Here is a 52281-nt window from a genome sequence, read left to right as displayed (position 1 = left end):
TTGCCTTTAGGCTACTAGCTGCAATGAACCTTAAGGCTCATAATATCAGTAAAATATCAGGTTTCACACAAACATCCTGTAAAATTCAGTCATTCTCATCAACAATTTGGATTTCCTGTGCATTTTTATGATTTCAGTAAAATTTCTGGTTTTCCCATGTTTTTCTATTGTTATGCTCCATTCAAATGTATATGCTGATTATGTAATGGTACCCTTGTGTGGGCTTTGATTTTACTATATTATTATAATTTCCGGCATCAAAAGTAACGGAAAGGGTGGGAGAAACCTCTCATGTGCTTCTTTTTCCTTTGCTATATTTTCATTTACACAACAAAGTCAATTCAAAAGGCAAACTTACTCGAAGTAATTATTTAACAGTTAAGTAGTCCCACATTCATGCTAAACATTCTGCTAACATGTGCACCCATATGCCAACCACCCACATGTAATTACATTTAACAATAGACCCACCTACCTGGTAGACAAGTTTATAGCGCCACCAACCTGCATATCTGAATTACACAAGCAATCCTTACAGAAAGTCAACTTATTCTGAGTTTTATTTCCCGAAACATAAATCTGTACCCCATGCAGGGATTTCAAGTACCATTTACCTTGAAAACTTGAAAGAGATATACTTGTTTAATCAAGTTATAAGAGAAGTTCGGCACTTTTTAGGCACTTTTAAAAGGCTTAAAAAGCACATGCACAGCTCAAACATGTTAGGTTCTGATTGACTGATATGCGTCGACCAATGCCAACCTTTACTGATAGTAATTAAAAATGTTTGCAAAACAGATTACAACTTGAGTGACATGCACACACATATGCTTTGTAATCAGACACACACCTCAATACTTAAGAAATTGTCTAGTACAGGAAACCTATAGACCACTTTGTTTATCAACAAAGGTGAGGGACCGGTCTATCGATATGCTTGAACGAACTGCTACACTGTTCAATGATTTTCTTGTACTATATGAAATGTGGTGGGAGATTTAAAATGCACATGCTCTGAGAAAACTATGATGCGTATGCACACTGCAGGGCAAAGAACAATGGAAATTGCCATCATTTGTGTGCATACTGCCGGGCAATGATGTCACATGTCGAGAGGTATATAGACAAGAGCATCTATGGTGATAAGCCTTGCGTGAATTGAGTATTACAACTGGAAATTATATGACATTTGCACTGAAAAAGTCCTTTGTGGTGTAACCACAGACTACTACAGACCCTGTATCAACAGGCAAAGTCCCCGTGTATTGTATGCTGTGAATTCTCGCATATTCATGAGGGCCGATTGTTCGATCCTGCCCTGTCTAACAATCATGCTAGTGTTGTGTACCTTCGCGTATACACAATAGAGGGCTGCGGGCCTTCACGATAGACCGTAAAAATATGCAATATGTGCGTAGCAGTTTTGCTTGTCGCATTTCATGGAACAATCGGCCATCATTATCGAGTGATGCGGAGACGTGGTACGTGGTCTGTTATCTTCTTTGTCCATGGGTGTAACATCTAACCCATTAGCAAGAATATCTCTGGCCTGTCTGTTATGTAATGTGCTTGTGCAATATTAAAACAACTTTGTCTTGTGCAAGTTGTTGTTAAGTATATACAATTTCAATCATTGATTATTATCCTCACCAGCATGGTTTCAGTCAAATCGGAGCAATTTACAATTTGACCTGCATATAACCTTTGACCTTTGTGAACTTGGGATTTCTTCTTGTTATTTAACATGTATCTCCCCACACTTTCAAATTTATTTCTAGCAAGTATTTCCCCAAGCTATTTTCTGAAATTTTATACAAATTGTGACATTAGCCCTGGGTGACCTTTGACTTAACTCTCCCGTAGACCCTTGACCTTGATCCTTCCCGTAAGAAGTTATTTTGAGCAACCTTGGTCATGATCTGTAACTTGAAAGGGAAAAAATTTGATTTTTAGTATTTGTGAATATTGGCCTCAACATCCATCAGGTCACTGTGAGTCCTCTACCCATTGATTATTGCAACCAAGTTTGAGTTCACTCTTTTACAAACCGTAACCAAATTAGCACACATGCAATACAGACAGAAATAATGACTGCATAGTCTCTTTCTAAACAAGTTCAAACAAGACATTGAAGAAAGTTTCGTGTAATTTGGTTGGCACAGAATATAGGTTATATTTCTTTTGAAAAGCTGTTATTTACATGCACAAGACATGTCTTGAACATGGGCAGCTGGTTACCAGTTGTTCAGTAATACATTCAATTAGAATAGTGATTGGAACCTACATGACATAGCGTATATATTGATTATATATTGTGATTTTAACAGCAAAATTGTGAATATTATATTTGTCATCATGCCTAGCATTGTTAAGAATTTGGTGTTCTTGATATACTACATGGTGTCACACACTTGGCCCAGTGTTCTCTGGCACTTTCTTGCCACTGTAGTGCCTGTACTAATTGGAGTCATGATTAGCTGATTGAATCATATCAAGGATAATTGTCACCTCATTCTTTGAACACAATCTGTGGCAATGAATGGCCCTGGCATGACCTGGTTCTTTTTACATACTTAAAGTAAAAGCCACACTTTATCCATATAAATTCTGTTCTATCTGTCATCAAAGTAACATGTGTATTCTCAGTTCTTCTGTGGAGAACTGACCAAGCGGGGCTTCCTGTTTAACATGGCATGCATGTTGGAAATCCCTTTGAGAATGTTACGTTAATTTTTGTCCGCTCAAATTGTGATGTGATCAATTTTTGTCCATTCAAATTGTGATGTGATCAAACTAAAGGAGCTGTTTGTCGCTAAAATTGATTTTGAGATATAGCCATATAATAATAGTATTCAAGATCCTTTGTATTTTGTTATTCTCAGCAACATTAAAATGACCATATGGAGCAATAAGTCTAATTGTGATGGAGTTTTCATTGAAATGAAGCTTTGAAAATGACAAATGAAAACAGAATTTTGATTTTCTTGACTAACGACCCATTTTCTTGATCACATCACAATTATAAATGGAGAAAACAAAGTGATCATTTTGGTAATAATCTAGGCATGCTGTTAAATAGTGTACAATATACACCATACAAATTTTCATGGTTTTTTTGTACAGATAAGTTAAAGGATGTGCTGGAACAATGCTCACAGGCTGAAGTGCCCGTCTCCTTTTCCTTAGACAAGACTCTCTTGAATACAAATTGTTGTGGGGGATTGTCACTCCTCGTGCACATGAATCCCAAATGGAGAGACTCAACAGAATTTAAGTGCCCTGTCTACATGAGGCTGCGATCACATAGAAGTATACTATTCGGGTATACGGTACATGTTTCGCAGGTGCACGCGTATAGCTTAAATCGAGCAAGGTAATTTCATAGTACTGGGTCACATAAGAGGGCACTATTCGAAAAGGCCGTATACCTGCGTATAGTATAGTGGGAATCGTGCGTGCACATTATGACACCTCATTGAATGCAATGTGACCTCACAAAGTAAACTTACAAGCATTTCGTCGGACGCATCACATACTGGTCTATCTCGAAAAACACGCATTCGAGAAAATCGCAATTGAAAATCTTCGTATTAAGTTAACCTTTCTATAATTTAATTAGACTATGGATTTTTAATGAAAGTGGTTTTAAATTAAAGCATATACTTAACAAATTTATGTAAGTGGAATTTTGAATTATATTTATGTATGCAGTGTTGCTTAAAACTACACTAAAGTTGTAGTTCTGTATGTGAAATAGTTAATTTCCCGATATCGTATTTAAAATTTGTTTCATACTGGTCTATCTTGGGGCTATCTCGATTTCATGAACAATGATGTGACTTTAGGCGCATCACATACTGGTCTATCTCGAGATAGACCAGTATGTAATGCACTTTCAATACGATATCGGAAATTAACGATTTCACATACAGAACTACAACTTAAGTGTAGTTTTAAGCAATATTACATACATAAATATAATTCAAGATTCCACTTAAATAAATCTGCTAAGTATATGCTTTAATTTAAAACCACTTTCATGAAAATCCGTAGTCTAATTAAATTATAGAAAGGTAAACTTAATACGAAGATTTTCAATTGCGATTTTCTACAAATGCGTGTTTTTTTTCGAGATAGATCAGTATGTGAAAATACGTATTTTGATAGTTTAAATTAAACATTTTATAACTAATTATCTAGGAAAAATTGAGGTCTGTAATTTGTTGTATTTGAAGAGCTCCGTAAAAAAGAACTATATACCAATTTTCTCAAAAAAGTCAAAAATTCAAGATAGACCAGTATGTGATGCACCCGACGATTTGATTAAATGAAGGTTCAATTTTAAAATTGGCAAACTGACCTATACTGGCCTGATCGAATAGTGTATAGCGAATACCGCTGGGGTTTGAACCCACAACCTTCTGATAATGAGTCAGAGCCCATATTGATGCAGCACTATACTCTCTCTACAAGCACCAAAGGATCTTGTCAAGAACTGTACAAAATATTTCTCCATTCAATTTCCAAATGGAGATAATATTTTGATACTTTTGATAATCTTCTAAGCATATTGTTAAATATTGACTACAATCATCGATCAGATTCTTTGTGTTTTTTGTACAATTTGTTTAAATTATGGACCTCATGACAATATAGTCCAACATCCCTTATCCAGACCTCTTTTACACACACATCTCTCTGTTATCCAACAGTGATCTTCATAAGAAAACATGTTTTTAATGGCACCGTAACTTTTAATTTTATGCATTGGAGCATAAGGAGGACATATCTATGTTGCATACAGCACTCAAATACCATCTTTCAATGTTATTACCCTACCGATATTGAGTAGTCTTTCATTATCCCAAATACCGTAAAAACTTGATAGTTAGCATATGTGCTTACTATTGAGTGCTTTTAAAACATGCAAACATGAAGTGCCCCATCCACAAAAGTGTAAAGGGCTTTGAGCAAATCATCGAGGCACATGTTTTTCAACCCCATTAGCTCAGTTGGTAAAGCGCTAGACTTTAGTACAATTTCACGTTTTCAAAAGCTCGATAGTAAGCACATATGCTAACTATCAAGTTTTTACGGTATAGCACACTGGACATTCTATAAAAAAAATTACACATAATTCACTTTTCCGGCCAATGCTTGGTCCTATCATGGCCGGATAAGAGGCTGGACTGTATTTTGCTTCTGCAGAATTAGGGTTAAGTCTGTTCTTGCTCAGCAGCTTGTTCTCCTTCCGACTCGGCCAATACCTCAATGCTGCTTTCCGATACAGGTGATTCTGTTCCAGTGGTGGCGCCATTTTCTTCTGATGCTGGTGCGGTCCCAATGATCTCCTTGATAACATGTGGTAGTTCTTTGTACTCGCTGAGTTGTAGGTAGATTGCCTCTGCTCGGGCTAGGATTACATCACCGTCTATGCGACATGAAAGGTCATTCACATGCTGAAATATCAAAAGAAATATGTTGGTATTAATATGTGAAGACACTTAAGCAGAATAGCAATTCAGTTCAATTTATTTTCATCCATTTGCAAACATGACAATGAAAATAGTGAGATAAATGGCAAAATATGACAAAGTAGGCGGAGAAGTGGATGAAGATGCCACTAAACGCACAACGTGATGTTGTGGCACTTCCTTTACATTATAGTTTAAATATGATACAATGAGGCCTTTAAAAAATGTTTGATTGATCTTTCCCCACTGACCCAATAAAAAAAAAAAACAGTCGTTTATTTTAAAGTGGAGAAGTAGCTTTTTAAACATTTTGATGGAATTCTCAGCACTAAATATTGGTGAAATTTACATCTTAAAAGGTGTAAACCCCATATATTCACCAATAGACACCAATCAGGCATGTGATTAGGGAATTCCCAGAATGGAGGAAACTTGTGAAGCGGAACAAGCGTAGCGAGTAAAGCTCTCGCCCCTCACGGCCGGGGGTCCAGGGGCCCGCTTAAGGGCCCCTGGTGGAATCCAGGGGCTAAGCCCCGGCGGGGTTGAGGGCCCGAGCTTCTACACTGTAAAAACCCTATTGAGGCCCTCTCAGGAGAGCAATTTTACAGGAAAAAAAGACACATAAATGAAGACAAAATGTTTAATTTGAATGAAAAAATACCACTTTTTAGTACAATGTGAGTGAAAATCAAATACTTAACCTCACTTATTACTTATTACAGAGGGTTTCTAGATGGTCCGTTAAAGCAATTCTTCCCTTGGATCCATAAGATATCATGTCCCCACACAGTGAGCAATAAGCTTTACCGGCGACAGCAATTTTTTGATACCATTTTCCTCCACCGTACAGCTCAATTCGCGACCATCTTTAACATGTATTACTTTCACTTCGTGATCCAGCCAGCTCCAGCGGAACTTGTTTTTCAGATCTTTATCAACTACGCCGACGTTCGCGTCATTTTTCTGAAGCGTTTTCATCTTGATTTTGGTTCGATACCGATAAACAAATCCTGTCGATCACGCAATATCAGTTGTCAAAATTAAAGATGGCCGAACAATGTTGATAGAATGCAAGCTTATCAGTGATTGGTTTATATCGGCAAGTGACGTCAAAATGGACCAATCATAGAAATCGTTAGTAAAATTACAATAGCGTTTCTGTTCGCGGAAAGTCTTGCACAACAGCCTGTGCCTGACTCAAAGAAATTTTGAGCTGAAAGGGCAAACAGACCTTTTATTTGTTTTGGCCTAATAATATATTAAGCAAAAAAAAAATTGAATTGCAGCCATTTATTATATTCAAGCCATATTATAATATTTGCTGAGGAATGCGCCCTAGGAATTCGAACTAAAACAGTCTTTTACTGGATACTGTAATAAGTAATAGTTATGAGGATGGTACAAGTAGTCCCCCATGTCACATGTTATGTCTGGAGTAGGACCACTCTTTGGGTGGGTTTGTTTATTTTTAAAGTTTATACTAGAGGGTGGGACAAGTGATCTCCCATGTGACTTGTTATGTCTGGATTGGAACATGTGAGTGGTACATGGGTTTTGACTCCACTCTAGAGAGTGGTACTAGGCAATAAAACCACAGAGGTATTGTACAACCTTACTTACCTTAAGAATATCGCTAAATCCAAAGTCTTCTTTCTGCATATGTTCAGCCTCTCCATCTAGAATAGCTAGACACATCAACATGTGGAAATTCTTGCATGGCTCGCCCGTCCACATCACCTTTATGAGGTTAGAAACAAAAACAGAGCAGATTTAACATCCAAATGTGGAAACTCTTACATGGATCACCCATCCACATCATTCATATGATAACATAAACGACAAAACAAAAACAAAGCTGTGCATATCTTAAAGTTCTACTTGAGAGTTGAGACCACCAGAATGAATAGGCTAATCCTGTTGAAATCCATACACCCCCTATGGAAGAAATGACCTTAGTCTCCGACACAAGGGGGGTAGATTTCAAATGGAGTCACACATTGAGGTAACCCCATTTGCAATTCACACAGGGGATGTATGGATTTTAACTGGAATAGCTCATTGCTTTCTGTTCTCTTTATCCATCATCCTACATTGATAAAGAACCCCTGCCTATCTGAAACAAAACTGGAACGGGTTCAACATACATCAGTGTATGAGATACATAAGTGTCGTTTTAAGCCTCTCCCCCTAAGAAATACTTTGGCGAGGAAGGCTGGAACATACATTTTTCATATTTTAATTTTTACCCCCCCCCCTTTGTAAACCAAACTTTTGACCCCCCCTTCTTAATACACCTAAAACTGAAGTGAAACTGCATGGGGCAGCTTTTAATGCAACTATCTGTTTCTGTTCAATCTTTTGGTTTGTTCCTTTATTTTCAAATATTTGAAAAATGTATGAAAGTTTATTGGTTCAGAAACTCAACTATATTGAACCAATAGTAGGCTTATTTGTACTCCTTTTTAATGCATTTTTCATGCTGATTTGTGAATAGTTTAAGAAACTTTGTTGTCTGCAATTGACACCCATGTGGAGAGAGCTATTCTAAGAAACTATTTTCTTCTACAGTAAGCACTGTACATTTTGAATTTTTTTCAAAGTATGTAAGCCGCCATTACCCTGCCATTGCGTATCCTGGAACACTACGGCTTTATCGTCTTCAAGCAATAAAATTGCCTTTAAAATTGTCGCTTGCTGCATTCACGGTTTTCAAGTCCGCTATAGTGTATTTTTTTCAAATGTTGAACAGATTTCTAATGATACTTTTAGCCTATGCATGAACTAAATTGATTAAATACATCAAATACCGCAATCCCGGTCAAGAATACAAGAAAATACTCTTTCAATCACAAAAATTAACATGAATCTACACGCCTTATATATATGTAACACACGCTCGAGGCGAATTGCCACTCCCCCCCTCCACACACACACATAAATTTTTCAATGGGGTGGTTGCATATACATGTGTAGGTAAAACATTTTCAAATTTGTAGGAAATTGGCCCAATTAGTGTAAATCTTGAGCCAAACTTGCCCAAACCATACAAACATTTTGAGAAATGCAACCTTTTCTACCCTTTGTGATTATTCTCAATAACATTTTGTGTTTGCTGTTAGTGTTAAAAACACAACAAAAACCTGACCGCCCACAGATAACATTACGGCAAGGCCTGAAAAAATCTGAGGTTATCTGCATTGAACTAATTCTGATTTATTGTTTAAAATTGATTGATTGCAGAGTAATGCTGTATTTTTTAAAACTTATATAAGTGTCTCATCCAGGAAATTCCAAAGAATGGATCCATTTGTTTTAATGGCCCGACTGGATAAGGCTATTCTATTAAGGGGGTACTACACCCATTACATTGCATTGCATTTTTTTGTGCATTTTGTGAAGAAATGAGAAAAAAAATGGACAAGTGGTATGCAAAATGAAGGGGCAAATCATCTTGTTCTATTAGTGGCATCGGTATCAATTTTTAGCTTACATGCTTTTAAAGGTAGAAGCCAAAAAGTGGTACATCACTGATGTATCAAAATGATGTTACTTTTTACTTTTTTTTACCATAAAACAGCTGATGTATAAATATATCGAAAATTGGCCCCTTATTTCAAATCTGGATCTAAAATTGCCCAACACATACAAACATTTTGATAAAATCTGGCCCAAAATCTGGGCATCAGGTATAGAAATGCATTCTACTTCTGTTTGTATAAATAAATATAGGCCACACTTTTAGAAAATGTTGTAACTGGTCATGACTTGTGACTCTGGGTGATATGAGGCAACTGACTCGAGTGCTATTCGGTGACTCAACCCCACTGAATTTGTAAAGTGACTCGACTGACTTGACTCGAGCTAAGTATCATTCCAAATGATGACTCCATCTGATGACTCATTACAACTCTGCTTCCAAACTCTCGGAAACAAGTCTCTACCTAAACTTTACAAACCAAACCCTGGATACCCCGACCTGTGCTTCCCTATCCCATTTGGCGTAATCAGCTCAAACTCTAGAGGGCGGTTGACATGATCATCCCTTTGTAACTTTTGGCTTACCTCCCATATTCTTAGGATATTCTCCATGGTGAACTCTCTCTTGAACCAGATCAGAAGCCATCTGAAGACAAAATACAAATTGCTGCAATCCTTGGCTTCTGTAGAAGAAAAAAAGTTCACAAAAACAAATTTCTACTTTGTATCACAATTTCAAGTCAGGGTAGAGAGATTTATGTTTACGCAGAGGGCCATTCCAGTTGAAATTCACACACCCTCTACGGAAGACATAACCTTAATGTTCCATACAGGGGGATACAATTTCAAATGGACTCACCTATTTAGGTAACTCTATTTGAAGAAAAAAATAATGTCTTTAACTGGAAAAGCCCATTATGACTGACAAAGAAGAATTACGCTGAAAGGTTTGCAAATTTATGGTATTTCTTTGCATTTTATAAGATGCAGAGATTAACTGGAATTATGCGGTTCGTACTTAAGGTGGCCCGTGCACAAAGGTGTGTAAATAATAAAGGATTGTAAATACAAATGATATGCGCCACACAAATAAACTTTGTCTTTAACTGGAAAAGCCCATTATGACTAACCAAGAAGGATTATGCTGAAAGGTTTGCAAATTTATGGTATTTATTTGCATATTATAAGATACCAATGCAGAGATTAACTAGAATTACGTGGTTCGTACTTGAGGTAGTGTAAATAACAAAGGATTGTAAATACAAATAATAATATGCTGAAAAGTTTGCACAAGATAATGCAAATTTATGGTATTTATTTGCATGTTATAAGAGACCAATGCAGAGGTTAACAGAATTACACGATTCGTAATTAAGGTGGCCTGCACACAAAAATAAGCATATAAGCTCATTAATATTTGAAAACTCTAGCGAGATCGATAAATTCAGGTATCATGCGAAAGTATCCGTCCAATTTTATCATTATTATGTCTTCAGAATCTTTTTGAGTTAAAAACAATGTGATTTTTGGTAAAAAATGTGATTTTTGGTCAAAATGTGATTTTGGGTCAAAAATGTGGGTCAAAAATGTAAGTTTTGGTCATAGTATGGCAAAAAAATCACACCAAAAGAGACATACATGGTGACTTTTGTATATGAACTATGCACTCTATGAAGAGGTTACAGACCGATACACAAATTTATTGGACAGCCGATACACAAATTTATCAGACAGCCAGGTTATGTACAAAGTATAGGATGCAAGATTCTGAAGACATAATAATGAAGTTGATCGGTTATTGTGTTTAAGCTGCACAGTGGATTAATGGTTTTGCTTCCGCCCGGAAGGAGAACCAACCAGGCAGGCAGGGAGCCAGGCAGCCAACCATCTGGATGATAACATAAGCCCCAATGTGTGGGGGCATAATTCTCATTCTTAAACATTGTTGTGTAAATTAGATGCTGATATTAAAAAGATGAATGATAAAAATCATAACCGCCAGTCCTGTGATCACTGTGCAAATGCAAACAGTTCGTCAGTCAGGTGCAATAAGTTCATCAGTCATGTGATTGCTGTGCAAATGCAGTCAGTTCATAATGAGTATCATTGTATTGACATGTGCATTGCAGCTGCTTTACACCGTCTCAAATTAAACAGCGGCCATGAACCAACCAAATTTCATAAAGTTTCTTTTACAAAGTGTTTAAGAAAGAGCTGGGTGCAACTGATGAAGCTCTGAGCCTTCTGTTAGCCAGATTAGGAAATTCTAAAGCGTCATCACAAAAAAACCTAACAAAGTATGGACACGAGCACTTACGAAGGTAGCTGTACAATTTGGGGTCAATAACTTGCAAAAGTTTGTTGAGATCCAGTAACTGTTTCTTCATTCCGTCCTGCTCCATATCAAAGTTCACGCACTGTTGACAAAGAATGAAAAGCATAGGAAACAAGTTAATCATTGCTTATGGCTTCTTTCTCCCTCCTACCTCCCTCTCATGTCTCTCTCCCATATCTCTTCCCCTCTCTGTCACCATCTCCCCCTCTCTCCTCTATCACCATCTCTATTGGTCTGTCTCCCTACCTCCTACCCTCCCCTCCCTCACTCCCCCTCCCTCCTTAACTTTCCCTATGTAAAGAGTTGTGATATCCTGTTTTATAAATAATAAATAAATATAATAAATACATTTTGGATTTATAAAGCGCCTTTCTCCAGATCTTAGAGGACTCAAAGCGCTGTAATTTCGCTGCAATGGTGAATCATCACAATCAGATCGCATCAACTAGGCCAGTTGCTGCCGAACGGCGCACACCTATCCGCAATTAGATTGTAACATCCACCATTATCTGTGCAGCTCCCCAAATTCCATTGGGTGAAGGAAGTTTTTGATAACCAAAGAACTAATCACCGATATTTGGGATACAGGAGGAAACCGGAGATCCCGGAGAAAACCTGCGAGAGCAAGCATGGAATCGGGATAAACCAAGTGCACATGAGTCCTTGGGCCGCGCCGGGCTTGAACCCGGGACCGCAGTGGGGCAAGACGAGGGAACTACCGCTGCGCCAACTCGCTCCCTTTTCAGCTTACCTTAAAAAGAGTTAAAATAGAGCTTAATAAAAAACTCTGCCGGTTGCATGTTACTAATTGAGAGCAAAATAGTGTATTGTATAGTAGGATATTTTCGCTTGGTTAATTTTTCACAATTTTATCAATTCTGGACAGTTTAGTAGGTGTTTTATTTGTGTTTCCAAATATATTTACATTAAGTACTGTGTAATAAATTTTTGCGGGGTTAAAAATTAGCGGCTGCCTGTTTGACAGCAAAAAAGCGTGAAAATTAAACCCCGTAAAAATTTCCCGCTATACAGAACCTCCAATCAGGAAAGTTGAGAAAGACTTTCAACTTTCCTGCTCCAGTATATTTAGCTGTACAACCGGAAAATTTTGGTTGCATTCTGTGCGACCGCCATGCGTTGTGCCAATAACATGGGCTAGGTGTTACATGTGCAAAGCTTTACCAATTATCATTTGATTTCAAGATTTTGCCAATAAATGCCAATGCTACACTATCATTGGTCTACATGTGTGACATTTCAACATGATAGATTAACCATAGCCTTATGCCCTGGGTGCTAGTCTTGAGTCCAGACTCTTTGCTTTAGCTCTAGATGGTTTCTATTTACTTACCACTCCAATGTGATCCATGAAACCTACAAAGCACCAATATGCATCCACCTCATCATCCATCACCAGTAGTATAGGTGATAGTAAGTCACTCATACCTTGCATAGCTCTAGATGGCTTCTATTTACTTACCACTCCAATGTGATCCATGAAACCTACAAAGCACCAATATGCATCCACCTCATCATCCATCACCAGTAGTATAGGTGATAGTAAGTCACTCATACCTTGCATAGCTCTAGATGGTTTCTATTTACTTACCACTCCAATGTGATCCATGAAACCTACAAAGCACCAATATGCATCCACCTCATCATCCATCACCAGTAGTATAGGTGATAGTAAGTCACTCATACCTTGCACATACCCTGAAACAAATCCATCATAACAAATTATGCAAAATGTTGGCCAAGGAATAACAGTTCATCTGATCCATAGCCGTAAACGTATGCATGGGGTAGATAGCAACAACAACAGATGCTCCAATTTCATTATTTCCATTTACACAAAACTAACTTTAAATAACATCAATTCAAATGCACAAAATTCAATTATGTGTATAGAAGTAAAGGCTAATGGCCATGGGCCAATGTACGGTCAGATGGAATCCCAGACCTGAAACTGACCATTTGTGAAAAAAGAGGAAAATGCTTTAAAAAGAGGAAAATAGCGCAAAATCATGCTAAAAAAGCTCAAATTTGGGCATAAATTTCAGGGATAAAAGAAGAGGAAATTGGGTAAAAAGAGGAAAAGTTTCAGGTCTGGAATCCTCTCCCTGAAAGAAATCAACATCACAAATGTATAAATAAAGACACAACAAAAACCTGACAACAGAAAAGGCAATGGGCGGCACTTGAAAAAAACAAGGCTGTCCTCGAACCAATGTCCCTGTCGAATTATGGGATGAAAAAACTTGGGGAAACAAGAAGCTTTTGTGGTTTGTAAAATGTGGAAAAAAAAGAAGCTTTTTGAAACAAGAGGCTTTGTAAAATGGGGGGGCAGTGAAGCTTTTTGAATACATTTTGAAAATGACCTCCCTCAAAAGACCCTCAGATGAACTTTGATCTCATATCTGTTGACATCACATGTACCTAAGGGTCATTGTGTCAAAGTTCCATTGAAATCCATCAAGCATGAAGGAGAAATCATCAAATGAAGCTTCAACATTTTTAACACACACACACTTCATAATGCAGGGTTGACATTTTCAGCACACATATCAGAGCATTGATAGATTTTTTTTAATATAAAATTTAATACAGATCTTTTGTTAGTATTTTCACAGAATAGATCTGGGCTGGGCTACTTATTCGAATTGCTTTTCTCTTCTTGGTAAAATTGAAATCTCCTATAAAGTGTCGACAGTTTGCCATATGAAAATTGTCATCTAAATCAATTATTCCTGAAGTTATTGTTTTTTTTTCCATGTTTAATTAAAATCATTGATGTGTCTTGTTGTCTGATAGCCATGGACAGTAAAACGTTTCATTAAGTAATCGTTAAATGTAGCAGGGAGGTCATCAATGGGCTATTCCAGTTGAAATCTACACTACCCATGTGGAAGATTTTAGAAATATCTTCCACAGAGGTAGTATGTTTTTCAAATGTAATTAGTCTGTGTTAATCATTTTGAAACCCATACTCCCCCTGTATTATGCCTTTCCTATCTTCAACAACTGGAGTTACTCAACTGTCTATTCTATTTGAAACTTATACTCCCTATGTGGAAGATATTTCAAAAATCTTCCACAGGGGTAGTGTGCATTTCAAATGGAATAGCCCAATATATGGAATCAACACACCTGTTCTAGCGTGTACATATCTGCAATGGCAAGAACATTATACTTCACAAATCCTGTTCTCTGTTTAGGGCCCATTTTTGAGTTTAATAAGTTCCGTTTTTGTTAAATTAGGTTTTAAAGGTATTTCCCCCACACAAGTATTCCATAGTGTGGGGTAAGGTTATTATTATTAACTTCCTTTGCTCATGGCCCATAAATCTGCCAAAAGAAAAATCCCACTCCTTATTTCACTTTGCATATATGTAATTGCTATGATTTAAAAGTTTTAAAAGTTTTAATAATCTTGCCCATTTTCCCTGATGAAGCAATGTGATCCAGTTGTCACGTTACGAAAGTATAATTTCTATGAGTTACAAAACAAACCTTGTTCATCATTAGGTTTCACTTTGCATAATTATATAAATGTTATTATTTGAAAATATCTTTTGTTAGGCTTGTCTATTTTCACAGATGATATAAAAGACCTTAATGAGAGTGATCACAAAGCAATGCAATCAACACAAAATTTGTTGGTGTTTCTAGTCATGTTCAGCTGGTTGTCACATCTGCTCTCCCGGCTTTCCTCCCTGTTAAAGACTGTGTATCCATCCTGAATCCCTGGGAGGTCTATCATGAGCTGAAGAATGTTAAGGCGTCCAAATCTTGTGGCCCTGACGGCATGCCACCTAAGATCATAAGGGAGTTTGTGTATGATCTGAGCGGTCCTATGACTGAAATTCTTAACCCCCTGAGCACTACTTGCCGATCTAACATTGCCTCTGATTGGTCAATTACGTGATATCTTCACTTTAATCACCAATCAGAATGGAGCTTTGCAATAATTCACCCCAATTTTTTGTGTGGTGAAATTATTCTAACAATGTTGCTGATTGGTCCAATTGATAATGAAAACTTCTTTTTGGCCAATCGGCAGGTAGTTCTTATGGGGTTAACTCTTCTTTTGCTGAAGGCATTGTCTCCCATCAGTGGAGGTATGCAATTGTTATTCTGGTTCCAAAACAATATCATCCTAGTATTGACAAACTTAGCCCCATATCATTAACTTATGTTTGCTAAAATTGCTGAGAGATTCATCTCAAAATGGATTCTAGATTATATTGCTGACAATATTGACATAACCAGTTTGATAACATCAGTGGCATCTCTACATCTCATTATCTGATTAATCTTATTCATACTATGTTCCTTGGTTCTGATTCACCTCAAAATATAGGTACTGTGGTTCTCACTGACTTCTCAAAGGACTTTGACCTTAATCATAATATTGCGATCGACAAGTTATTGGCTTTGGGTGTCGGAGGGGGGGGGCTATAGTGCCTTGGGTCATCAATTTTCTCAGCCACTGTAGTCAATGTGTCAGATATAATAAGACATTATCCTTCCACTAGGAGGGAAAGTCATTGCCTTACATTTGCTCAGTCGCTTCCTTCTTGTGAACGCACTAGCGGGTTTCACCCTTGTTAGGCGGTCCATGGTAGGAGTCTTAGGAATGATGATGAATTTTCCAGGCTGACAATGTGCACAGAAAGATTCGCCAACAGCCCGGTGCCCTACTAATATCCATCTTGTCTCGCTTCTGGTTTTCAGCTTTTCCTATTTCTCCTCAGACTCCAACCAAAGTTATGGTTTTTTTTGGTTGCTCACATTTTGAAATTTCTCATCTTGGTCTGTTTTTGCATAAATATTTATTTATATTTATTTTATTTATTATGTATTTTTGTAATACGGTACACAATTCAGCCTTTGGTTGCATGTATTTGTTAATAAAACCTAAACCTAAACTATGAAGAAATGAGGAGAGCGAGAGCAATTTCTACTGCTCTCCTTAAATCTTATCTAGGAGAGTGATTTTTAGCTCTCCTTAGATAACCATTCTCTCTTTACATTCTGTTGTAAATGCTCTAAACAACTCTCCTTGAAGGCTCCAGAAGAGCTATTTAATGCTCTCCTGCAAATTCCAAAAGACAGTCCCTGCTAGTTGTCATGTTATAGAAGTATAATTGCTATGAGTCACAAAACTATCAAATTTTATGTTGTTTCATATAAAATCTGTTAGCATATAATCATACCCCTTGCATATCGGGCAAATCTCGCATGAGGGATACACATTCCTATTTTCATGTAAATGCTTTACTATTTTTACCTTTCTGGTGAATCAAATTTGATTTTGTTTTTGAGGTCAATTATAAAAATCTAGAAAGGGTATCTATAGACCACTTGGCATGTGACGTCATTGCCCGGCAGTAGGCGCGCGCATTATGGCAATTCCCATTGTTCGTTGCCCTGCAGTGTGCGTACGCATGGTAGTCTGCTAAGGGCACGTGCATTTTAAATCGCTCGCCACATTTCATATAGTACAGGAAAGCCATTGAACAGTGTAGCGCCTCATTCGAGCATATCGATAGACGAGTCCCTCGGCTTTGTTGATAAACAGTGATGTCAAGTGGTCTATATACATTCGCTCTAATTTCTAGGTGACATTCCAATGTATAATCATGTGGAGTTTGAAGAAGCTACCATTTACAGAACCAAAGTTATATATGAGAGGTGGTAGAACTTATTGAATTGAATGACCCTTGTATAATTGCGATATGTTAGACAAAAACCTTCATTAGTTGGGGTTAAATTTGCATATATAATTGCAATGATCTAAAAACATGTTTTGATAGTTTTCCCTGATGAAGCAACGTGACATAATTGTCGCATTACAAGCAGTGGCGTACCGTGGCCGCCCCTACCCCGGGGGGCTGAAGAAAATTCAATTTTGCCGCCCCTTCATCAACAGCCCGAAAAGGTTGACCCAATTGTTTTACGGTGGTTAGAAAAAGTGAAGAGCAAAAAAAAAAAGGGGGTTTCAGGCGCTGGCGCCCTAAAAGCAAGCACATTTTGATGTATAGTACCATTTTTTCAAAAATTTTTATGCTTTTTCAAATTTCCCCCCCCTACTTTCTTTACTAATTCTTTTTGCTGGCCCTTCTTCTTCTGCCGTCCCTCTTTTTGTCCGCCCTTCTTCTTCCGCCGCCCTTCAATTTGGCACGCCCCTACTTTTACCGAGGGGCTGGCCATCTAAAGCCCCCCAAAAAATATACGCGCATGACAAGAGTATTTATCATATGTTCCACAGTAGAGCAAAAGTTCCGAGTAACTATTATTTTTGTACAGGTATTATTATCAATTGACCGGCTCACTGATGCAGTTAGGAAGAGATCAATAATACTTAATTCCGTTAACTATTTCGGACAATGGCCAATGACCTTTAACCTTTTCCCAACACTCCAATGTATTATGGAATCAATTATAATTGTGACGAGGTTGGCACCTCCTTGGTTCATTAGTTGAGTTTTACTTTGCATATAATGCAATAATTTAAAAACATGTTTTGATAGACTTGTTCAATTTTACCTGATCACTCAGGCAATGTGATCTAGTTGTCACGTTGCACAGAAGTACAATTGCTATGATTTGAAAAAGAAATCTTTGTTGGGTTTCAATTTGCACTAATTGCAATGATTAAAAAAAACATGTTTTTATAGTAATGCCTAATTTTCCCTGCAGCAATGTGATTTATTGTCACGTTACAGAAGTATAATTAATTAAAAAACATTATTGGGTTTCATTTTGCATATATAATTGCTATGAGTTTGGAAAAACAAGAGCACAGATAGTGTAGAAGCCTCGCCTAAATTGAGCATTCACAACTGCAGTATACAATCTGCTCCATGGGGACCAAAGGAGGCATTTCTGAAAATTATTACCTTGTACAAACATTAGGCTATCATATACTGAAAGCAACAAAGGTCTCTCATACTTGGGTCGTAAGTTATGTGATGTGTATTTTCTTTTATTCAACTCCATATGTTTGCCATTTTCTCAATTCCAAATTTGCCGCATTTGGTCTCCATGGACTAGATCATGTAACATACCATAAAAACTTGATAGATAGCATAATGCTTACTGTCGAGTTTTTATGGTACAACAAATTAACCTCCTGCTTCTTTTCAAACCCCATAAAAACAAGTTCAGGCAAAACAAAAAGAAGACATGTTTTGATAATCTTGTATATTTTCCTTGATAAGGTAGGTAACAAGATCTAGTTGTCACATTCTAAGAAATACTACCATAAAAATATCTTAAATAGCTGTTCAAAGCTGATAGAAGCAGCGTTAATCACATTAAGTGAAGTAGCTTATTAAATTTATGTACGTTTCTCCCTGTTTTCAAGGAACATTGTTTTTATAACATACACTCTAAGCCAGGGATTTTCAGGTGGGCTCGCGGGTGCCCGCCCGAGATTACATTACCCGGGCAGGAAATACCCTGCCCAGGTACCCGAAGCACACACAAACGCATACAAGTGCGTTTTGTCAGCACCAGTATGCCTGCTGCACAATGGCGCAAAAGCACCGATGTCACAACCAAACGCGGGGTGAAGCAAAAGTATAGTCATATACGGGATAAAACTTAACTTACCAAGGTCAAAGTTGAACTGACAATAGGTCATGAGTATATCATTGAGAATTTCTAGATGGGAGCTGCTATCATTCTGATAGTAGGGATGCACTCTGTCAGTCCGAACTACATCTTTGTCTGAAAAGTACAATAAAAAGACAAAAATGGGTAATTACTTAATCTATTTACAGAGTACAGAATGATGCTGTATCACAATGTGTCAATGTCATGAGTTTAAAAAAAAAAAAAAGGGGGGGGACACATGCCTATCAACGAACACATCCCCCCCCCACATGACCTCACCCAAACACACTAGCCACTATACATGTTTTGGTGCAAGTTGTGTTGATGGTGGCATTGGCATACCTAGCAAAATTTCCAAGGGGGCAAGTCTGTACCGCTACACCACCATGCTCCTCATAGGTTTAAATGTTGTTATCTGCCATTTCTTATCTTATCATCCACCCTCCACAGACCCCCCCCCCCACACACACACCCCCCACTGACAGTGAGCATGTCCATTTTCTGCCAATATTTGTTAATATAATCTTAACATAACCATATTAGGAATGAAATGTGTGCATATTTTACGTTGACATTATTAAGGGCTTGGATAGCGACGTTTTTGTGGGACCTGAGAGCACTTCAGATATATCAAATTGCATTTTGTATACGAGGAATGTCATTCTGATATCAAATAATGTAATTTTTTTTAAATTCATTCATTCATTTTCATTTATAAAAGGTTTATTACACAATTGTCATAGCAGTATAAAAACTGAAATGCAACAATTTTACAAAAGTACACACATATAAAAATACAAAAGTATAAATGTTAAAATACAATGTACATATAAATACAGCAAAATTATGAAGAAAAGAGTAAATTACATAGTTAAAACATCCACACATTCATTTTCATCCATTCACCCACATGTACACCCCCACACACTCCTCTGCACCCCACATCTACTCATAAAATATCACTGCCACAAGATCACACCCACTGACCTTACACACCACTTATTCAAACTCTTTCCCTACTCATGCACTAATGACTACATACTCAAACTCCTTCTCTGCACACACATACTTTCATAAATGAATTACTTGGAATATTAAGATCATATTAAATGAGAGAAACAGAAAATATATATTGCACATAATAAATTTGCGATATAATAAAAATTCTACGGCAAATGATTAAAAATTGATGTTTTTGAAATTTAACAGTCCGTGAAGTATATTGTATACATTTTATGATATGTACTAAAAGTGTATTTAGCTGGAATGAAAAGCTGTCCATCATATGAAAATGTTGACTTTTTGTTTTTTAAGTGTTTTGGGGATGTTTTTTAATATTTTCAATATGAAAGGTCAAAATTTTTAATTGATGGTCGGCTTTTCATGCCAGCTACATACACTTAAAGCACATATCATTAGATTTATAAAGTTTACTTTGACTATTAAATATCAAATTCTATATCGTGAATTTCAAAAAGATCAAACATATTTGATATCAGAAGGCCATTCCTCGTATTCAAAATATTTGATATGTCTGATGTGCTCTCATGCAGGCTACAATTTTGAAAGGGCACATCTATTTTACATAGCAAGTACATGTTTAAAGAATAGCAGTAATTAATAGGGCATCAAGACAACTGCTAAGGGCACCAAAGGCAATTGCCTTTGGTGCCTTCGGTTATTTTGCAGCCTGCTCTCATGTCCCACAAAAAATACTGTGCAAACGTTGATATGCGATTCCTTAAATAGCAAAGAATTTTATAGTAATGTGAATATTTCTCAACATCAAATCATAAGACAATTGTAAACTAATGCAAGTGTCGGTCTGAAGCTTGAACCTACCCTCCTCAAGCCTTCGACACTACATAAAGTGTGGGGTGTCGTGTTACATCATGTGTCTCATTTTGCTTGCTGCTGGGAACAGATATCATATAGTCATGAAGGGCGCCTGCTTTAAAACGTCATCAAGTCAACGTGGTTCAGGAATGTCCCCTCATTGTTAATACCCAATAGATACTTCATAAAATACAATGCTTTATAATCCACACATGGTCTCATAAAATCAAACAAAGAATAGAGCTGTACAATAACAATTGTACAGACATAAATGTAAGCTTATTATACTCTTAGTAACAATAGGATTATTGATTACTTTGACACAAGTGTTAAACTGGCAATGAGAAACATGTAGGGCACTACCGGCACGGCTTTGGCGTTGAATCTACACCGATGTAGCGTTGAAGGCTTGAGATGGGTAGGTTCAAGCTTCAAACTGACGCTTGCATAAGAACTACCTGCACATATAAATCTGTTTCTACAACATACCTATAATACATTTGTTCTCTGCAAATTTGCTGAACCTTTTTTCTTGTTCTGCAGTAACTGTTCTCCACTGGGCTTTCATCACAAAGTATTCTTCCCTATAGGAAAAATAATGGAATAAAAAAACAAAATAGATTCTCCAATTGTAAAACACATCAGCACGATTTTAAATTAGCATGAATTTTTTTATACTTGACCCAGTCTGAGATAACTTATATACCCCCCCCCCCCCCGAATGAATGAATTGTAAAGGAAATAACAGCTGACTATGAATGTGTTAAGCTTAACCTTTAACCCATTAACCTATTGGTTGACCCATGGTTAATCTATTAGTTGACCTATGGGTTAAAGGTGACGAGCTGCGACCAAAGAACGCAATCTTGATAACCCACACTAAACTTTGTTCTGCTTATATAAGAACAAAATAATAACACTGTGTGTTGATACAGATGGCATGCACGCATATGGACGCAGTGCTTACACTAGTTGTGTAATGCTTGACTGGTGCAAGCCAATGTGAATTTACGCGAGCGTGATTGACACGCGCAGTAACAAAAGCCTTATATAAGCCAAAGATAAGCCAAACAAACTTTACAACTAGAGTTTGCTTTGAATCTGTTATTTATTAACCCCCTCAAAAAATTCCTTTTTAAGCCCTTTCCCACATGAGAACAGTGGGAACCACAGTCAGTTACATCATTAAAATAAACAAAATACATCATCAAATAATGCCATGGACTTAACAGCATAACACTTCTTCATTCAAATTCACTTTTTTCACATCAACATTTTCCTGGATGGGGGGACCAGGGTAATTCCCCATGGCTAAAACCCTGATACTTACTCTTTTCTTTTCTTGATTTCTGTCCTTTCTTTGGTAGTTGAGTCCCATGGGTAATAGGATAAAAGAAATTTATATACTTCTGCTCTTATTGATGGACTTAATCCCTAGACATTGGACAAAAACAAAATACATTTATCAGAAGAATTATATAAACACAACAAGTACAGAATTATGAAGGAAATGGCCATGGCCATTAACGCCAATCTGACTTGAAATGTGTGTGTGTGTGTGTAGGGTGTGTGTGTGGGGGGAGGAAATGGGTCTGAATTGTCAAAAGTGGCTGAAAAGAACAAAAATTGGTAATTTTGCCAGAAGGTGGGGGGCACATCCCCCCACCCTGAGTACTGTTAAATATCAAAAATATTAATTTTTAATCATTTGCCATAAAATGTGAATTTCAAAAAATCTAAATTATTTGATATCAGAAGGACATTCTTCGTATTCAGAATGCAATTCGATATATCTGATGTGCTCTAATGTCCCACAATAAATACTCTCCAAACGTTCATACCCCATCCTTTAAAGGCATACAAAGCAGGATATGTTATGTCCACATCCTACAAATGTTTCTTTATAAAGCTGTCACTCTTAATACTCTGTATGCACAAAAGATTTAGACCGGGTCTTAAGTTAGACCTGGTCTTTAGTGGAATTTAGTTCCATCAGGAATGACCCTTTACTCTTATTTCCATCCTATAGTAGATAGCAAATTCTAAAGATTTTATGCAAAGTTCAAAAATAATACAAAATAACTCTAACAAATGTGAAGGAAAATGTTCTTTCTCCTGAGACTAAATTCCACTTAGACGAGGTCTAACTTTAAACCCGGTCTAACTCTTTTGGGCATACGGAATATAAGGTTTATCCTGTTCTCATTTCTCATAGGGCTGGTATGTATGTGCATCAACCTTCAATGGCTAATTTTTTTAACATGTTTTTTTCTACGTGGGTTGCCTATTAGTTGCAGTGAACATCTTCACAGCAAACAATTAAAATCATTGGAACATATAGCTTGTAAACAACTTATTTTAAGTATCATGCTTTGTTTCCTTATATCACCAGCAGTGATGAGCATCACACTGATCAAGGCCTACACACTTCTATAGGTATTTAAACAAAGATGTGTTGTTTACATGTGCCTGTAAACAACTTATTTTTAGTATCATGGTTTAATTGTTTTATTATATCACCAGCAGTAATGAGCATCACATTGTAAGCACTTCTACTGCTATTTTAAACAAAAGATGTGTTGTCTACATGTGCCTGTAAAGGGTAAGAAGTTCAGTTTCCCGGGAAAGTGGATCAGATAGTCACGTCTGTTGAAGTCCTCCGACGTGTAGGACGAAATATTAGAGTAAGTAAAAACTTACTGGTTTTGTCAAGTTTAAAATTGCTAATTGATATGTTTTACAAACCTGATGAATCTATTCACTGAAGTGATTTTCAACTTTACAAAATCAGAGCGGGGGGGCTAAACAATAAGTGATAACCTACCCCTTTGAATATTCTCTTCATCAGCTGTGGTACATCTGTTATTCTCCCCTCTTTATCAATATGTTTTTTCCATTCCTCCTGTGTTACTGGATCACTCCTTGTAATCTCAGGTCTTGGTCCAAGTTTAGCCTACACAATGGTATCAATTCAATGAAACAATAGGATTAGAGATTCGTTTGATTCATAAGTATGACAAAATGCAGAAATCATCAGAAAATGGATTGATTTCAAATCTATAATAATACATTGGGCAATTCCAGTTGAAATCCATACACCCCTATGGAAGACATGGCCTTTAATCTCCCGCACAGGGAGTGTGAATAATAACAATAATAATGAACGTGTGACTCCATTTGAAATTAACACGCCCTGTTCGGGAGATTAGTTCATGTCTTCCATAGGGGGTGTATAGATTTTAACTGGAATAGCCCATCTTTTTAAATTAAAAGTTGTTTCCTATAAGTATTTTGACTGCAATAGTTTAAGGCCACATGGGTTTTCTATTTGAAAATATCAAGAAAAGTTGTATTTTTAAGCAAATAAATGTCTGAGAAAAATATTGAAATAAACACTCTTATTTATAGTTACCTACTACTATTTATAGATATTATTTTAAAAATGATTTTTCCCTATTGTACTTCTTTACTGCGAACTTAACAATGGGACCATAAATATTTATCAAATATTCAGGAAACTTGTTATTATTTTTAGCCTAATCAAATGCTCTCTCAAATAGTGCATCAGCTGTGGATATCCACCCAATAACAGCGCTCCCTCTTGATTCACACAGCAACATAAAGAACATACCTCCTGCTGTCATTTATCCGGGGGGGGTACAGTAATCTTCATTATCATACTTAGGTTTCACATCCTGTTTTAAATGAACATGACTGGCTTCATTTTTCATTTATTGGGCTAATTGGGCTATTCCAGAAATTAACGGCACCACCCTGAAGAAGACATTTGTACCATAAATATTTGGGAATTCCAAGACAAACATTTTATCCAAAAAAAAAAAAAAAAATGGAATTCCCATTTTGACAATAAAGACAGGCAAATTTTTGGGAATTCCCAAGCCTAAAATAAAAAGGCGTCTTTTTCTTGGGAATTCCCATGTCTTCTTTAGGGTTGTGAAAATAATGACCATTTGGGGGATTCCCAGAGGAAAAAATTGGTGACAATTTTTGGGAATCCCAATCCCCATGTCTTCTTTGAGGGTGCCTTTAATTTCTGGAATATCCCAATATAGTAGCAAACTAAAGCTGAAAGCTCTCAGTTCTCAGGTCACAATTAATATCTGTAGTTAGGTTAACAAAACGACTGGAGGTCTAAGACTAATTCAATTAGTGTTGACCTGACCGTAGGTCAGGTCAAAGATCATTCCTTGTTCAGCGAAAAGTTTGTATTATTCATGTTATTATCTCCGTCATTACCCGTCAGTTGTAGATTCTCTAGCTGTATTAAGGATAAGGCATTACTATATAAAAGTTTCTTCACAAAGCTAAACTTTTATTTGTCAGTGTTTTGTGTCACATAACGTAGTTTTAACTCCAGTAAAGTACCTGCATAGGAAGTATGAATAGCTACTATTGGTGGCATTGTTTTAAATTTTTTAAGTTCTACATATATTTAGCTTTCTTAAGAATTTTAGATTTAAAAATTGGATGTTTCTAATAGAAGTTATAGGATATTGCGTTAAATGGTGGATTCCTAGTTTCGACAAAACAAATCTGTAAAATTACCGTTTAGAACAAAGTTACTTGGAAAAAGTTATACAGGTATTTTTGTTGTATCCTGTTCTTGTCAGTAGAGATAGATTTGTCATAAAAGTATAGAAAAGATTCGTACTCAGTGCCGCAGCATGAATTGATGTTTTTAATATGTATTTAATAGTTGCCAAAGAACAACCAACTTTAAGTTTCTTAAACTCCTTTCCCACATGGGAAACATTGGGATTTTTTAGACTATCTAATAAGTATTTATTCATAATGCATTTGACCTATTATTGAATATATATAGTATATATTCAATTATCGGTCAAAAGCATGATTACTTGTTTTAATATAGACCACACCTGCATAATCAACTCATAGCCATGCTCTGCTTCTAAGCTCATTGTCAGCCCCAGCCCAGCCATATCAGGCATCAACTCTGCATACTCATCAGCTGGTCTGGAATAAGGCTGGTTTACAAGCAGATTGTCTTTCAGAAAGTTGGTCACTTTTGAGAAGCCTCCCAGAGTTGCTGTGTACGGATCCTGGAAGAATTTCTATTGGCACAGAGACAAAAACAAGGAGACAATTAATATCAATTGACCACGTTGAATGTAGGTGTTAGCGAATTTGTAATTTCTTCAACGTCATATTATTGCATGATTTCAGTCACTGCTACTGAAGCGATTCTGTTGGTCATTATTTGACATCGAGTGTGCTAGATATTGGTTTGAAAGCATGCAGTGTCTTACATGTGAGATCAGGTTTCGCTTTTGCTACAGTGCAACAGAGCATTAATGCCCAAAATTCAAAATCTATATAATTTATGAACAATATACACTACACATAAAAAATACTACTACATGGGATTTTCAACATATAAGAATCCTAACAATCAAGTACCAACATGCACAGTTTTGTCCTTATATCACTTTTGGGTTTTTAACAAAATGTTATCAAACCTCTATTGTGATTGGCAGCTGCATAAGGCATCTCTTTGATAGCTGATAATGCCCAGCCATTCAGCAAGTTGATAGGCTTGAATGAGCACTGTCATCTGCTACAAAACCATCACACTCAAGGACCTGGTCACTCCATAATGCTGCAGGGAACACAGTACTTTGACAATAAGATGAAAGACTCATTATTGATTAGGCGCGGATTTTAAAAGAACAGCCCCTGTGCGTGTATAGCAAAAAATTGGAATAGAATGTTTGGAATTTTGTAACTAAAATACTGAATGCATTTTGCAAAATGTGCTCTGACAAATCTATAAAGCATTTCATTAGCTTTAATTTGACATATTGCTTGACATGTTTGGAATTATGTAAATCATAAAAAAAATATTTATTATCGCAAATTAATCAATCAATATTATGTCCATTAATTAAAAAAATAAATCTAAATATGCAAATTTTCTCTGACAGAATTGTAGGATTTGTAGGAGTCAATCTTTCTTGTAAGTTTGATTTTTATAACATATTTACTTTTGACTAAAAAAAAATAAATTCATTTTTTTCATACATTTCTTTTTATTATGCTAATTATATGAAAATGAACGAAAACGTGTCAAATTTTGCAACCTTATTAAAGATCAGAATTTGATCAAAATATGTTGTAAGTGACATCTTTCACTTTAATCTAGATTTTAAATTATGTGTCAATCTGTCCAAAATTCAGTTTTGGGCATTTATGCTCTGTTGCACTGTAGCCCTGGGTATGACAACATGATTGGCCCCTGGCTCCTCGGTTTGAAGTGTTTCCCCCTCCTAAGTTTTTTCAAGAATTCTTGCTTCAAGTTGCTTAAGTATCCTAAAATGATTTTAACAGGATTTATTATTTATTTATTGATAACATTCGGCCGAAGCCAGGTTAAGCCCAAATAGTGCTCAGAGGCTACTAAATTCAAGGGATACCATCCGGATATGACGGGGCAGTGATATGGGAAGAGGTCTGATTTTAGATGCAGGAAGAAAACCGGAGCACCAGGAGAAAAACCTGCGAGGAGTCAGTACGAGCATGGATCGGCAACCAAACTCACATGTGGCACTAAGGGAATTGAACCCGGCCACAGTGGTGAGAAGCAGTGAGAAGACCACTACACTAACCTGCCCTCCCAATAAAAGTGTCCTAGTAAATCCGACCCTTCTTACGTATGCATGTAGCTGTAAATTGAGGGTTTCCAAAGCCATTATATTACTGAGTAAGAGTATTTCTCTGGTTTCCAACCTTGAATAGCAAGTAATTTAGGGCCTATAACTTTTTTTTCCTAAAAATGGATTAGTATTTTTTTTAACACCTGGAAATCTAGAAAACAGATTAAATACGGCAAAAATGGACTAGTCGGCAGGTATATTACAGTAGAATTGAAAGGTTTTTTTAACCAGGAATACCAATTTTATTTGCCAACCATCATAATACCAGATTAACCAGCTATTGTAGTTGAAATTCCATACACCTCCATGGAATACACAACCTTTATCCCCCACCCTATAGAGGGTGAGGGGTGTAGATTTCAAACAGAGTCACCAATTTAGGTTACTCCACTTGAAATTCACACTCCGTGTGGAAGATTACGGTCATGTCTTCTACAGAGGTGTACAGATTTCAACTAGAATAGCCTATAATCAGCCAATCATGGTGGAGTATGTTCTCCCTTGTACTTGACTGACACAAACTAGGTAATATTGAGTACTTCAGACAGGGAGTGGGATTATTACTTACATGAGCATATGTTTGGGAAGTTTCTTTCAGTATTTGTAGCTCACTAAAGGACTGCGTCAATGCATCACAATTATTTGGTGTTACAACCATTAGTCTCTTGTCTGTTGGAGTTCTATAAATAAAAGGATAATGAATCAATTAGGTTAAGTAATTAACTAAGGCCTAAAAAAAATTGTTTGATTGGCGTAACATGAAAAAAAATTATTTTACAGACATTTTAATCTGAAAACCACGAAAAAAATATTTTACACGCATTTTAATCTGAAAACCACAAATTTTTTTCTTTTTTTAAGAAAAATTTTAACCTTTTTTTGAGTTATTTATTCATTTTTTGTAAAAAAATAATAAAAAAAGTCTAGGGTCGGGCCTATTTTTAGGGTCGGTCGGGTTATGCCAATCAAACAATTTTTTTTTCCCGGCCTAATTGGCCAATCAAGTATGTTTAAAAATCAGACGATTCCCACTCAGACATCAAGATAATAACAAATTAATTAGCCATTACACTGTAAAGCGCAATATTTTTGCGGTATTAACTTTTTTGCAATTTAATCTGTTGGAGCCCCGAAAGGCAAACCTCGCGAGGAAGACAAGTTGTGTACCGCGTACCCTGTGAAGGCTGCGAGAAAGTGTATGTGCGTGAAACCAAGCGAACCTTTGGCGAGCGCCTGAAAGAACACACTGCCAAGACAACCTCAAATCAATCGGCATTAGCAGAGCACAGCAAGGACACCGGACATAAACCGGACATTAGAAATGTTAAAGTCCTCCGCAGAGAAGACAAGTTTTTGCCAAGGAAAGTGAGGGAATTAAGCCATTAAAATCAAACAAGAGACCAGCCCCACCCTAAATAGGGACAGGGGCCGAAAACTTTCTAGAATATATGATTCTCTTCTAGAAACACCATCACAAAGGACAAAAAGGACATCTAGAAACACTGGAGAATCATCAGTCGGTCTACCAACAGCATTACACCGCTTATGACGGAGAATGGTTTCTCTGAAATATTCGGTTCAAAAAGTGAGTGTTGTTGACCAGTTTTAAAATATACCTTTGCTGTTTGGAGCAGTTTTGCAGTTTCTTCTATTTCGTCGCTGATCTGACAAAACTCCAATAGCTGCTATGTGTTAACTATGTACAATACATTGTTTGGTACATATTTAACACATGGTCATATGTTGTAAATTGGTACATCTAATAAGGTGGAATAGTTACAAATATTTTGATTTTTTGTATTCAGACATCAATCTTAGTTGGTAGTACTAAACCTATTGCCTGAAGTTAAGGTATCATTTTATTGCTAATACTGTCTTCTTTTAAAAATAAAAAACCCCAGTTCATTTAAAATAAAAAAGTTAGATCTGTAAATGTCCAAGTAGTCAAGGGTGGACTCGATGGGGGAGCAGCCGTAGAGTTTACACACAAATTGGTAAAAATGATGCCTTTTTTACAGAGTCATATCTGGAAAAGTGTAACTCTTGGGGTCTCAGCATTTATATATGTTGCAATCAAGAACACATGAAATATCATTTATTCATTAATTAATTGTTTAACTCAAGTGCTAATTAGTGCTAATCATCCATCGATTTTACACACAAAGTAGCCACCTGTAGATTTTACACACAAACGGTCAAAACAGTGCCTTCTTTTAAGTGTCATATCTGGAAAAGTCTAACTCTTTGGTGTCTCAAAATTCACAGGGCCGTATTACAATCAATAACACATTAAACTAATGAAATATTATTTGTAATCAAAGATCTAATTAAATTATTAATTAGGTGCCAATTAATTAAACCCCTATTTTGCATTATTTAATATACATGATTTTTGCTACACTGTACATTTAAAGGGATGATTGGAAGACTGGGTTTTTTACTGAAAGCCCTACATCATGCCTGCAATATTTGTTTTTAAAATACTTTCAGAGCAAAAAATAACATGGGTATGTTTAAACTAGGAAAAAATGTGATTTTTTTATGCTACACCCTGTATAATTCATACACACCTTGTATAATAACATTTGATGTTAACATATTCTGTATTCTTATAGAGCCAGCTTCTCAAATATATACGTCATATCAATCAAATGTATAGAATAAAAGTTCTGTTCATTTGAATCAGAATTGGTGATTTTGCTCTCAATTTGCTAAGTATAACTTTTTTCATACCAACTTATGACATGTCCACATCTTCAGCAGCTATTGTAGTTACAAGGTTTTGCCATAACAACGGCAATTTGTGATTACAAATTTTTTCAATATCGTATATTGCCAGCAATATACTGCGCCAAGAAAGTATCCTTACATTTGGAAAAATAATCACAATTTCAAAACTGAACCATAACGGGGTAAATTTGTTTTTGTAATAGATCTAATCCTGCACATTATGACACCACATTGAATCTAATGTGACGTCAAGATGTAAAGTTACAAGCAATTGCATAGACGAAGGTCCAGTTTTAAAAGTGACAAACTGCATATACAGGGCACAAAAAGATTCCAAGCGCCAAAAAGAGACAACACAGTTTCTTAAATGAAACTAGTAGTATTCATTTCAGTTTTTACTTCTCTGTACTTTTCATAACTTCCATTTTATCTGTCAGCTCTTTTGTTTCAGTTTTCGTTTGTTCCCTTTGTTTTAAGTTAAAGGCACACACAAATTAGCCATTCACCACTCTCAAGCCAAATGTCTAGTACGTGGAGTTTTGAATAGACTAATGTGTCACTTTTAAAACTGGACCTTCGTCTAATCAAATGCTTGTAACTTTGCTTCTTGAAGTCACATTGGATTCAATGGGTGTCAAATGTGCCGGATTAGATAGTGCATCTATTAAAAAAACAAATTTACCCCAATAAGGTTTAGGTTTAGTTGTGATTATTTTTCCAAGTGTAAGGACACTTTCTTGGAGCAGTATAATAATCGCGATGATCGATAATGGCGATAATGAGGGAAGCTTAAAAACATTTTATTTGACCAAGTTGTTCTGTTTTGCAAAAATGTGAAAATATTGTTAAATATTGTTAGTTTGTATCTGATGGTGCTCTTGCTGGCTAGTATTGTAATTGGTGCCATTGTCGCGATAATGAAAATATATCGCAATAGACGATAATAACATTATCTTGAATATGCCTAACAGTTACACATTAACGCCATAATGTACGATATCTGTCAAATTTTGGTTTTGTTATTCTTTATTAAAATTTTGAAATAATATTAGTAATAACTGACGGGAAGGGTTGCTGTCCATTTTAGGTTGAAATAACAAAGTAAAGTGAAAGAAATCCCACTGGTTATTTTGGCCATTTAACATGCAGTTTTATGGGAGGACATATTATCATAATTTTTAAATTATGATAATATGTCGAACTTTGCTCTGTTGACCTACAAAGACAACAAATTTGGCGATTCCATTTAGGTGCAAGTTGGGACATGTGTAAACATTACAAATATGCAAAAAAATCAGGTTTGAAAAATAGTAACCAATTTCATATTATAAGATCGTACATTGTGGCTTTAAAGACTATGGGTAAAATATACTTTTGCAGGCTTCGCGGTTCTGAAGTTAACTGTGAAAAACAACAAAATATAATAACCTTGTGAAAATTTACAACTATACACTATTCAGTTCTCAATAATAAGCATATTAAAAGGTGTCTAGTATCTTTGACGTCTATGTTTTTCCAAGAAGCTTATATCGTCAATCTAAGGAGTGTTGATTACCTGTATTTTAGGCAATTAGCCAATCAATGATGTTTGAAAATCATAGGATTCCCAATTACGCATATGTTTATCCCATCCATGAAAAGATATCTTACCCTTCCCAGAATCCTTTGCAACATGATACATCACCTTATCTCATCAAATGACACTCCCATTACTTTGTACAGGTTCCCTTTGATTTTATTTTGTGAATAAACTGGCTAAACATGGGGCGATAGTCAAGAAATAAACATCTTTTACCAGATCTGGATGTACTTTGTTCATTAGTGTGCATTTTGTCATCATCAACCCATGTTGCATTAGATAGCAAATCAGTACAAGTACAGAAAATTGAAATGGAAGAAATGCATTGTGGGAAGTGTAAGATATCTCCTCTGACCCTGGTCCATTCACATCAATGAAAAAGATTTGTTTCCATTAATTGGTCATTATTGTTTAGTGTCTTAATAAGCATATTTACAGGAAGAAAAAGACATAAACATTTTTTTTAATGTGTATTTTCAATACAAAAGGTCACAATTTTCAAATGATGGATGACTTTTCCTCCCAGCTACATATATTCTAAGTACATATCATTAGACTTATAAAGTTTATTTTGAGGACTGTTGCAGACCTGCCAACCTACCGCAGTCAGAATGAGGGACATTGAGACCAAAACCTTGTACATATACACAAACCAGGTACCGACAAATTCAAAGACTTACGGTGTGCAATGCTTTCAGAATTCAGAGAAGGTTTTGCAGGTCTGAATTTATCACAATGGACTAAAGAGAATGTTATAGCAAATTTTAAAGAGATAATTTCATCATTTTCTGTTGTTCTTACATTTAAATTTGCCATCACTGAAATTTTCAGAAAACAGGACTGTCCCTCATTTTCACTTTGGTAAACCCCAAATGAGGGACAGTCCCTCAAAATGAGGGACAGTTGGCAGGTCTGCTGTTGAATATCAAAAATATAAAATGTTACCCATCACATCCAAACCGACCACTTCGCAGCTGCCTTCATTAGCCGTTAACAATGAAAGAAGATGAGAAAATATAAAGAAAATAAAAAGAAATTTGAACTTGTTTTGCCTTTAATAAAACATTTTTTACTGTATCTGATTTCAACAAGTAAGGTGTCATTTTAAAGCTAAAAAACAGCAGTTTTATCCTTGTGTTTAAATCACCATTTTAACTTTCTGCCGCTAAGTGGATGGTTTTGATGTGATGGTTCACAAATATAAATTTTCAATAATTTGTCATGAAATTTGTATTATAGCATTCATAGAATTTGTTTGTTTGTTTTCACCAGGTCATTTTTACTTTATTTACTACTTTCTGAAATCACGTTTTGTTCACCTTAATTGGCTTCATACTTACGTAGCAACGGTGACATATTTCTTGATTTCAGCCATCAGTTTATCGCTGCCACCTTCATGGAAATGCAGTGGTGGCATGGACACATTATCTTTCAGTTTAAAAACAAGATATGACCATCCTAGCGTGGGTTTGGACTTGCGTATTGTCTTAACATCATTGAGCTTGCAGTGCATGGAGTAATGACTCCGTCTGGTGGGTTGATGGGCTACTACTACACTCTCGGCTGAAATGATAACATTGAAAAAAATTGCATGCTTGTGTAATTAAGATTTTTGAAGATTAAAGTTTGTTTTAGGGACCGTTCACAAACACTTGTAAGGGGGGGGGGGCCTGATACAAAAAAAATCATTGTGGGTTAACCCCATAGAAAAACATATAAACTCAATTTTCCCAGGAAAATTTGTGGTCATTTTTTTCAGGGCCCCCCTTAGGAGGGTCAAATTTTTAAGGGGCTGTCCTTTTTGCATTCAGGTCCCCCTAACAAGTGTTTGTGAACGGTCCCTTATTGCATTACTAGTTCTGCTATATTCAAATTATTAACCAGAACAAGCCTGTTGGTAAGCATCAGTTAATCAGAACAATTTCAAACACTTTCCATACTTGGAATATATGTCAATTGTCAACTGTCACTTATACTTAAACTGTAATGAAAATTCATTATTCTGGACCATACATATGATTTTTGAAAGAAACACTTAGATTGATTTTCCACAAATCAAGATCCTCACTGACGCCATCATTCCTTTCTTCCTTCATTCATCTTTATTCATTTAAAAGACAACAGCAACAACAGACATCAAGTACCCCCTGGCCAATAAAACAACAATGCCAAAAAAAATACATACAATACAACCCCTCTCACACAACACTGACTAAAATTTAAAAAAAAAACACTTTTTATAAAGAATATATGTCAGAAACTATCCTGATAAAGTCAACTACATTATGTTACAGAGAGAAGTGGCTTAAAGGATATTAGATATGTAATAATAACGTTATCTTTCAGCTTGTTTTTGAAATGCTTCATCGTCTTAAAAGGCTTTAAATGTTTCCCAAGTGAATTCCACTTTATTGGGCCTGCTGTTTTTAACGTTTTATGTGCAAAATTTGTTTTCATTTTAAGGGTGGTTTTAACCCTGGAATAATGGGAACTTCAGTGTCTCATAACTTCTAAATTGTTTGTCTAAAGTATATAAAAGTAAACATATTTACAAAGGAAATGACTTGATAAATCCATCCGTGAGGTCAAATTTGTTCAAAGATGCTCGGTTTCAGAGAAAATCTCCCAAAACTGTTTTTTGGCCAACATTTTTTTTGGTCACCATAACAAAAAATTTCTCAAGTAGAAAATTTTTTTTATTAATTTTCAAAAAATACATAAAAGTATCTAGGACTGTTTTTTTTTTCTTTTTTAAATTTTGACTTTCTTAAAACCATTTGAAATTTGGGCCAAAATCAGGCTTTTTTTATGATTTTTATGCAAAATTGAGCATTTTCAACCATTTTTAGTGAAAATTTCCATTCCAAATGTGTATATTCCTATAAACTTTAGCCTAATTCAGAAGTTATGAGGCCCAAAAGTGTCCATAATTCCAGAGTTAAGACCACCCTTAAGAACCATATAATCTTCATTGCTTCTCATGTGGTACATGTACTTGTGCAGAGCACTCTGCATAACAAAATAATTTGGGAAACCTTCTGGAATTTGGTTGGTAAAATGCTGATGCCTAAAAGTATTATTCGTTCATGATCATATGGGTATCATATAAATATCCAAGTGATTTATAGAACTTAATTAAAGAAGGGAGCTGAATGGCTTAAGTGATGAAATTTGATACAATTCCAAGTGCCTTTAATTGCAGCTGGAAAAACTGATGTTGGGAGGGCTTCCATTGACACCACTGATCAGTTTCGAACCAAGTATTCTTATAAAGAAATATTTACAATAAGATTCTTAAAACCTTAAAAATTCTTAAAGTCATAAAAATGCAACCACCTACATGAGGAAAAAATAACCTTGTTATAATTTATTAATCTAAATTATAAGTATTCGTTCAAAGAAATATGAACAATAATATTTTTGAAACCTAAAAAATGCAACCATCTACATAATATGTATGAGTTTATAAATTGGATAAGATGGTAAGAAAAACCAACTTTGTTAGAACCCAACATGATGATGACAAACTTATGGGCACATACCACTTACCAAAATTAAATAACAATGTGGTCTTTGGAAAAATCCTTTTTTTTGGGGGGGGGGATGGAGTCCAAGTATTTTACATGTTCAGTGGCGTATCAAGTTGTTTGAGGGGGAAAAGACAACAAATTTCAGGGGGATCACCTTTTTGGCATGCCATATGGAAATTTTACCTGGGAGCTCAAACAACATTGATAATCAATTTTCTGAAAACATCAATATTTTTAGCATTCAGTGCATGCACTTTCATGTATTTCATTGCCAGGGCTAGTTGTCACCTGTTAGCTCAACATACTTACCATCCGGTTTACCGTTTGACTCACCCGCAGCTCCTACGTTGTCTTTTCTATAGCTAACTGTGTTGACCACTGTCCAGTCTTTGTCTGGTTGTTCTATCCTGGGCTCACTGTCACTAACATGCAGAGGGTTCCATTCAATATATTCACTGCCATACTGGACAAAACACAAAAGCAATATTGTCTTTTAGATATACATTAGGCTACATGTAGTCAGCAGGCATGGGACTACGCATTTATGAAAAAGTCTGGAAAAGCGCGTAAAATAAATTAAACTGCGGGAATTTTGCCATCAAAAAAGACTGGTTCCAGAGTTTTGACTGGAAATTCTCATGCCTGAGTCAGTGGCCACACCAGAATTTTTTCCGGGGGTTATGGGGCGGGGAAGTGAATTTAAGGTCAAAATTTACACAAAAATTGCCATGAAAATTGTACATTGTACATATTGACCCATATGACCTTCACTTGATTTTAAACATGTTCCCCTCCTCCTTAGCATTATGTCCATAACCTTGAGGCCAATCGGAGCAATGTTAAAATTTGGCCCCTAGATGACCTCAAATGACCTCTGGAATTTCCATACTCTTCACTAGATTTGGAATTGCCAAGACCAAAAATTCCATGATATGAATCGATATTCCATGATGTTTGCTAATTCGTAAAATTACATGACTTTTCCAAAGTCTGAGCAACATGTTGGTATAGTGGTCGATGCACTAAGGCCTAAAAAAATTTGTTTGATTGGCGTAACCCGACCGACCCTAAAATTAGGCCCGACCCTAGACTTTTTTTTTTCTTATATTTTTGCAAAAAAATGTAAAAAAAATATTGAAATTTAAGAAAATTTTTTTAGGCCTAATCTCTAACCACTGCGGCCTGTTGATTCCCTGCAGTACATGTACATGATTGCTGTTCCACAACTATCCTCACAGGTTTTCTCCAGGTTCTCCTCCTGCATTCTAATCTTGGACCTCTTCCCCTATTGCTACCCATCTTATTCAGTTTCACTTCGTTTCAATTGCTATTTCAATTGAGCTTCACAACAGTGATCCACTTCACAACAGTGATCCGCATCCAAAATCCCTGAATGTATTTACATTTTTTTGTACATATTACAAAATGCATGATTGATTTGATGGGACTTACTTTTCTGACCAATTGCACCTTGCCTCCCAGCAGTACATCCTCTGCATCTCCCTGTGTGGTGTGAATAAAAACACCTCCTTGCTCAAATAAAACCTGTTTAATAGAAAAAAAAAGAAAACTACGTTATAAGATTCCATACCTGGGGGAGGGGAGTTTTCTTATTTTTGATGTAAATGATCTGAACCCCGACAACTACTTCAACTCAAACTTCAGACGAAGACCATCAAGATCCAAAATTTGACGTAGAGGTGTTATCGACACATGATTTCTAATTCAACACTTCGTCTGGGAAAAAAATACGACAATCGACACATGTCGACACTTGTAATGAGTTTTAAAATGCTGAACAATGTCGATAGATAAACTTAAAATCATGCTGATATGAGTTACGATCGGCGACTTCAGGTGCAAACATACTTCCTGGTTCGTTCTACTTCAGGGTTCAGGTCAACTTTGGCAGGTAATTTTTGACTTTCCGATTATCATACGGTAAGCTTATTTGGACAAAATAACATGGAAATTTCATTTTTTGAACCATGTGTGCCATATCTTTTGTGTATCGATACTACCATTCAGTGTACCAACATATCGATAGTCGATTTCGATAGTCGATAATGGGCTTACGTCGAAGCAAGCATTGCAATTTACACCAACTTTTCATGCGATATGCAGTGTGTTTGACTACTCTTTAAATGCTACATGGCAAGTTTTCCGAAATTTTCCAAGATGGCAAATTTGAAAACCAAATGTTTTAGAAAATTATAAGGTTTTCTTCAGACAATGCTGTTTTACTTGGAATACATATTATACTAAATGAGATATACTTGTTACTAGATTCAGAAAAATCGACTATTGATATGTTATTTTTTTGTGTGTCTTATCATGTGCAATTTTTGCTTAAATATTTAATTCTGATTGTTTTTATATGTGTATTTTTTATATTGTAATTTATTGTATGTAATTTGGCCCACGGGCCACAAATTTGCAATAAAATAATATCAATCAATCAATCAAAATCTTAATAATAATATATTACCTTTTATTTTGATTAAAATTAATAGTTTCAATGCCCAGAGTGCAAATGGATTCTTGGGAAAAGGTCTTTAAATATTAAACAAGAGGATTTAAGGTGGCCCTATCGGCTAATGCAAAAATTTAGATTTTCTTTCAATTTAAATATGTTAAAGCTCTTGCCTTGTAGATTACAAAACTGAAAATTTTGTTTCAATCGGACATTCGCTTCTCGAGATATGGCCTGTCAAAATGGCGCAAAACCAACAAATTGGCAACAACTTTCTTTTTATTTTCTATATTTTTGACAAGTCCAGTTGCCAGGTAATTTTCTAATTATATATGCATGAATTATGCTAAGTAAAGTTTTCAGATATAATTAAAAGAGCTATGGTACCGAGGCATGGTACATGGCCATGGGTAGTACACATAAGGTGCTACAAAATTACGGTTGCGTTTGGCAAATTTCAATTTGCATAATTAATTAGGGCCACTAATTAGAAAAGTTGATTAGGGCCCTAATTAATTATGCAAATGGAAATTTGCCAAACACAACCGTAGGTTTGTTGCATTTCATGTGTACTACCCATGTACCAAGTTTCAGTACCATACCTCTAATTGCATCTGAAACTTTACTTTGCATAATTCATGCATATATACCATATTTCGTCCAATAGTCCCCCCTCAAATAAATGCCTCCTACCACTTTTTTCAACCAAGATGTTTAAAAAATTCCGATATTTCCATGCTATCTGGTGTAGTAAGCTCACCAAGTTGCTCACATGGTTGATAATAGCAGCAATAAATGGCGAAAATCTGCATCTGAAACCCGGAAGTGCTAAAAATGACCTCGAATAAACGCCCCCCCCTTGGGAAAATGTAACGCCCCCGGGGGCGTTTATTTGACGAAATACGGTAATTAGAAAATTACCTGGCAACACTGCATGCCAAAAATAAAGAAAACCATACCTCTTCTAATTGCATCTGAAAACTTTACTTTGCATAATTCATGCATATATACCATATTTCGTCCAATAGTCCCCCCTCAAATAAATTCCCCCCCACCACTTTTTTCAACCAAGATGTTTCAAAAATTCTGATATTTCCATGCTATCTTGTGTAGTAAGCTTACCAAGTTGCTCACATGGTTGATAATAGCAGCAAATGGCGAAAATCTGCATCTGAAACCCGGAAGTGAACCAAAAGTCAGTGTCAAAATTTCATAGTTCGTCATTTTAGCGTGACTTTTAAGCTTACCAAATGATTTTAACGGGAATTTTCGTGCTAAAAATGACCTCGAATAAACGCCCCCCTTGGGAAAATGTAACGCCCCTGTATGCGTTTATTTGATTTAAATACGGTAATTAGAAAATTACCTGGAAACACTGCATGCCAAAAATAAAGAAAATAAAAAGAAAGTTGTTGCCAATTTGTTGGTTTCGCGCCATTTTGGCAGGCCATATCTCGAGAACCGAAGGTCCGATTAAAATAAAACTTTCAGTTTTGTAATCAGGAGAACATGGACTTTTACATATTTAAATTAGAAAAAAATCTATATCCGACAGTGCTACCTTAAGTGCATTTCACATTTAAGACTGTGGGTACATTAAACACAGGTCATACCAAAAAAGTATTATAAAACCTCAGAGGTTAAAAAAGATGCAACAAACTGGGCAAGTTTTGAGTTGTGCAAACATAATATAACATTTAGCAATGACCTGCACGATATCAGATCATCAAGATGTATATTTTTTGAATGCTTATTCTCAAACAGATCCTTTGAATAATAGGATCTGGCCTGCGCCCTGCAATATGTGACGTGTCATGTCAAAAGGAGACACTTTTGGGCAGGATCGTAAATGGAGAAATAGCCAAAAATCTGCCTGGGGTTGATTTTTTCACAATTTGGGTTTGTTGCGAATTTGTGATGTTATTAATGTTAAAAATATTGTCTGATAGTTTCAGACCGGAATATAACTGGCATCTTGTTCATTTTTTCAGACATTTTTCAAGGTAATTCCTACTCTCAACATTATCAATAATATTTTTAAAGGCCGATATCTCCATTACCAATTATATAATACCATAACTTACGAACTCAATATCTTTGCTTATGAATGTCCAATTTCATTGGGGAAAACGGTGTTGTGGAGCAAAATATCTCCGTATTTAAGATATGTAAAAACTAAGGCCGGTGCCGAACCAGGGGTAGCGCTTAACTTGCGCCATGGGGTCATAGGCGCATTCTTACAGCTTTTGGCACACAAAATTACCATTTAGAGGTTGCTAAAGGGTCACTTGAACCCTTTATTTCTATTGTTTTGTATCCATAGTTTCACAAAATTTCAAATTTTTGACCCTTTGTTTGAAAATCAAGCGCTACCCCTGGTGTCGACAGGTCTTCTGTCGGAATCCTGTCGACAAAGTGAATTATGTCAACATATCGACAGAACTTCGTCCATGGCAACATAGTGCTAAGGCAATGGCTCAGTAAAACTTCGTCAGGCAAGCTCATTTTCACTCAAAATATTGGCCATTTCTAATGTATTTTCAACAAAATGCAATGCCAAATCTTATCTTTTACCTACTATTTCGCTAATTTTTCATGTTATCTGCCTTCAGGGGTCATACTTTTGGCAGTATTTTGCCTTCTTTTCTGGTGTAAATTCCCGGTGGGGTCACTCCCTGGCAGGGGGGACGCATAGGACCGTTACCACAAGTACAAATTACCCCCTTTCGCAGTCGATTTCAAGGACAAAACAAGGTCAAAATGGTACTCTGAAACACCCCTATTTTTTAGATTCCGAGGACACATTTGCAATTTTGACCCTATTTCAACATTTCAAGGAAGGGATTTTTAGGCCTATGAATGTTTTTTTTCAGTATAAATTAACAAGAGCATCACATAATTCAAGTACATGTAGTACGCCTTGCATATAAATCAGAACCGAGAACAATATTGATCACAGGATGAGTACAAAGTAGGAAACCAAATTTATTCCTGTGATTTTTTTATCTGGCCACGGGATCAGGAGAAAATAATAAATAAGAACCCCTTTTTCAATTTCGCAGACATTTGTGCAATAAAACACCCCTATTTTGCCAATTTCACGGACAATTTTGTCCGCGGACATGTCCTAAAAATGACCCCTTTTTCCTTGATTTTGGTAACGATCGTGCGGTCAGTATTGCAAGTTGAGTGACCCCACCGGGTGTAAATTGTACACTTTATCACTACATGCTTGACATGAAGACGGTCATCTTGGAAATTTGCTGAAATTGCCGGCGGTGTTTCTAGATATTTTTAGGTTAAAATTTTAAAAATATTCCTAAAATCATGAAAAACCAAAAGTCCTGGTATTTTTTCGGAATCCAAATGTATGTCGACACACTATCGATGTCAATATACGAAATATGTCGACATCAAAAAATGGTGTCGACCCCGGCCCTAGTAAAAACCTCAAAATTGATAACCTGCCCAAAAGTGTCTCCTTTTGATATGACACATGACATATATCATCAGATTTCATGGTGGTACATGGTACAGTGCAAACTGTAGTGGATCTTGTCCACATAGAAAATCATGACTGAGAAATCAACATTTTCGATGTTTTCCCGGGGAATTTCAAACGCGGAGACTCCGCGGAGATTTCTACAAATTCGTCCAAAGGTAACCAAAGGGTTGGGGATCGCATTTTTAACTATCACTAAATGTTTCGGAATTGAGGTTGGCTAAAAAGTGGACCGTTTCGGGGACTGTAATTGGTGTAGATGTCACATTTTGAACAGTGAGCGATAAGTGACCACCTTACTCAGGGTGACTATGTGTGTGTGTGAGTATTTATATATCATATCAGCATGATGTCATGCATGTAGACATGAGAGGCAAACCTCAGTTAACACATTTGCTAGTGCAGCGTAAATGGCCCAAACTGGGGCCCAAACACAATATATATATTTGGCTATCTTTTAGAATACCCTACCATTTTTTACATTCACAGTGTATGTGTATGGTCGTTCATAAAAGACCCCCATTGAAAATCTACAGTGGTAGGGTATTCTAAAAGAAATCCATATAATATTTATATAGAATTTTTAGAAATAGAAATTTAAATAAAAGAACAGCTAGCTCAATGTCAGGAAGCCTACATAAATATGTTGTCTATACTTCTCTTGACCCAAATATATGATTTTTTTTGGTGATGACACAATCGCACATGTAATTTTAAAGGGTTTTTGATAGCAGTTCCACATAGAAAATCACGAGACTAGAAACACTGCAAAATGCTGTTTTGTTAGCTGAATCTTTTTGATGAAAGTCAATCTTTGACAAGATGTAACTTTGCTACGGAAAGTGCTATGACAAAACGGTTTTCATTTTTGGCTTTCTTTACTCAAGGGCTTTAATTTGATGTATAAAATGATGTGGTTTGATGGCAAATTTGAATTCACCCCGTCATACCTTATATGCATGTCATGTATGCATTAATGAGGGCGAGATGGCCGAGTGGTTAAGGCGTTGCGCTGCCGGCCGGGAGATACGATCGACGAGGGTTCGAGCCTTGGGCTTGCCTTACATTGTAGGTGTAAATTCTCTTCCCTCCCAAAAAGTTCCTAAATGGTCGGGAATCCTTCAATTCAGTTCAGTAATTAATTTCAGAATTTAATTGAAGAATTTCTTCTCGCCCCCATACACTGCTAAGCACGTGCAGATATAGGTAGTGTATGCGCTTTGTCCGTGATTCGGAAGTCACGTAAAGCCGTTGGTCCCGTGTTCAGGAGGATTCATCCCTGTGCACGTTAAAGTGTCAGAGCTATTCGAAAAGAGAAGGGGGATCATCACCGGTTCTGATATCTGCACTCAACCCTCTAGGTTCAAGAGGACAAGATGGGCGCGATACAACTGTACATAGATTGTCTACCCATAAAATCCTGTAGAATGTTCCATGTATGTTGAGAATGAGAACTAGAACTTGAGTAAGCTTAAGACAAGATCTTGCCAAATAATGACCCCGCACTTTACATTGCAAAAATTCTACGTTTATGTTAATGTTTTGCACATTCTACATCATTTATAGCTTTATAAATCCCAGAAAATAATGAAAAATCAAACTTGTTCAGCAGACGAAACACTTACTGGATTCACTCCTGCTTCTGCCATCTTGAAAATAAGTCGTCACCTGACGATAACAGACAAAAGCTCAGTATATTATTTCACTATGTCGTATGATAGCCTTTAATTGTGTTACGCTGTGAAGCTGTGGTTTCAGTGTACAGCAGTGCGTAATGTTCTATTTTTAGCACGATTTGTTGGATGATGCAAATGTAAACAATAACACTGCTGTATGAGGCCGAGTCACGCGAAAGTGATAAATCTCAAGTGAATGAATGAATGAATGATCAATCAATCAATCAATCAATCAATCAATCAATCAATCAATCAATCAAATTGAATCAATCAATCAATCAATCAATCAATCAATAAACAGGGTGTCCCCAAACAAACTCACAGAATCCTCGTTGTATCCTCTTTTTCCTCCTATTTTAGCTTTAAGGGCTCGGATAGCAACGTTTTCACATATTTTTGGAGCACATGCATCAGACATCGAATTGCATTTTGAATACGAAAAATTTCCTTCTGATATCAACTAGCCTAATTTAGATTTTTTGAAATTAGCGATATAAAACACATTTTATGACACATTATTAAAAATTTATATTCTTTTTATTTTCCATATTTATTAGTCTTTTTTATTAGTCTTCGAAATAAAATATGTAAATCTACTCAGGCGGAGAGAAGAGAAGAGAAAGAGAAAAAAATGGAAAGTGGGGTTTTTGGCTCTCAGGATATAGAGCTAATAGGCCTATAGCATGCAGAATATAGTGTGTAAAAAAAGGCCCTGTGATACGGCTAAAGCCGACGACCATTTGAAAAAATTTTACCTTTCATATGGAAGATACACGTTTTTTCCCAAAAAGACCTAAATTTTATATGTCTTTTTTGGAAAAAATGTAGGCCTATATCATTTTAAAAATACAAAAAGTCAACATTTTTAAATGATCGTCGGCTTTATCATTAGATTTATATATTTTACTTCGAGGATAAGACTGTTACGAAAAATATAAATTTTTAATAATTTGTATTATATCGCGAATTTCAAAAAATCATCAGAAAGACATTCTTCGTATTCAAAATGCAATTCAATATGTCTGATGTGCTCTCGGGTCCTACAAAAATACTGTGTAAAGGTGGGTGACCGACCCCTTAACAGTGGCGTAACTAGGGTTGGTAGCGCCCGGGGCAAGAAACAAAATTGGCGCCCCTATACGGGGCCCTAACCCCCCACCCGACAATATCTTAAACCAGTGGCGTAGTTGGGATTTTTTTTTTCCAGGGGGGGGGGGCAAGCCTGTATGGGGCGGCGGGCCCAAATAGACAATTTTGCCAGGCTTATTGATAATAATCGTATGGTATTGCATATCGTATGGATTCCCATCCCTCCTCTCACTCTCAAGAAATGGAATCTACGAGGGTAAATGAGAAGAAGTCGAAATGGGATCTACGAGGGTAATTTGAGAGGAAAAAACGGGATCTACGGAGGTATGTTTTTTTATTTGATCTGTTCGGGTTTTTGAACAACCGTGAATAACCCAAGAAAGCCTCTAAGCTTATTTCCATTGGAGTCCATTTGAATACCGGGACGGTTGGGAACAGTCAGGGGTTAACACCCTATACTCTTTTCGAAACTGGCTGCCAGATACATGTACAGGTATGACTCTCTGCACAAGGGACCGACTGCTTAACGTCCCCTCCGAAGGACAGAGTATAATACTTTCATGATTACCCAATTCTAAATGAACCATGGGGAGAGTGGAAGTCTGAATTTAATCAACATAGGTTGCCAAGTCTAAAATTCTTGGAAGTGAAATTTGGCACTGGATGTTAACTACAGGATGTAACATAACAACTATCATCATCTATCAAGAAAAAAATCAACACAGTTTTTATTTTATCGTAAATTAAAAAAATCCTTGCAATCCCTGAATCCTTATCGCGTTGCGGAATGATGCAAGGGGTTTTGCAGGGGAAATGTCACTTACAATGGTTCAAGCAGTGGTGAACATCAGATAATGTAAAGATAGTTATGTGCAATGTATTTTAGAATGTTTTAACACAAAATTATGTTAATTTTTTCAAACTGGTACATTATGAATTATGCATCATTCCGCAACGTTGCGGAATGCTGCAACTTTAATTAGTCGTTACCACCGCAAATTCGACTTTTAGCAGTGCTAATAAATGATACTTTTGCGTTGCGGAATGATGCTTTCAATCGTAGAATTAATACTCAAACGATGCTGACGAAGATGCGCGTTATAAAAAATGAAAATGTCTGGTGTTTATATTTAAAAAAACTTATATACTTAATATTCACATGTATAATTTGTTTCCAAAATTTTACAGAACAGAGCAGCTGCTGTGTTTTATGTTTTGCTGCTTTTACCAGTCAAGAATGTGCAAATTTATGCAAATTAGGATGTTTTTCTAACAAAGAACACCATTTCCTCAGAAAAAAGTATGTTTTCAGAAAATATAGCTTTTAAGCTACAATATGAGACCAAAATCACATACTTGACATGATTTTTAAATTTTGACAATTTGGGCGAGGTTGCTTGGAATTGACCTTCTATTAAAAGCTCTTTGATTGCAACATTGTACTTATGTTTTTCTAGGTTTTGCTCCTTATATTAAGTTTAATTATTGCTGACTTTGGTCTGATTGGATCGGATAATATCAAAAGTTGAGAAGAAATAGCCTGGGATCTCAGAGGATCTGATGAGAAGTAGAAATTGAATTCATATGAGGATAATTTGATGAGAACAAATGGGATCTACAGTTGTATTCTGAGAAGAAATTAGATCAAGGAGGGTAATGAGGAGAAGAACGGGATCTACGAAGGTAGTTTGAGAGGAAATGGTATCTATGAGGGTAACCAGGGTGAGGTGGTAATCATATACATGTTTAAAAGAAATGGGATCTATACGAGGGTATTTTGAAAACTAAGATAACTAACCATAGCCCCCACCAGGGCCGTTCCTAGGGATTTTGCCGCCCTAGGCAAAGCCACTCCCTGCCGCCCACCAAAGCATACCAAAAATAAGTGTTAAGTGGGGTTACCCCCTTGAAAACTCATGGCGGAGCTAGGGTTTGTAGCGCCCAGGGCTAAGGATACATAATGACGCCCGCCCCCAATTCTTGAAACAATTGCGCGCGGAGTGAGCAAAAATGTGCACATAGGGCTTACCAGTAATGTATTTTGGTTATAATGAAATTGAATATCGGTCTTAAATTGATATTTCAGGTGATTTTGTGCGAAAATTTTGACTTTCATCACTTAGAATCGATCATGAATTGGTCAATTCGGCGCCCCCAAAGGGCGACGCATGCCCTAAGGGTGGCGCACGTGCCCCCACCGCCCCCATCGCTACGCCACTGTTTTTTTTTCGACCTGTTCTCTGTTTCTCTTTTCGCCCCCTTTTTATTATTCCTTCCATTTTTTCTTTTTATCCGCTCTCATTTTTTCTTCCCTTTTTTTTCTCCATTCCCGTTTTTTTTTTCTTTTTTCGCCCTTTTTTGGCGCCCCTCTATGTTTGCCGCCCTAGGCGACCGCCTTACCTGGCCTAATGGTCGGAACGGCCCTGGCCCCCATCAACGATAATATCCAATGGTGTGTCCCTATATAATTCGTGATGCTTCTGGCGATATGTCACAAGACAATTCTCAAATTCAAATATATCCGCGATGTTATAAGGCCCGCCGATTACGGGCTGATCGAAATCGAGGGTTTTTTTAATGTAATTTTATGTCAAACATAATCTACGCATTAAGAGGAGAGAACGCAACTTTCAGATTCAGATTTTTTTATTTTCAAAATAATCACACATCTTCACCCCGGATATTCACATTACAAAAATATTTATGAACAAAATGATACAATGGTTGTACATATAGTAATATTACAATTAACACACAATAACAACCACCACTGCCATTACTATTTATAATATTAATAATAAATTAATGATAATAATGGTTAGTTAATGGTAGTAATATACCAATAATAATAATGCTTGAATTAACATCAATAATAAATGCTGAAATTTACAATAATCATTTTATAAAAATCATATGGTATCACTTCACACAATCAATAAACAATAATAGTCAGCAATAAATAATAATAAATAACTAGATATCATTTTGAGCTAAAAATAGTATACAGGGTGTACCTGAAAGAACTGTATCGTCGGAAACTTAATTTTTTGGGTATTTTAACGCATAAACCAAACATAACTAAATAAATGATGTGATTGAGGAACATAGCAGCTATCACATACTTTAATTGACCGCCCGTCTTTGAAACAAAAGAATTTTACGAAACTACCTTATTTTTCAATCCGTTCCACGGAGTCATGTATCTATCAATGACAATAGATACCTCACTCGCTGATGATGCGCAGTGATTATCACTCTGAATACATCCGTGGAAAGGTTTGAAAATGAGGCAGTTTAGTAAAATTGTTATATTTCAAGAACGGTGTAATCAATTGTCAAAATTCAAAAAGTTTGTGCTAGCTGATTTATTCTTCAACCACACCAGTTATTTAGTTATGTTTAGTTATGGCATTTAAATATCCAAATAATTGAGTTTGAGTTCCCACGATACAGTTCTTCAGGTACACCCTGTACAAGATGGCAAAATCTAGTTGTTGTTTATAAGCTCTTTCAAACCGTGTTATAAGTCCACAAGATTCGCTTTGAATAAAATTAGGAATTTTCTTTATGGTAATGAAAAATTGTTCGATTTCTATAAAAGTATTGTGAAGTATTAAAAGGGGACATAACATAAGACCTTAAAATCATATTAAGTTAAAATCTGGAGACTAAATGAATTAATTTTTTTTTAAAGAGCATGGACTTAACACGTTTTGACAGAAAACGCAATTTCTGACATGGACTATCTGTAACACAGAACTAACCACATTTTATCTCAAACTAGTCTTAAAATTGACTAAAAATATACAAAATGCGATTTTCTCTACTATAAAACATAATCTTACCACAAAACACCGCCCATTTTTTACCAAAAGTCGACGTTCAAAGTAGTTCAAATTCAAAACTTAGTGATTACAGTGATTATATTACATTTCTCAGAATAAACATCATTTCACTGACAATAAGTGATGACCTGAAATATCCACTTGTTTTATCCCATAATCACAATTTATGAGGACAGTGTTCGTGGACTTAACATAGTTTGCTACCATCGTTTTGGAAAAAAAAGTCTATGCTTTGTGTGTTAATAGGCCTATATCGGGATTTAACTCATTTTGAAATTTTTTTGTTACAACCTGTAAGATTTATTTGATGTATACCATCTAACCATCATGACCATGACCATGATGACTGGGATTACCTTTATAATAGAGCATGTATAGTACACACAGCATTTGCTTTATAAAAATTAATGTCATTTGCATTAAAGCCATAATGTGTGATTTTCTTCACAGGCGCTGGAATGAAATCGCAATTTTCTTTGTTATATTTGTTTGGCTCGAGATTAAAAGGGGATAATGTGATCAGTGAAAAAAACCACTAAAATAGGAATCTATTCTTTATGCAAATCACACATTATTGCTTTAAGCTGAACGGTCGGATAGTTGTGTAAAAATGTTGTGCAAAAAAGTACAATCTTCCCGCAGTTCGCATAATGTTCATAGTTCTTCTTACTTGTCAGAAAAGGGTATGATAGAAACCTTAATTCCTATGCATCTATATGCCTATATTTATTTGGATTGTTGACCTTGTACTGCTCCTGTGGTCACTTCTGAGTACTCTAGCACAAGTGTCACGAAAGTCTTTATTTGTCGCGGCATACAAGATGCCGTTGACACTACAATGGGAATGGGCTAACGTCATTGCATAAGTTACTTGTCGAGGTGCCCAGTTTTTTGACCCATCGTAGAACCAGATGATTAGTAGGAACAACCAAGCGCTTACCAAGTACAAGACGACGAAGAAAAATGATCTAAAAAGACGGGCGTCTGTTTTGTTTAAGCGAGGCGGGGCTTTAAAAAGACGGGGATTACTCAACTGCATAACAATTTTCTTTGAGTTGATACGGCGAAGTTTTCTGCGCGAAGTCATCACAGAACTTCCGATTCGAACGAAGGAATATGTAGCAATGGCTACGGGAAGAATCACTCCGACTACAACGAGGAACAACGTGTAAGTTGCAGATTGTTCGTAATCAAACACACAATACCGCAAGACTTTATTGTAGCCATGTCCACCCCAACCGATTAAGGTAGGCAGTAGCAGACTTAACCCGATGATCCAAGTAGAAATTGCTGCACAGGCGACCACTTTTGGTTTGAAGATACGGTGGTACTTCAGCCGATGGCATATGCGGACGTAGGAATGAAAACTACCGACGCCCATGTTCCAGATGGAAGTCACGCAAAGAGCGAGACAGAAGTAAGATGAAATCAGACAGAATTGTGGATGACTGGTAAAGATTTCACCTGTAGTTGCTATACCAAGGATGATGAAGAAATCAGATAGTACCAGGACGGCCAGATCTGAAGCGGCGAGATTACAGGTAAATACATAACCACGACTCTGAAGTCTTTTGTTGCAGAAAACGGATGCGATGATAAAAAGGTTACCGACGAATCCAAAAGTCAAGAGAAAGATAGTGAAAGTAAGGTAAATTGGGATGTCTATATCGTCTTCGATATGTGTGCAGTTGTCATTCATCTTGGCCATTTTGTTGGCCGTAATATACTTTTAAGGCTGACAATAGATAGAGCTACTAGGCAGATTGATATATGCACGTCTTCTTGTTACTATCAATTCAAGTAGGTATGACAATTAAGGTTTCTTCTTGCCTTTTTTATAGACACCTGTATGTTTTCAAAGAATACAGGTGTCTCAATGCGCATGTGCAACAAGCTCGTTTTTTATGATTCAGATTCATTAGTCGGTATTGACTGCAGCCTTTATGCAATTGTCTTGGTAAACAAGATTTTATAATAGTTTCTAGCATATGATGTGATGTGCGCAACTGCGCGTGCCAGTTAACCAAACTTGAGTGTCTCGATGTTTTTACATGTTGTTTTATCTTAGTTTGATCAGTTTAATATACTATTTCTTAACCCCAATTCTACCCGTGTGTTTTGTGCTATCGGAAGGGAAAGAAGAAACGAAAAAGGAGAGAAGGTGAAGAAAGAAGTCACTTGGTAGCCCCGGGATTCGAACCTCGGACCCCTCGCGTGCCACGCAGAAGATTACCGACCTGTAGCCACGGAGGTTACGCTACCACAAGCAGTGATTCCTTGGGTATATAATGACTTGGGCTGATTGCATCATCAAGTCACGTGGAATGTATGCACGCACAGTGGTTTTAATAGTGAGCTTTAGTGAGATTTGGTTCTATTACTTAGGGTTATAGACACAACATTTTGTACTGAAAAATAGACAAACAATTAATGTTGTCAGGCTCCCTAGCTCTCCCTGTCAAGCAGGGGGGGTACAGACTTGGGGTCAATTGGAGCTCAAAAGCTAAGACTGAGAGCACATCTACTGATTGGAGCACAACAATGTTAAAAGCTGTTATAAGGCTGTATGGAGCGCACCATGAGCGCACAAAGGTTTACTGCTCTGGGTTTACTAATAGGGTTAACCTACAATCCAGGAAAAAAATAGTTGGCACACTTGCACTAAACAATGGAAATGCGTGCTCTATCATAATTGGAGAGGCAAGTGAAACATGCATGCAATATATGTGAAGTACAGACTTCCCCTATATCTCACCCTTCCCCACTCCCCATCTTTCAATGTTGAAGGGACCTGTTGACAACATGGCTTGGTCCAACATTGAATTGGGGGAGCGGGGGAAGAGATATACCAAAAAGACAGACAAAGTGTGCTAACCTTTTTTTTTCCTGGATTGTAGTGTGCGTCAAACAATCTTAACAGTTAAAACGATTTTCGAATAAATCGGACGGAAACTGTTCCTCAACTTCATCTGCGATGTATAGTTCAGAAGATAGATGATAAATAAATACAAATTCCATTGAATCCTATGGAATCCTACATCTTTTGACTCTTTGCTGTGTAACATGCTAACTAAACATCGCAAACTATTCTTTTTGTGAAACCTCTCAAGCTAGACAAACAATTTGCCTCATTTTTTACGACAATTGGAGGAACTTTGAGCATTGGCCCATACACAGCAAGTAAATCGATGATAGAACTTTTGTGCCCCATAACGTCTCAATTGTAGGTCTTACACGCACAAACACTCCATTTCTGGGATGCATAATTTGACATGTTTGAAAGTGTTATTGAAATAAAATTGACGGGGTCTTTTTGAGGATCACGGTCTCAAAATACTGCTTGGCAGACAACAGATTCGAATTCAGCATATCCAAATTAACAAAAATAAGCTGATTGCCAACTTTTACGCAAACTTGTCGGTTGGAACGCGTTTTACTTTATCAAAATACATGTAGAACCAGTTTGTATACCCTTCTGGAGTTATGAGCATAAAAGTCAAAGGTCATCATTTACCTCCACAGGGGTAAAAGCCTTTAAAATACAAACCCATCAAAAACAAAGCTATGCATGGATACCAAAACCAACTTCTAGGAGGGGGATGGAAAAAAAGAAAGATTGAGAGGCAGGTGACGAAAAAAGAGTGGATGTGATACGAAATTTGACACGGTAAACCATCAAATATATAAGCCCTGGCCCTCAGATTTAAAACAAGATCTTTATACTGTACAAAACCAAAAAAACTTAACTCCTACCCCTATAAAACAGGTGTCCACAACATTGAAAAATGCTCCAATTGGGCTCAAATTGTTCCTTTGGCATTAAAATGAAAACAGTTGCATTGTTTTGGATGATTTTAGGTAACATCATAGAATAGGTCAAGTTAAACAGGACTCAATGGATTTTGATCTTTTTGGCCATGTAACAAACCACCTGAGATATGGCAAACTATTCTTTTTCTAAATGTTTTTGCAAGCAGAGCAATCTGAGAAAATTAAATTACGAGAATTTGTTCACTTCGGTAAATGTATGCGGGGAGAACTTATTTCGCTCCCCTAGTGATTTAATCATTTTGAAACAACTGCTGATTAAATTTTTTCAAAGAAAACCTCATTTATGTCCAGATTGATTTCAACAAATCATTGTTTTCGCTGAATGATGGTTGCGTGGGTGACTGAAGGATCAGAGACAGAAAGGTGACTTCAACGAAAAACACAATTTAAATCAGTCATAACATTGATATCGAGAACGTTTTGTATATTACATGTATGGGATGTTAAAAAAGTACAACTTGTTTTGAAAGCATCATTTTTGGAAAATGTGATTATTTTTCACCAACGAAATTGTTTTGGAAACGATCTCTCTATTCACAGATTTTTCAATTTTTCAAATCAACAAAATGTACATGTCAATTTATACATA

At 36.3% G+C, this 52281-nt stretch overlaps 1 protein-coding gene across 1 annotated transcript; it reads right to left on the bottom strand.

Annotated features, from left to right (window-relative positions):
* Positions 1 to 4214: 4214 nt before the first annotated feature.
* LOC140166110 (TBC1 domain family member 15-like) lies at positions 4215 to 42976 on the bottom strand. The gene is made up of 15 exons (XM_072189497.1): positions 42877 to 42976; positions 36729 to 36821; positions 35586 to 35739; positions 33087 to 33309; positions 28006 to 28117; positions 25644 to 25838; positions 23570 to 23698; positions 22076 to 22179; positions 21235 to 21329; positions 18907 to 19023; positions 12896 to 13002; positions 11269 to 11368; positions 9537 to 9634; positions 7095 to 7211; positions 4215 to 5459 (listed from the first exon to the last, which is right to left on the bottom strand). The coding sequence occupies exons 1-15, from the start codon at positions 42898 to 42900 to the stop codon at positions 5217 to 5219; spliced, it is 1911 nt and encodes a 636-aa protein (XP_072045598.1). The 5' UTR covers positions 42901 to 42976; the 3' UTR covers positions 4215 to 5216.
* Positions 42977 to 52281: the final 9305 nt, after the last annotated feature.

Source organism: Amphiura filiformis, chromosome 12 (genome assembly GCF_039555335.1).
Source record: "Amphiura filiformis chromosome 12, Afil_fr2py, whole genome shotgun sequence".
In the NCBI taxonomy this organism is placed as follows: domain Eukaryota; kingdom Metazoa; phylum Echinodermata; class Ophiuroidea; order Amphilepidida; family Amphiuridae; genus Amphiura; species Amphiura filiformis.
The sequence above is the reverse complement of the archived record's forward strand: the minus strand, read 5'-3'. Positions and strand labels throughout refer to the sequence as shown.

Coding starts and splice junctions, on each gene's coding strand:
- LOC140166110 (XM_072189497.1), bottom strand. CDS start 42,900: ATGGCAGAAGCAGGAGTGAATCCA. Junction 28,118..33,086: donor AAATATGTCACCGTTGCTAC/GTAAGTATGAAG, acceptor TTTTATTTATAG/AACTCCAACAGACAAGAGAC. Junction 22,180..23,569: donor TGAAGAGAATATTCAAAGGG/GTAGGTTATCAC, acceptor TCCAATGTCTAG/GGATTAAGTCCATCAATAAG.